Below are 72,089 nucleotides of genomic sequence, written 5' to 3'. Positions count from 1 at the left end.
TTCACTACGATTCTCCAAACTCAGTGGAGTGTCTGGATACAACACTAGCTCCTCGATAAGCCTTAACTTATGAACCTTAACATCCTTTGAAGAATTTACAATCACCAAATGCTCTTACCACAAGATCCTAATGCTCCAACTTAGTGAAACCTTAACTATCTTCTAGATCCCTTTAAGAAGATAGTTTACAAGTAAACTCACAACTAAGTTTACAATCACTCTTGCTAGAATCACTCTAAATAGTTTACAACAATATTTTAATGATACCAGTAAATATATGAAAAATGTAAGTGCAAGAGGTGAGTCTTCAAATGCTCCAAGGCTTGGCTTTTATAGGCAAGAGAAATTTAAACCAGGCCTTTTGCGGCTCACCTCACGGTCGATCGTGGGTCGACTGTGCAGCATTTGACTTCTATATTTGTAACCATTTGAGACCTTTAATTTTTTCACTTTCCCTTATTGGATGGCTGCAATTAGAAGCCAAAAACATCTGGAATGACCTGCATAACCCCTATTATCTTGGATTTATTCTTAAAAGTTGACATTGGCTTAAAAGAGGAGAGCCCATTGTACTTCTAGTATGTCATTGATTTATTTTTATGGAAAATGGAAATTTTTATCCCTTGACAAACCACTATCTTCCAAAGTTCATATCATAAGTCTTCAGGGCTTTTGTCAACATTTGATTACATGTATATGCATTCATTGGTTACTTGCAACCCTCCAAATAAGACCCATTTGTTTTACATGAAGACTTCTAGGAAGTTACACTAATTATATATTTAAACATGTAAGTAATGATTAATGGTTAATTAAGTGGAGAGCATCTCTTTAGTTGGGACTTAATGACCATCCTAATCATGTCTACATATATTTTAGATTTAGAAGGATGACTTGCAAAAGGACATTTAGCAATACTTATGTGTTTAATCTTAATCACAAGCTAAAGTGTAATTAAGATGTCATTAGTTGAAATTAAGATAGATTAACATCCTAGAGACCACAACTATTTTCGAAATGAAGAGGGAAACTATTCTAACCATGTTGAAACAGGTTTCGTGAATTATAGATTCCCCAAAGTGGTCAAACTTTATTTGGTAAAAAATTTGGACAGAGAGAACTGCGGTCGATCCATGGTTGACGTTAGAGTCGACCGTGGACCTGGTTTCTTAGATACCAAGGTACAGGACACCCATGGTGTAACCTGCGATCGATCATGGACCCAGCTGTGTACTTCATGAGTTTTTCAAAAGATTCTATTGACTTCTTTATTATGTGTATTTGTCATTTGCTAGGGATCATGTAGGCTTGTGAACTTGTGTTGTTCTATACGCTTTTAAGCACTTAAGACTTGGTGTCATCATCAAAATAAAGTGATTAACATTTGAATATTATCATTCAATCACTAACCAACATTCTCCCCCTTTTTGATGATGACAAACCTATGTAAGTGTGCTTAAACATATAATAGAACAAAGGTGTTAACGTCATTTAACATACACTTTCTCCCACTTTTTTCGAAGCAAAAAGGTTATTTCCCCCTGAATCTAAGTGCGCCCTAGAGTAATGCTCCCCCTTGAATCTTACATAACACAAGATGGTATAGCTCCCCCTTGAAATGTAAAACATAAGACTCATAAAGAAAGGATTAGTACGTATAATAATCATTATAAGAGTACATAATGCATAGTAAATCACAAGCATAAGTCATAATCATATGCTAGATGACATAACTACTCTCCCTTAATATTTCCCTAACCAACATTTTTAACGATAATGAGCATTGGTGCTGACGGCATCATAGATGGCAGAGTCCTCAGTTTCGGTGAAATGCCCCATTCATATCGATTATAAACGTTACATAATAATTGATTTCATTGCAAGGTATTTGACCTCTAAATGATACATTTTACAAACATTGCATTCATTTTTAAAAGAAAAACTTCCATTACATCGAACGTTGACAGACATGCATACCATATACCTTATCTCAGTAGCATATGTATCAAATTTATGATTCATCAAAACTATCTAATGACGAAATTAAGCATATAAGCATGCATAATCATATATACTCGAGCACTAGTCAGGGATTCACTAATAATATATAAAAGATAAGATATAAATGCTCACGTATCAATATTGTGATTCAATACTGCATGAAAGTACGTAGACGCGACGGAGATGATAAACACTAGGTTTGACTCATAAGCAATACCCCCGAACAATACCCATAACCTCCATAGCTATAACCCATAATTTCCTTAGCTCTATCCCGCTCGAAAAACCCGTTTAGAAATAACTCGCTCAAGACCTTGTCGTAATATTTTATGTATAATATTAATAATAAGATTAAGATTTATAATAATAATAATCTTAATAATATTTAATAATAATATTAATAATATAAATAATAATAATAATATAGAGAGAGATAGATAAGATAAGTGTGTGTGCCTGGAACCAGAAATCGACGAGCTTTATATAAGTTTCCTGAAAATTGACCCCATGCGATCGCATGGTTTCTTAGGCATATGGCCATGCGATCGCATGGCCAGCTGGCTCGCACCCAAACTTGATTAAAACGTGGGCTGCTACGTTATTTTAATATATAATATATTTAATTTATATAATTATATATATTATATTATATTATATTCTTGTGCTTAGTTAATTTGTAAATTTAGTTCCGATGAGTTGTTCGATGACGCTCAACTAATGTCCCAGTTCCGGTTTTTCGAACGCATTTTTGTACGCTTAGAAAACTAGCACTCTACGTTATGTGACAAGTACCTTTATAAAAAATTAGGCTTAAAACATCGATAAACTATATCACTCGAAATATAACTTGTACGTTTGAGTGTTATGGTCATTTGCTTCAATAAATTATCGTCTCGTTATTTATTAAATAATATTATTAAAAAAATTTATTATAAGAAAGATAAGTGTAATCAATTTGTTATGTAACTAAATAATATTATATTTTGTCACGTTATAGAATACATATATTATCATTTAGAAATTTGTATACAAATATATATATATTCGAAATCTTTATTTAACGATATAATTTATAGTTTTTCAAAACTACTTATATTCAAAATCATTAAAAGTTTTTAATATAAATTGTTATATCACAAAACGTTTTCATTTAAGAAAGTAAAATCACATATAGAGTAATACAGGTTTTATATTTTTAAATTACTGTTTATTCATGAATCGAAGGGTTAAGCCTAAAGGATAATTAGACGTATGAAAATATTTTAATGTAAAATGTCGATTTACTTAATCTTGTCGATATCTATTTTCTAAGTTATCTATATTCCCTAATTTCACTTTCACATTAAATAATACGAAAACTAAATTGTTATCTTAACAAAAGTCACGAGTGAAATATAGTAAAGCATGTATTGGAAATCAAACAAGAATCTCCACTAACTTTTGTCTAACTCTCGTTACGTGACACCTTATTCTCACATGTAGATCACTATACCATTTATTCCGAATACCGTTAAATGGGAAAGATTTCTCAAATCAACGTGGACCTCACAACCGAGACCCCTAATCATATCACTATGTATCTGATAATTCAATCATTTAATATTATCTTTTAATTCCGTCGATAAATATATTAAACATATATCGAAACAAATACGTTCATGTAAAGTATTATACATCTAATACTTTGTTAACGTTTTTAATTAATATTATTATATATACATATCTATATACACATAAATGTTCGTGAATCGTCGAGCACAGTTAAAGGGTAATTGATTACATGAATATAGTTCCAAAAGTTTTGAGACTCAACATTACAGACTTTGATTATCTTGTCGAAATCATATAAAGATTAAGTTTAAATTTGGCGAAAAATTTTTGGGTCGTCACAGTACCTACCCGTTAAAGAAATTTCGTCCCAAAATTTGAGTGGGATCATCATGGCTGACAATAAGTATGTTTTCATGAATCATACGAGTTGAAAATTAGAGTTTTATCATCAGTGAGTAATATGGATAAAACAATTTGATTTTGTGAAGAGTACGAGTGAAGTTATCACAAAAGAGTGAAATGAGTAAATGCAGGTTTGTCTTAACCGGTGACGTATTCATGGTTGATTTTCGGAATTCAAGGAATTTAGAGGAAATCTTCGTAATAAGATTTGGTTCTTCGGTAGTTAAGAAAATTAGGATCTTCTTTGGTTAAATGCAATAATCTGTTTTGATTGCTTTGTCGGATATTTCACTATAAATCCACTCCCTTCGTTTCCTTATTTCCACAGCTCACACTTCTATTCTTTCTCCCTCAATTCATATTTTAAAGCATTCGTCAATATGCTCCATCCAGTTCTGATTCTCGATATACTCCTAACTTTTATATCTGTCATTCTTCTTTTTCATCTGCCGCCGGAGGAATCTATTCACACCTACTATGCTCTTGGTTTTATAGTGTTTTTAGTTCTCCCGTGTCTTTATATTGCTATACGCATCGATATACACGATTTATAATTTCAGGGTTGTTGTTGGGCTTTATATCTTCCCTTATATTTTGGAGTTTCTGCTTCTATCTTTCCATAATCATTGACATCCACATTTAATGCTCTCTCCTATTTGCTGCAATTTATACTCCCATTTCTATTTCGAAGTTTCATGCTCTTGTTTTCTCTTCTTGTCATTAAGTATAGCAAGTAATGATCCAGAATTCGTAGGTATAAATTTTGGAATGAACATAGTTAATGTTCTAAGAAGGAAATGGTAATAGCACAATCTGACTTGTCAAATTACCAGAATTCAAGGAAAAGATAGAACTATTAAGAATATGTTCTTGATATATTGAGAGATTAAGTAGAATGCAAGAGTCGTGTAACATGGCATACGATGACGTTATGGTCTGTGAATCATCACGTTCCATTAGAAATTCAGCATGACCTACTGTAATATAATCATGTTGATCAAGTGTCGTTATATTATACTAACTCATGCTTCAATTCCCAACACTATTTCAAAAACATTCATAATTTAAACTCGAAAGTTTACAGAATATATAAACTAAACAGTTTCCTTTATGATGTAACACTGATAGCGCGAAGAGATAAATGATTTCAGATAAGAATAGTTATGAAAATATCTTCAGAAATATCGAGGATATTTATAATGAAAGATACGATGATATCTTATAATTTTTAAGATCAAAGGATGATGTAGAAGATTTGTCCGTAAAGATTTAGGGTCAGGAGTAAGTTATTTGTTAATGACTTCAGCAGATATTGAATCATCTGGATTCTTTGAAGGCAGGTTTAGTCTTTGTGATTTGTCCACAGCCTTCTTCATAGTTTGCTCAATCCGTTTTCCAGTTCCAAACCTTCTCTTTTTCTGAGCTTTGCCAACACATTATTCTTTATCATCAAACTTTCGACTTTTAAGGTCGTTTACAGTTTTTGCTACTTCATCAGCATTTTTCAAAAATTCGAAGAACTAATTCGTAGTTTGGGGTGCTTTTCAGAAGTTCACAATTGAAGTACGTAAGTCTAGGAGATAGATGTTATATGTACACATATAACTGTTGACGTAGAATTGCTGCGAAATTCGAGAATAATGATTGAAGCTTTTTAGTATGACAATTACCGTTACAAGATGCAGATGAGTACATGATAGGGTTTAAATGAATATAATGATTTTTTGGAAATTCAAAGATCAATGAAGTTGCTGGTAAGTTTACTGCTAATGTAGTGTGTAGTGACCCGAACTTTTCCATGATTATATATTATATGAGATTAATATTTACATGAATAAATTTTGCCAACATGTTAAGCAATCAAACTTGTTAAGACTTGATTAATTGAAACGGTTTTTGTGTTAACGTTTGACCACCCAGTTTGTCTGATTATTCACGAACGTTATAACTTGTATATGACATGATATTATATATATATGAACATATATATATGTTTAACATGATGAAATGATAATTAAAGTATCTCATTATGTATATTAACAATGAACCTTATACATAAAACAAGACTACTAACTTAAGAAATTCAAAACAATATCTATACGTAACGATTATCGTTGTAATAACGTCTTAATATTTATATATCATATTAAGATATATTAGTACATCATGTTTTCATGATAATGTAACAATTTAACATCTCATTAGATATAATAATAATATTGGGATTAATTACATTTAACGAAATAGTTAACTTAAAGGTTTCAAAACAACACTTACATGTAACGACTAACGATGACTTAATGACTTAGTTAAAATGTATATACATGTAGTGTATTAAGATGTATTAATATACTTTGGAAGACTTCAAGACACATATCAAAGTACTTCTACTTAACAAAAATGCTTACAATTTCATTCTCATTCATTTTCATCAACAATTCTACTCGTATGCACCCGTATTCGTACTCGTACAATACACAGCTCCTAGATGTATATACTATTGGTATATACACTTCAATTATCAACTCTTAGTAGCCTTAATGAGTCATCAAACATGTAGGAACTATCATTTGGTAACTAGCATGAAATATCTCACAAAATTACACAAAATATTATAAATCATTCATGAATTATTTACAAGAAAACAAACTTACACATCCTTTATATCTAATCCATGAGTCACGACCAAAAATACATACAAACACTTTCATTCTTCAATTTTCTTCATCTAATTGATCTCTCTCAAGTTCTATCTACAAATTCAAGTGTTCTTCATAAATTCTATAAGTTCTAGTTTCATAAAATCAAGAACACTTACAAGTTTGCAAGTTTACTTACAAACTTTCTAATCCATTCCAAGTAATCATCTAAGTTCAAGGAACCCTTGTTACTTACAGTAGGTTATCTATAATACAAGGTAATACTCATATTCAAACTTTGATTCAATTTCTATAACTATAACAATCTTAATTCGAGTAGAAATCTTACTTGAATTTGTTTTCGTGTCATGATTCTACTTCAAGAACTTTCAAGCCATCCAAGATCCTTTGAAGCTAGATCATTTCTTGTCACTTCCAGTAGGTTTACCTACTATACTTGAGGTAGTAATGATGTTCATAACATCATTCAATTCATATATATATATAACTATCTTATTCGAAAATTTAAACTTATAATCACTAGAATGTAGTTTAGTTATTTCTAAACTTGTTCGCAAATAAAGTTAATCCTTCTGACTTGACTTTTAAGATCAACTAAAAACATGTTCTATATCTATATGATATGCTAACTTAATGATTTAAAACCTGGAAACACGAAGAACACCGTAAAACCGGACATATGCCGTCGTAGTGAAACCGGGGGCTGTTTTTGGTTAGATAATTAAAAACTATGATAAACTTTGATTTAAAAGTTGTCCTTCTGAGAAAATGATTTTTCTTATGAACGTGAAACTATATCCAAAAATCATGGCTAAACTCAAAGTGGAAGTATGTTTTTCATAATAGTCATCAAGACGTCATTTTTTCGACTGAAATGACTACCTCTACAAAAACGACTTGTAACCTGTATTTCCGACTATAAACATATAATTTTTCTATTTAGTTTCATAAAATATAGTTCAATATGAAACCATAGCAAGTTGATTCACTCAAAACGGATTTAAAACGAAGAAGTTATGGGTAAAACAAAATTGGTTAAAAATGGTTAATTTAACTATGGGATGAATTGACAAAAAGCTATACTAACCATATCATAACTAACTTATATTGTATTATACATGTATTTTTATGTATATTATGTAATCTTGATAGACCATAGACATGTATACTATGTTTTGATATATCATATCGACGTCATCTATATATATTATTTGGAACAAACATAGACACTCTATATGCAGTAATGTTTGAGTTAGCTATACAGGGTTGAGGTTGATTCCAAAATAATATATATACTTTGAGTTGTGATCGAGTCTCGGAATTGTATACACTGGGTCGTGGATTGATTCGAGATAATAGATATTGATTTATTTCTGTACTACTAACTGTGGACAACTAACTGTGGACTACGAACGTTGGACTGTTAACTTAACAAACTTAAATCGTTAAAACATAATAAAACATATTGTGAATATATTTCGATCATACTTTAATATATATGTATATATTTGTTATAGGTTCGTGAATCAACCCGTGGCCAAGTTTTATTTTCCGACGAAGTGAAAATACGAGAAAGTGAGTTATAGTCCCACTTTTAAAATCTATTATTTTTGGGATGAGAATACATGCAGGTTTTATAAATGTTTTACAAAATAGACACAAGTACTTAAAACTACATTCTATGGATGGATTATTAAATCAAATATGCCCCTTTTAGTCTGGTAAACTAAGAATTAGGGAACAGACACCCTAATTGACGCGAATCCTAATGATAGATCTATCGGGCCCAACGAGCCCCATCCAAAGTATCGGATGCTTTAGTACTTCGAATTTATCATGTCCGAAGGTTGTCCCGGAATGATGGAGATATTCTATATGCATCTTGTTAAGGTCGGTTACTAGGTGTTCACCATATGAATGATTTTTATTCAGATTGCTATATGCATGCATGTTGTTTATGAGAAATGGAAATATGAAATCTTGTGGTCTATTATTACAATTTGATAAATATATAGGTTAAACCTATAACTCACCAACATTTTTGTTGACGTTTAAAGCATGTTTATTCTTAGGTGATTATTAAGAGCTTCCGCTGTTGTAGGCTAAATAAAGACAAGATTGGAGTCTGCATGCTTGTATAATATTGTTTTAAAACTGCATTCGAAGACTTAAGTTGATGTGTAATATTATTGTAAACCATTATGTAATGGTCGTGTGAAAACGCTATATGATAGATTATCATTATTTGATAATCGTCGTAATGTTTTTAAACCTTAATCGATAAAATAAAGGTTATGGTTTGTTTTAAAAATCGAACGCAGTCTTTGAAAAACGTCTCATACAGATGTCAAAATACGAAATCAGTTAATATGAAACGTTTATAATCAATATGAACGGGACATTTCAGTTGGTATCCGAGCGTTGGTCTTAGAGAACTAGAAATTACATTAGTGTGTCTTATCGAGTTTGTTAGGATGCATTAGTGAGTCTGGACTTCGACCGTGTTTACTTGAAAAACGATTGCTTAACACTTTTTGTTGGAAACTATATATTGTAAACATGTAAATATTATGTGATATATTAATCTCTTAACGTGTTTTATATTGTGTGATAGATGTCTACCTCTAGTACAAATCCTATCGACTCACCTAATAATAATGAAGAGTCGAATATATTTTGGGAAGATTCACAAATTCCCGAAGAGGAACTGGAAGAAGAGGAACCGGAAGAAGAGGAACCGGAAGAAGAGGTTCCAGAGGAGGAAATATTAGAAACCACGGGAAAACAGATAAATAAAAGAAAATCCTCAACCAATGGATCAAAGTTAAAAATGGTCAATGGTGTTTCCGCCGAGGAAGCAAAATATTGGGAAAATTACCAATTTTCTGATGAATCGGATCCCGATGAGGATTTCGATGATGTTACAGAAATTACCCCCACCCAATTTGAAAAAGCAAAAGAAAACACTAAGGGAAAAGGTATCAAAATAGAGAAATCGAAATTCAACCCCGATGAACTTTATGTTAACATGAAATATCCCGATGGGAAATACCGTCAATACCCGTATTTCTTAAGTTTTAACTATAACCCGGGGACATCTAAGCCACCAGGTTTTTCTAAACCATTCGTGAAAACAACGGCTCATATTAGAGGAACATCATATATCCCTAGAAAATTAGCGAAACGAACCAAGTCCGAAGAGGAAGAAACAAGTGAGTCGGAATGAAGAGTAGTAATCATGTTGTGTAATATATGTATTGTAGTGTGCTTGTACTTTGATGATATATGTAAAAATTTCTTGTATTGTTTGTTAATTATCTTTTACAAATCTAATCCTTGTCTATTTTACAGTATAAAACACCCAATGGACGTTAAGGATAGAAAACCAAAAATTTTAGAAGACCTACCAGGGGATATGATTGATGAAATCTTGTCTAGAGTCGGCCAGAATTCATCGGCACAATTATTTACGGCGAAATTAGTTTGTCGAACATTTGAAAGATGGGGTATATTAAAGGCTTTCCTTTGAAAGATGGGGTATATCACATTGGGGAGACTTTAAGTTACGCCATGTTTTCTTTAAGGCATTAATTGCGGGAAACCCAGATGCAATTTTACGCTACGGGTTGAGAACCTATTTTGACTCCACATATCCCAACATAGGACTTCGTTCTTTAGAAAGAGCTTCAAGCATGCAACATAAAGAAGCATGTTATGCTTACGGGTTAGTGATGTTCGCTTCTCACCAAATTAAGAAAAAGAACATCGGATTGCAACTATTAAATAAAACATTCCCACAAGTGACAGATTTAGTAGTTGGGGTGAGAAATAAGGTTTTTAGATTGTTACGGGGCTGTTGGGAATTACATAACCCTTGTCCTTTTGACAACGTTACAACATGCTGTCTTGCCAACGACCACAACGGTTATTTTCCACAAGACCAAGGATGGGAAATAATACTAGTAAAACCCGAATGTATGACATGTTTCTGGACCTACGAATTACGTGTCTTTATTGCCTTTGCTGAACGACTTGCGCTTAATTAGAATTGACTTCACAACTGCCTTGTATCAAAGTTATTGTGTGCTATATTTCATGCTATATGTAAAATAATGGTATTGTAAGTTTGTAAAATATTGTATAAAAGTTTGAACGTGAAATATTATTGTAATTAGTTTTTCATATAGAATTGTAGTAGTTGAATTGTATATTAGCTACTAAGTATGAACTTAACTAGTAGGTATTACCCAAATTAAAACTTATAAAACGCTAATATGAAGAAAAATCTTTTATAAATAAGTTCATACTATGCTATGAAATACTATTGACTACTCTTAATATTCTATATGATTAACTTGATTCTTTTGCCTATTTTTAATTTAAATGGTACCGACTACTCGTCAGAATTTGAGCATGAGCGAGGAAGACTTCCGTGTTTTCCTTGCAGCAAACATAGCCGCAGTACAGGGTGCGATAAAAAATAAAAATAACTCTGGATCTAGTAGTGGAACTAATTCCACAAGAAATCGTGTAGGATGCTCCTACAAAGAATTCACTGCCTGCAAACCTCTGGAATTCGATGGAACCGAGGGTCCAATCGGATTAAAACGGTGGACCGAGAAGGTCGAATCGGTGTTTGCCATAAGTAAGTGCACTGAAGAAGATAAAGTAAAGTTCGCTACGTATACCTTCACAGGTACTGCGTTAACATGGTGGAACACCTACCTCGAGCAGGTGGGACAAGATGTTGCTTACGCACTACCGTGGTCAGCATTCAAACACTTGATGAACGAGCAGTACCGTCCCAGAAATGTGGTCAATAAGCTCAAATTAGAGCTTACAGGGTTATGAACGCAAGGATTCGACATTACCACGTATGAACGACGATTCACAGAGTTGTGCCTATTATGTCCAAAAGTGTTCGAAGATGAAGAAGGGAATATCGACGCATTTGTTAATGGGCTACCAGAAAGGATCCAAGAAGATGTGAGTTCACACGATCCCACCTCCATACAAAAGGCAATTCGAATGGCTCACAAACTCATAAACCAGATTAAGTGAAGAATTAAAGAGCAGACGGCCGAAGAGGTCAACATGAAACAAGTCAAGAGAAAGTGGGAGGAAAACAGTGACAAGAGTCACCAATAGAATAACAACAACAATCACAACATCAATCGCAACAAATATCCCAACAACCGCAACATCAATCGCAATTCCAACAACAACTACAAAAAACGTCCCAACAACAACTACAACAATCGTCCCAACAACAATAACAACTGCAACAACAACAATTCCTATAACAACAAGAAGCAGAATCAGTCATGCAAAAGGTGTGAAGAGAACCATCCGAATGAGTTCTGCATGACATTTTGCACCAAGTGTAGTAGAAAAGGTCATAGTGCGGCGAAGTTTGAGGTCTACGGACCGAAGAATAACAAAATTAATAGAACAAATAATGCCGCCGTAGTTTGTTTTGGATGTGGAAAACGGGCCACATTATTAGAAACTGCCCGAATCAGGGAAATACTAATGGGCAGGGCCGCAGAAGAGTTTTCAATATTAATATGGTAGAAGCGCAGGAAGACCCGGAGCTTGTTACGGGTACGTTTCTTATTGATAATAAATCTGCTTATGTTTTATTTGATTCGGGTGCGGATAGAAGCTATATGAGTAGAGATTTTTGTGCTAACTTAAGTTATCCATTGACACCTTTGGATAATAAATTTTTACTTATAACACCCCGCCAAAATACCATCTGACGGCGTGTTAATTCCAGTCCCACAGTTAACAGTTACGCCCTCTATATGAGACATTTAAAGCAATCGCATTTAATTTTATTTAAATTAATAACTTTCAAAAACAAAAGTCAGAAATCTCAAAATAGAAACACTGTTGTGATCGTAACCACAAGCCAACAGTATTTAAACAGAATAAAAGTTTTAAATGCGAAAGTAAATAATGTTCTTTAAAATCAAATGCTGACTCCACGGCCAGACATGCAGCAAACACAGTGGAAGCATACCTCTTAAGGACCTGAGAATAACAACACGTAAAAACAGGTCAACAAATAATGTTGGTGAATCTACAGGTTTAAAATAATGTAACAGTATCTGAAAAACAGTTATCAGAAAAATAATTTAGTTTCCTTGACCACGAGATTCTATCGCTTGGATAAACTGAGCACCTGAATACTAGCATTAACCCGAGTATTGAAACCACTACACCCGACCTTACCTCATAAAATGTTATACACTTGTTCAAATGTATTTAATGTTCAAAATAAATTCACCACTGCTTTTATAGTGGGTGAGGTTGTCAACCTAACAGATCCGTCCATCTAAATTGTGCTTACACCGATGGTATTAAAAGTATTCAAGCTAGAGGCTTTTTGAACAAACTCATTATGCATATGTGTAGTACCCATGTCAATATAAAAGTAATTGAAAATGTAAATATAACAGCGTGTATTCTCATCCCTGAAAACATGTAAAAAGCGGGACTGTAGACTCACCTTTGAATAAGCTCGGAATGAAAGACAAATGACTTGTACGGTTTAGACCCGAGTAATGTAACCTAAGTATACGTATGTAGTTTGGTCAATATATATCTTATATAAGTTTGGTTTCATAGTGTACGTTGTCTTATTGCTCGACTCGACGCGATTTAAAGTAAAAGTCAACTATATCATGCAAGTCAAACAAAGTCAACTGAAGTCAAACCGAAAGTCAAACTTGGTCAATGTGGTCAACTAAAGTCAACATCAGTAGGTTCATGTCAAATATTGGTCATTAAGTCAAACCTAAGTCAAACAATACGTTTTAGGTCATGAATAATCATTTCCACAATTTCAGTTAATCGTCATGCACAAAGTTTATGAACACGTAGCATACTTAGCATATTATCTCATAGTACAAAATTCAAGTAAATATGACCAACTCCAGATCATAATTAGACTTAAAATGGATTCCAAAAAGTCTAGCCAGGGACTCATATGACAATTAAAAGTCAGGAATCAGAAGGGATACATTTGGGGTTTGCCAGGTCAGTTTCGGACCGCGCACTGATTTCATTTCGGATATATCCGGAGTTAGGAACATGAAATTGATACAAGACCAGTGGCCATAGTTTAAGGAAAAATCAAAGTAACACATATCAAAAATCTAGCCACTTTTGTTTAGCCAATTTTTACAGTTTATTCGTGCAAGTTGATCATTCAGTTTTCAGCTCAAACCAGAATTTACATAAAGTATAGCTCTATTGTGCCCAATACATAAGGTTTCAGAGATTGAAATAAACAAACAATAAGTCACATATCATGTTAATTTTTATTTTCCAGAAGCATACATTCTCAATCAATATACAAAATTCACAAAGTACAAAACCGTGTTCAATTTATAGATTCGATTCCCATTTCGTTAATCACATTCGCATACGATTATCCGAAGATCTAGATACAATTAGCCTATGATATTTATACCAAAGATGAAGTACTTTTTGTATACTTTTTAAATATGCAAAGCTTCAATCACAGAAGTTAACAAATTTTATCATACAAGGTTATTTTCATGCAAGTGCTGTATAAAACTTCATTTACACTAATTCTAGCATAACTTGGGCTATACATAAGCAAACGACATGATATCCTAGTCTAACTTGAGTGTTTTTAAATTATATTTATAGTGGTATAAGTCTCACATACCAATTTATTTTCTATCAATACCAGATTTCTGATCAAGCAACAAAAACACAATGATAATTCAAATCGACATAACTTAATCTTACGGAAACGAAATCAGGCGAATCCAAAGCCTAAACTCAATAGTTTTTCTCAAGGAATCTGATTATAAGATAATAATTAACATTTGAAAAACTTAATTTTTCTGATCAAACAAATACAAATTCGTTTTTAAACCCTAGCGCATCAAACAATCAAAATAACGATTACAATTAACACGTACGCGTATAGACTTGAGCAATTGACAACATAACTATGAAACTCACATGAAAATCAGATTTTTAAGAATTAGGGTTCATGCAATTATACCTTTGATCGCTAAATTAAATACACCAACGCGTAGAGGAGATCGGGAATTACAACTTTCGTGTTCAAGGTTTAATCTAAAAATCAAAAATTGATAGTATGGTGGTGATGATATGGTTGACGATGGGAGGGAGCAGGAGGGAAGAAACCTGCGTTTTATTTTTATTAAAGCTAATTAGGTTTAACACAAACCTTAAATACTAGCCCTAATTATCCTAAATTGCACATAAGCCCTTCCACTAGCCAAAATTAACAAAATAAGGGGGGAGGGGGTGGGGTTCGGCTGAATGGGGCCCACTATGGGTTCCTCGGGCTCTCGTTTTGTAATCCCGTGTATTCGTGGTCCGTTTTAAGTGTCGTTTAGTCGTACCGAAGGCCCGAAACGCTAATCTGATCGTTAAACGCAACCAATCGCTTAATTTATTAAAAAACCAATAAATTAAATATTTTAAAAAGTTAATAATTAATAAAATTAATTATTAAAATAAACCCGAGCATTTCGTTGCTCAAAAAGCTATTATCAAAATCCTATCGTTTTTATCGTATTTCATTATCCGAAATATTTATTTGAATTAGTATAAACCCATATCAATTATTGAAACCCTCCAAAGGTCAAGTACGCATTTAATACACGTAACCACATAAAAGTTAAATAATCGCCTTTAAATAAACTAACGGAAGGTTAACGAAAGTAACGGAAAAATCAGGGTTGTTACATTACCCACCTGTTATTGAAAATTTCGTCCCGAAATTTTAGTGATCGTCGACTGAAGTAGTTTCCTCGGGAAACAATTGCGGATACTTCAGCCTCATCTGGTCTTCACGCTCCCACGTGAACTCTGGTCCTCTTCTAGCGTTCCACCGAACTTTAACGATAGGAATTCTGCTTTGCTTCAACTGTTTGACCTCACGGCCCAAGATTTCAACAGGTTCCTCAATGAAATGAAGTTTGTCGTCGATACATAGTTTCTCTAAAGGAATAATCAAATTATCATCGGCTAGGCACTTCTTTAGATTAGATACATGGAAAACATCATGAATACCGCTGAGTGCTTGTGGTAGTTCCAATCTGTAAGCTACTGGTCCAACTCTTTCAATTATCTCAAACGGTCCAACATAGTGAGGACTCAGTATACCTCGTTTCCCAAATCGTACAACACCCTTCCAAGGTGATACTTTAAGCATAACTTTGTCTCCAACTTGGAATTCTATGTCCTTTCGTCTAACATCGACATAACTCTTTTGTCGACTTCGAGCCGTTCTTAGTCGTTCCTGAATCTGTAGAACCTTCTCAGTTGTCTCCTGAATAATCTCAGGACTTGTCAACTGACTATCTCCCAACTCGCTCCAACAAACGGGAGATCTACACTTCCTTCCATACAATGCCTTGAAAAGTGCAGCTTTAATGCTCGCATGGTAACTGTTATTGTATGAGAACTCAGCTAGTGGTAAATACTTATCCCAACCGTTTCCGAAATCAATGACACACGCTCTCAACATGTCCTCAAAAGCCTGAATAGTTCGTTCGCTCTAGCCATCCATCTGGGGGTGATATGCTGTACTCATATCTAAACGAGTCCCCATTGCTTTCTGCAATGATTGCCAAAACCTGGAAGTAAATCTGCTGTCGCGGTCGGATATAATAGATATAGACACTCCATGCCTAGAGACGACTTCCTTAATGTAGATTTGAGCCAACTTCTCCATTTTATCAGTTTCCCTTATCGGTAAGAAGTGTGCAGACTTAGTGAGACGATCCATGATAACCCAAATAGTATCATGACCTCCCGCCGTTCTCGACAGTTTTGTAATGAAGTCCATGGAAATTCCTTCCCACTTCCACTGGGGAAATCTCTGGTTGAGTTAATAATCCTGATGGCTTCTGATGCTCAGCCTTGACTTTAGCGCAAGTCAAGCACTTCCCGACATAAGTGGCAATGTCAGCTTTCAAGTTTGGCCACCAATAAAATGCCTTCAAATCTTGGTACATTTTATCTGATCCCGGAGGAATTGAGTATCTCGACTTGTGTGCTTCCTCCAACACTAGTTCTCTCAATCCACCAAACTTTGGTACCCAAATTTGGTTAGCAAAGTACCGTATTCCGTCCTCCTTGATGTCAAACTTCTTATCCATCTCTTTGAGAAATTCAACATCAACATTCTCCTGTTTCATGGCTTGTTGTTGCGCTTCGCGGATTTGTGATGTGAGATTCGTACGGACAACTATGTTAAGCGCTTTAACTCTAAGAGGTTTCTCTCGCTCCTTTCTGCTTAAGGCATCTGCCACAACATTCGCCTTACTCGGATGGTATCGAAGTTCGCAGTTATAATCGTTAAGTAGTTCCATCCAACGTCGTTGTCTCATGTTGAGCTGCTTCTAATTGAATATGTGCTGTAAACTCTTATGGTCAGTGAAGATAGTGAACTTAGTTCCAAACAGGTAGTGTCTCCACATTTTGAGTGCAAAGACAACAGCTCCTAACTCAAGGTCGTGCGTAGTGTAGTTCTGCTCCTGAATCTTTAACTGACACGATCCATAAGCAATAACTTTGTTTCATTGCATAAGCACGCAACCCATTCCTTGACGTGAGGCATCACAATAAACAACAAAATCTTCACTTCTCTCTGGCAGAGACAATACTGGTGCAGTTGTTAACTTCTCTTTCGACAACTGAAATGATGTCTCTTGCGGCTCTGACCACTCAAACTTCTTGCCCTTATGAGTCAATGCGGTTAATAGTCGGGCAATCCTAGAGAATCCTTCAATGAATCTCCAGTAGTAACCAGCTAGACCCAAAAATTTCCTAATCTGCGTTGGCGTCTTTGGAGTTTCCCAATTCTTAACGACTCAATCTTTGCTGGATCGACTTGTATTCCATTGGCCCCTACAACATGGCCAAGAAATTGTACTTCTGGTAACCAAAAATCACACTTAGAGAACTATGCATACAACTGCTCTTCTCTAAGCATAGTCAATATCGAACGTAGATGCTGTTCGTGCTCTTCTCTGTTCTTGGATTATACCAATATATCATCAATGAACATAATGACAAATTTATCTAGGTATGACTTACACACACGGTTCATGAGGTCCATGAACATTGCTGGTGCGTTCGTCAAACCAAATGACATCACTGTAAACTCATAATGCCCATAACGTGTTCTAAACGTTGTCTTCGGGATATCAGCTTCTTTGACTCTCAATTGATGATACCCGGATCTCAAATCAATCTTTGAATAACAGCTAGATCCCTGCAGCTGATCAAATAAGTCATCAATCCTCGGTAGCGGATACCGATTCTTGATTGTCAGCTTGTTCAATTCTCTGTAGTCGATACACAACCTCATCAACCCATCCTTCTTCTTAACAAACAGGACCGGAGCTCCCCAAGGTGACGAACTCGGTCGAATAAATCCCTTGTCTAACAATTCTTGCAATTGACTAGACAACTCTTGAAGCTCTGGGGGTGCAAGTCTGTACGGTGCGCGAGCCACTGGTGCTGCTCCTGGCACTAAGTCTATCTGAAACTCAATTTCTCGATGCGGTGGGAGACCAGGTAATTCCTCCGGAAAAACTTCAAGAAATTCCTTAACTATAGGAACATCTTTGGGTCTCCTTTCTTCTGGTACAATTTGGCTTACGTGAGCCAAGAACGCGATACATCCCTTTCTCACATACTTCTTGACTTTCAAGCAATTAATGAGATGTAATTGTGAGCCATTCTTTTCACCATAAATCATCATAGGTTCACCATCAGCAATAGGAATATGAATAGCCTTTAGGTCACAGACCACCTCGGCTTTGTTATCGGCTAACCAGTCCATTCCAATCACAAGTTCAAAACTTCCCAGTTTAATAGGTATCACATTAATGCTAAAAGGCTTATCCTCTAACATGAAGACACAATCATGACAAATCTTATCAGCTCTCATCAAGTTACCATTCCCTAGTTCTATGGTATACACGTTATCTAGGGGAGAAATAGGTTTCTTAACATTGTGACAAATATCCTTTGATATAAAACTTCTATCAGCGCCAGTATCAAACAAAACATAAACAAGTTGATCATCAAGTGAAAACGTACCCGTGACTAGCTTTGAATCATCACGAGCTTCAGCAGAATTGATGTTGAACGCCATTCCTCGAGCATTTCCATTGTTGTTCTTAAGACAGTCCTTCTTGAAATGACGCGGCTGTCCACAACCGTAATAGTTCTTACCACCATTAGCGTTGTTCGCGTTGCTTGCAGTGCTGTTGTTGTTGGTGTTGCCATTGAGATTAACCTTGAAATCTTTTGACAAATGACCAAACTTCTTAAACTTGGTGCAAGCCAACACTTTGCATTCCCCACGATGGTGCTTTCCGCATCTTCCATACAATGATAGTTTTCCTTGTAATTCGTGTTGGATGAAGATCCCTTCTCAAAGTTACGGGGCATCCTTTGCCTCTCACCTTGATTCCGTGCGAGACTCCCAATGATGTTCTCACTTCGTTTTCTTTTTCCATTAACTTCATTTCCTGTAACAGGCACCTCTTTTCCTTCCGATCGGCTAACTTGCTTCATCCTGTTTATCGCCATGTTGATGACTCCGAGTATTGTCTTTGGTTGATGGGAAAGGACAAAACCAAACACTTCCATCAGCAATCCCGACATGTACCTCTCGATTGCTCTTTTCGTTGATGAGACCAAATGTGGGCAAAGCAACGATAGTTCCCGGAATCAGGTAGTGTAACTAGCAATGTCGTTTCCAATGACCCTTAGGTTCAGAAGTTCATTTTCCCATCTTATCCGCTCTCGTCGAGGACAGTATTTCTCAATCGTGCAATCAAAACCTGCAGCTATAAGAGCTTCTGTCACACGCTGGTTAACGAGTTCTTCCAATTGAGCCTCGAGCATTTCCGTAGTAAACATGGTCTCCTTCTACACAAACGATACATCGAGGTAAGATCAATGAAAAACAGAGTTATTAAAAATATACTAGCAACGAATGTTGAAGACTAGTAATTAATAGTACGAAAAGATTCGCTAGTAGTGAGAGGTAGTGTATGTAGTGATAGTAGTGTTAGTAGTAACACTAGTGAGTATTAGTGGTACTAGTGTCATGTAGTGATAGTGGTGATAGTAACACTAAGTAGTAACATTAATGGCAATAGTAGTAGTATAACATAACACAAGTATTATGATCATACAAGTTACTAAATACAGAATATTACCGCATGCAATAAAAGATAATAGTTACCAATAGCATAATCCACCATTAATATAAGTATAATCCAAGAGTGATAAACCAAATTCCAAAGTAGTAAACCAAACAATAAACATAATGTGCTAATAGCCCCGGTTTATAAAACCCGGTAAGTCTTATATAATCAATTAAAGAAGGTATGGCGGATGAAAAAGGAAAAGAAGCTCATGGTCAACGACCCTTCACTTCCTCTTCTGTCAGGTATGGAAGGCAGGTCCATCATTCCTCGGCCTATTACGTTCTGCCTCTAACGCAGCAACCCTGGCAGTTAAGGCTGCTATCAATCTCGCCATCTCAACGAACCTTGCTTCAGCCTCGTACGTATAAGTATTTATACCTGTGACTCTTTCCTCCATTCTCTCTAGATCATCGGGGTGCGGATATGTCCTAGCAATATCGCTTAAGGCGTTAACACGATCAACAATATCCCTGTTACGGTTAGTATGAACCAAATCCAATGCATAAAGGTTCATGGGATGGTTAGGTATCCGATGCGGAGCAGGTGCTAGTGCTGGGGCTGGAGCATTCACCTCAGCCACACTGGAGTCGCTGTCACTGCTTCCTGAATCCTGTGACATCTAACTCATAGTACAAGAACACAAACGAAACAGATTAGTCAAGTAAATAACGTTAGTCACAAAGTACTCATGTAATGACTAAGTCCCGGTCGTAGTCTAGACTCATCAAGGCGTCCTAATGACTAAATTAGACACACTAATGCAAGTCCTAGTTTCCCTACGAACCGTTAGCTCTGATACCAACTATAACACCCCGCCAAAATATCATCTGACGGCATGTTAAATCCGGTCCCACAGTTAACAATTACGCCCTCTATATGAGATGTTTAAAGCAATCGCATTTAATTTTATTTAAATTAATAACTTTCAAAAACAAAAGTCAGAAATCCCAAAATAGAAACACTGTTGTGATCGTAACCACAAGCTAACAGTATTTAAACAGTATAAAAGTTTTAAATGCGAAAGTAAATAATGTTCTTTAAAATCAAATGCTGACTCCACGGCCAGACATGCAGCAAACACAGCGGAAGCATACCTCTTAAGGACCTGAGAATAACAACACGCAAAAACAGGTCAACAAATAATGTTGGTGAATCTACAGGTTTAAAATAATATAACAGTATCTGAAAAATAGTTATCAGAAAAATAGTTTAGTTTCCTTGACCACGAGATTCTATCGCTTGCATAAACCGAGTACCTGAATACTAGCATTAACCCGAGTATAGAAACCACTACACCCGACCTTACCTCATAAAATGTTATACACTTGTTCAAATGCATTTAATGTTCAAAATAAATGCACCACTGCTTTTATAGTGGGTGAGGTTGTCAACCTAACGGATCCGTCCATCTAAATTGTGCTTACACCGATGGTATTAAAAGTATTCAAGCTAGAGGCTTTTTGAACAAACTCATTATGCATATGTGTAATACCCATGTCAATATAAAAGTAATTGAAAATGTAAATATAACAGCGTGTATTCTCATCCCTGAAAACATGTAAAAAGCGGGACTGTAGACTCACCTTTGAATAAGCTCGGAATGAAAGATAAATGACTTGTACGGTTTAGACCCGAGTAATGTAACCTAAGTATACGTATGTAGGTTGGTCAATATATATCTTATATAAGTGTGGTTTCATAGTGTACGTTCTCTTATTGCTCGACTCGACGCGATTTAAAGTAAAAGTCAACTATATCATGCAAGTCAAACAAAGTCAACTGAAGTCAAACCGAAAGTCAAATTTGGTCAACGTGGTCAAATAAAGTCAACATCAGTAGGTTCATGTCAAATATTGGTCATTAAGTCAAACCTAAGTCAAACAATACGTTTTAGGTCATGAATAATCATTTCCACAATTTCAGTTTATCGTCATGCACAAAGTTTATGAACACGTAGCATACTTAGCATATTATCTCATAGTACAAAATTCAAGTAAATATGAACAACTCCAGATCATAATTAGACTTAAAATCGATTCCAAAAAGTCCATCCAGGGACTCATATGACAATTAAAAGTCAGGAATCAGAAGGGATACATTTGGGGTTTGCCAGGTCAGTTTCGGACCGCGCACTGATTTCATTTCGGATATATCCGGAGTTAGGAACATGCAATTGATACAAGACCAGTGGAAATAGTTCAAGGACAAATCAAAGTAACACATATAAAAAATCTAGCCACTTTTGTTTAGCCAATTTGTACAGTTTATTTGTGAAAGTTGATCATTCAGTTTTCAGCTCAAACCAGAATTCACATAAAGTATAGCTCTATTGTGCCCAATGAATAAGGTTTAAGAGATTGACATAAACTAACAATAAGTCACATATCATGTTAAGTTTTATTTTCCAGAAGTATACATGCTCAATCAATATACAAAATTCACAAAGTACAAAACCGTGTTCAATTTACAGATTCGATTCCCATTTCGTTAGTCACATTCGCATACGATTATCCGAAGATCTAGATACAATTAGCCTATGATATCTACATGAAAGATGAAGTACTTTTTGTCTAATTTTCAAATATGCAAAGCTTCAATCACATAATTTTATCATACAAGGTTATTTTCATGCAAGTGCTGTATAAAACTTCATTTACACTAATTCTATCATAACTCAGGCTACACATAAGCAAATGACATGATATCCTAGTCTAACTTGAGTATTTTTAAATTATATTTCCAGTGGTATAAGTCTCACATGCCAATTCATTTTCTATCAATACCAGATTTCTGATCAAACAACAAAAACACAACGATAATCCAAATCGACATAACTTAATCATACGGAAACGAAATCAAGCGAATCCAAAGCCTAAACTCAATAGTTTTTCGCAAGGAATCTGATTATAAGATAATAATTAACATTTGAAAAACTTCATTTTTCTGATCAAACAAATACAAATTCGTTTTTAAACCCTAGCGCATCAAACAATCAAAATAACGATTACAATTAACACGTACGCGTATAGACTTGAGCAATTGACAACATAACTATGAAACTCACATGAAAATCAGATTTTTAAGAATTAGGGTTCATGCAATTATACCTTTGATCGCTAAATTAAATACACCAACGCGTAGAGGAGATCGGGAATTACAACTTTCGTGTTCAAGGTTTAATCTAAAAATCAAAAATTGATGGTATGGTGGTGATGATATGGTCGACGATGGGAGGGAGCAGGAGGGAAGAAAACTGCATTTTATTTTTATTAAAGCTAATTAGGTTTAACACAAACCTTAAATACTAGCCCTAATTATCATAAATTGCACATAAGCCCTTCCACTAGCCAAAATTAACAAAATAAGGGGGGAGGGGGTGGGGTTTGGCTGAATGGGGCCCACTATGGGTTCCTGGGCTCTCGTTTTGTAATCCCGTGTATTCGTGGTCCATTTTAAGTGTCGTTTAGTCGTACCGAAGGCCCGGAAAGCTAATCCGATCGTTAAACGCAACCAATCGCTTAATTTATTAAAAACCCAATAAATTAAATATTTTAAAAAGTTAATAATTAATAAAATTAATTATTAAAATAAACCCGAACGTTTCATTGCTCAAAAATCTATTATCAAAATCGTATCGTTTTTATCGTATTTCATTATCCGAAATATTTATTTGAATTAGTATCAACCCATATCAATTATTGAAACCCTCCAAAGGTCAAGTACGCATTTAATACACGTAACCACATAAAAGTTAAATAATCGCCGTTAAATAAACTAACGGAAGGTTAACGAAAGTAACGAAAATATTAGGGTTGTTACATTACTCGAATTAGCAAACGGTAAATTAATTTCAGCAGATAAAATATGTCAGAATCGAGAAATTAAACTGGTTAGCGAAACGTTTAAGATTGATTTGATAGCAGTAGAGTTAGGGAGTTTTGATGTGATAATTGGCATGGATTGGTTGAAAAAGGAGAGAGCAGAAATCGTATGTTACAAAAATGCAATTCGCATTGTACGAGAAAAAGGAAAACCCTTAATGGTGTACGGAGAAAGGAGCAACGCGAAGCTAAATATTATTAGTAATTTGAAGGCGCAAAAACTAATAAGAAAAGGTTGCTATGCTGTTCTAGCACATGTCGAGAAAGTACAAACCGAAGAAAAGAACATCGATGATGTTCCCGTCACAAAAGAATTTCCCGATGTATTTCCGAAAGAACTACCGGGACTACCTCCACACTAATCCGTTGAATTTCAAATAGACCTGGTACCAGGAGCTGCACGAATAGCTCGTACTCCATACAGACTCGTACCCAACAAAATGAAGGAACTCCAGGGTCAATTACAAGAACTTTTAGAGCGTGGTTTCATTCGACCAAGCACATCACCATGGGAAGCTCCTGTTTTGTTTGTCAAAAAGAAAGATGGTACATTCAGGTTGTGTATCGACTACCAAGAGTTGAACAAAGTCACCATTAAGAACCGCTACCCACTACCGAGAATCGATGACTTATTTGATCAACTACAAGGCTCGTCGGTTTATTCGAAAATCGATTTATGTTCTGGGTATCAACAAATGCGGGTGAAGGAGGATCATATTCCGAAGACTACTTTCAGAACGCGTTACGGTCATTATGAGTTTATGGTTATGCCGTTTGGATTGACTAAGGCACCAACTGTGTTCATGGACCTCATAAACCGAGTGTGTGGACCATATATTGACAAGTTTGTCATTGTCTTCATCGTTGACATACTTATTTACTCAAAGAATGATCAAGAGCACGAAGAACATTTGAGAAAAGTGCTAGAATTGTTGAGAAAAGAAAAATTGTACACTAAGTTTTCAAAGTGTGCATTTTGGTTGAAAGAAGTTTAATTCCTCGGTCACCTAGTAAAAAAGGAAGGTATTCAGGTGGATCCGTCAAAGATTGAAATCATTGAAAACTGGGAAACCCCGAAAACTCCGAAACATATACGCAAATTTTTAGGACTGGCTGGTTACTATAGAAGGTTCATCTAAGATTTTTCCAAAATAGCAAAACCCTTGACTGCATTAACGCATAAAGGGAAGAAATTTGAATGGAAGGATGAGCAGGAGAAAGCGTTTCAATTGTTGAAGAAAAAGTTAACTACGGCACCTATATTGTCATTGCCTGAAGGGAATGATGATTTTGTGATATATTGTGACGCCTCAAAGCAAGGCCTCGGTTGTGTATTAATGCAATGAACGAAGGTAATTGCCTATGCATCCAGACAATTAAAGATTCACAAGCGAAATTATATGACTCACGATTTGGAATTGGGCGTTGTTGTTTTTGCTTTAAAAACTTGGAGGCACTACTTATATGGGGTCAAAAGTATTATATATACCTACCACAAAAGTCTCCAACATATATTTGATCAGAAACAACTGAATATGAGGCAGCGTAGGTGGATTGAATTGTTAAATGATTACGAATTTGAGATTCGTTACCACCCGGGGAAGGCGAATGTGGTAGCCGACGCTTTGAGTAGAAAGGACAGAGAACCTATACGGGTAAAAGCTATGAATATAATTATTCGTACTAACCTTACTACTCAAATAAAGGAGGCGCAACATAGAGTTTTAAAAGAAGGATATTTGAAGAATGAAATACCCAAAGGATCGGAGAAACATCTTAATATTCGGGAAGACGGAACCCGGTATAGGGATGAAAGAATTTGGGTACCAAAGTTTAGAGATGTGAGAGAAATGGTACTTAGGGAAACACATAAAACCAAATACTCAATACATCCCGGAGCGGGAAAGATGTACAAAGATCTCAAGAAACACTTTTGGTGGCTGCGTATGAAAGCCGATATTGCTAGATACGTAGGAGAATGTTTGACGTGTTCTAAAGTTAAGGCTGAACATCAGAAACCATCAGGTCTACTTCAACAACCTGAAATCCCATAACGGAAATGGGAAAACATTACCATGGATTTCATTACTAAATTGCGAAGGACTGCAAGTGGTTATGATACAATTTGGGTAATAGTCGATCGTCTCACCAAGTTAGCACACTTTCTACCAATGCGAGAAGATGATAAAATGGAAAAGTTAGCACGACTATACTTGAAAGAAGTCATCTCCAGACACAGAATACCAATCTCTATTATCTCTGATAGGGATGGTAGATTTATTTCAAGGTTTAGCAAACGTTACAACAAGCATTGAGAACTCGTCTAGATATGAGTACTGCCTATCATCCACAAACCGATGGGCAGAGTGAAAGGACGATACAGACTCTTGAAGACATGCTACGAGCATGTGTTATTGATTTTGGAAATAGTTGGGATCGACATCTACCGTTAGCAGAATTTTCCTACAACAACAGTTACCACTCGAGTATTGAGATGGCATCGTTTGAGGTACTTTATGGCAGAAAGTGCAGGTCTCTGAATTGTTGGAACTAGTGGGGGATAGACAAATTACGGGTCCGGAGATAATCCAAGAAACGACCGAGAAAATTATTCAAATTCAACAATGGTTGAAAACCTCCCAGAGTCGACAAAAGAGCTACGCAGACAGTAAAAGAAAAGATATAGAATTTGAAATTGGAGAGATGGTCATGCATAAGGTTTCACCTTGGAAATGCGTTGTTCGATTTGGTAAATTGGGGAAACTGAATCCATGGTACATTGGACCATTTAAAATTATAGATCGTGTCGGACCAGTAGCTTACCGACTTGAATTACCTCAACAACTCGCCGGCGTACATGATACTTTTCACGTATCAAATCTGAAGAAATGCTTAGCCAAAGAAGATCTCACTATTCCTTTAGACGAAATCCAAATCAATGAAAAACTTCAATTCATTGAAGAACCAGTCGAAATAATGGATCGTGAGGTTAAAAGACTTAAGCAAAATAAAATACCAATCGTTAGGGTTCGATAGAATGCTAGTAGAGGACCCGAGTTTACCTGGGAACGTGAAGATTAGATGAAGAAGAAATACCCACACTTATTTCCAGATGATACATCAACACCTCCAACTGCTTAAAATTTCGGGACGAAATTTATTTAACGGGTAGGTACTGTAGTGACCCGAATTTTTCCATGATTATATATTATATGAGATTAATATTTACATGAATAAATGTTTACAACATGTTAAGCAATCAAACTTGTTAAAACTTGATTAATTGAAACGGTTTTTGTGTTAACGTTTGACCACCCAGTTTGTCTGATGATTCACGAACGTTATAACTTGTATATGACATGATATTATATATATGAACATATATATATGTTTAACATGATGAAATGATAATTAAAGTATCTCATTATGTATATTAACAATGAACCTTATACATAAAACAAGACTACTAACTTAAGAAATTCAAAACAATATCTATACGTAACGATTATCGTTGTAATAACGTCTTAATATTTATATATCATATTAAGATATATTAGTACATCATGTTTTAATGATAATGTAACAATTTAACATCTCATTAGATATAATAATAATAATAATAATAATGGGATTAATTACATTTAACGAAATAGTTAACTTAAAGGTTTCAAAAACAACACTTACATGTAACGACTAACGATGACTTAACGACTTAGTTAAAATGTATATACATGTAGTGTATTAAGATGTATTAATATACTTTTGGAAGACTTCAAGACACATATCAAAGTACTTCTACTTAACAAAAATGCTTACAATTGCATTCTGATTCATTTTCATCAACAATTCTACTCGTATGCACCCGTATTCGTACTCGTACAATACACAGCTCCTAGATGTATATACTATTGGTATATACACTTCAATTATCAAATCTTAGTAGCCTTAATGAGTCATCAAACATGTGGGAACCATCATTTGGCAACTAGCATGAAATATCTCACAAAATTACAAAAAAAATATTATAAATCATTCATGAATTATTTACAAGAAAACAAACTTACACATCCTTTATATCTAATCCATGAGTCACGACCAAAAACACATAAAAACACTTTCAGTCTTCAATTTTCTTCATCTAATTGATCTCTCTAGTTCTATCTTCAAGTTCTAAGTGTTCTTCATAAATTCTATAAGTTCTAGTTTCATAAAATCAATAACACTTCCAAGTTTGCAAGTTTACTTCCAAGCTTTCTAATCCATTACAAGTAATCATCTAAGTTCAAGGAACCCTTGTTACTTATAGTAGGTTATCATTCTAATACAAGGTAATACTCATATTCAAACTTTGATTCAATTTCTATAACTATAACAATCTTAATTCGAGTAGAAATCTTACTTAAATTTGTTTTCGTGTCATGATTCTACTTCAAGAACTTTTAAGCCATCCAAGATCCTTTAAAGCTAGATTATTTCTTGTCAATTCAAGTAGGTTTACCTACTATACTTGAGGTTGTAATGATGTTCATAACATCATTCAATTATATATATATATATATATATATATATATAATTTAAACTTATAATCAGTAGAATATAGTTTAGTTAATTCTAAACTTGTTCGCAAACAAAGTTAATCTTTCTGAATTGACTTTTAAGATCAACTAAAAACATGTTCTATATTTATATGATATGCTAATTTAATGATTTAAAACCTGGAAACACGAAGAACATCGTAAAACCGGACATATGCCGTCGTAGTGAAACCGGGGCTGTTTTGGGTTAGATAATTTAAAACTATGATAAACTTTGATTTAAAAGTTGTCCTTCTTGGAAAATGATTTTTCTTATGAACATGAAACTATATCCAAAAATCATGGCTAAACTCAAAGTGGAAGTGTGTTTTTCAAAATGGTCATCAAGACGTCTTTTTTTCGACTGAAATGACTACCTCTACAAAAACGACTTGTAACCCGTATTTCCGACTATAAACCTATACTTTTTATGTTTAGTTTCATAAAATACAGTTCAATATGAAACCACAGCAAGTTGATTGACTCAAAACGGATTTAAAACGAAGAAGTTATGGGTAAAACAAAATTGGTTAAAAATGGTTAATTTAACTACGGGATGAATTGATAAAAAGCTATACTAACCATATCCTAACTAACTTATATTGTATTATACATGTTTTCTAACATATATTATGTAATCTTGATAGACCATAGACACGTATACTATGTTTTGACATATCATATCGACGTCATCTATATATATTATTTGGTACAACCATAGACACTCTATATGCGGTAATATTCGAGTTAGCTATACAGGGTTGAAGTTGATTCCAAAATAATATATATACTTTGAGTTGTGATCGAGTCTGAGACTTGTATACACTGGATCGTGGATTGATTCGAGATAATAGATATTGATTTATTTCTGTACTACTAACTGTGGACAACTAACTGTGGACTACGAACGTTGGACTGTTAACTTAACAAACTTAAATTGTTAAAACATAATAAAACATATTGTGAATATATTTTGATCATACTTTAATATATATGTATATGTATATATTTGTTATAGGTTCGTGAATCAATCCATGGCCAAGTCTTATTTTTCGACGAAGTGAAAATACGTGAAAGTGAGTTATAGTACCACTTTTAAAATTTAATATTTTTGGGATGAGAATACATGCAGGTTTTATAAATGTTTTACAAAATAGACACAAGTACTTAAAACTACATTCTATGGCTGGATTATTAAACCGAATATGCCCCTTTTAGTCTGGTAAACTAAGAATTAGGGAACAGACACCCTAATTGACGCGAATCGTAAAGATAGATCTATCAGGCCCAACGAGCCCCATCCAAAGTACCGGATGCTTTAGTACATTGAATTTATCATGTCCGAAGGTGTGATAACCCGTAAATTTCCGGCAAAATTTAAACAAAAATCTTTATATGATTTCATTTAACCTTGACTAATTCCGACGATTCACGAACAATTATTTGTAAAATAATTACGCATTAATTTGATATATTAATATTATTATTATTAATATCCTTTTTAAACAAGATATCAATAATTAATATCTTTATTATCAGTATTGTTAGTATGAATAAAAAAATATTGACAAATATTCTTGGAAAAGTAGTAAATCAATTTGTTTATTTTTTAAAAAAATATATATATAAAAAAATCCTTAAAATAAATGATTTTTTTAATAAAATAAATAAATAAATAAATAAATTACTTTTTAATTAAAAATTATAATGGAAAACTACTTTTATTATTTTATTTTGTGCATTATCCCATTACCTAACATTTAATACTTTTGAATTTTAAAATCCCATTAAAAATTAAAATATTTCTTTTTCTTTTAATTATTTTATTCTTTTTACCTAATTTTTTCAAGTATAAATACCCCTCATTTCTCATTCAAACTCACACCAAAATTTCTCTCTTTCTCTCTTTGAAGAATTACTACTAGTAAGTATTCTTTTCTTACTTTTTACTTTTTTACTTTTTGCTTTTTACTATTTACTCCGATTTATTATTTTTTTACTGAAACATGTAAATAATGTTATAAATTATATGCAATTAAAATTAAAATAAATAACATGTTATAATTAGTAATATATGTTACTAAAAATTATAAAAGTATTTTTATGAATTAATATATACGAGTTATAATTAAAATCGAATTAATGAATATATATGTATATACGCACCTAACGTGAAGGTTATAATTAAAGATAGCGTACAAAGACTACAAACATCACCGCTACTTGTGGCCTAGGGTGATCCTTGTTACCATTATGGGACGCTTGTGGATCTCGAATGCCAAGACTTAGATTCTGGTCAAGAGATCCTGGGCCGCTCGGTAACAATAGATCATTCGAGTGACTTGCATGTTAGCGACGAAGTTTGGGAGAGATTGTACAACATCTTTGTTAAGAATTATAACCCGAACATTCTTAAACTAGAAGCTTACTATAAGTGGAAGTTTTTCATAAATAGTAGGTTTCCAAAAATAGAAACTTTTGAGAAATAGGAACTTTTCTCGAAAACCGTCACTGTCAATATAGTTGCTATATTAATAAACATACTTTATGTCAAGTTAGACATTAACTAACCAAACGTTATACCTCAAGGTTGATATCCAGATCACTTACTTGCTTTACTTTCCTTCTTGCGTGGAATACTTCAACTGCTATTTAATGTGAGTTCATCTGCTCCCTTTTTATATATTTTTGGGCTGAGAATACATGCGCAACTTTTATAACTGTTTTACACGTATCAAATATTAAAATGTGATATGTTGGGCTATGACCAGCAAGTCCCCAACCGACATGTATAAACGATAACTTGTACGGGGAAAACTTGAAAGTCTAGTCTAAATATCAGTACCAACTGTTAAACTATGCTATACCCGGCTATGTCCGACTAAGTCCCTACAGTGATATTTTTAATTGCTGCAACATTCTTAATTATTGGGGATAGGCCTATCGGGAGTAACGTCCCCGATACATTTGACTAAGTCTTTGTATTACTTGATAATGAAATTAAACGACAAGGACAGAACAACTTGTCACGGGGCAAACAATGTTTAGTCTAAATATCACGCACTGGCATAACTTTTTGATCCTACGGGAGATCAACTTGACTGGATCTGAGTGATCTACTTTTGAAAACAAATCTTGTGGTCTAATACTATTACTGAAATCATTATTTATGACAAACCTATGAACTCACTCAACCTCGTGTTGGCTTTTTAAGCATGTTTATTCTCAGGTACTTAAATGTTGCTTCCGCTGTATATCTACTGCTTTGATGATAATTGCTTGCTATGCTTGGAGTCTTCATTACATATCATATCAATTAAATACATATTTATCTTCCGCTGCAAAACTCAACAAAACGTCTCATGTAGAGTCGTTCTCGTTTATACAACCGTGATTTGATATAATTAGACACAAATACCCCAGGCCCTATTTGGGGGTGTCATAGATTGGTATCAGAGCAGGTTGTTGTAGAGAACCAGGATTGCATTTTATGTGTGCCTTATACTATTATGTACCTTAGCAATGTAGGACTACAACTTTCCTTGACCGTAGTGCCTTTACTTGTTGCCTTTAACTGGTAAATGCTATACTATGCTTTAGAAACTTTACTTATCTTAGAATGCCGAGCCAACCTAAGAACTCTGCTCAATTTCCTAAGTATTATCCAATTACGCCACCGCATTTAAATGCGACACCATGATTTTTGAAATTTTTGACATTCCTATGTCATCTATCATGGTTTTGTGTATTACATATGTATTACATGAAATATTATCCATGATTTTTGAAACTCCTATAATTATTACTATTCATACTCAAACGTATATAACTCCCTGTTATATCACGTACCTATATGCCTTATACCTTTATGCATCGTTTTGCGAACCAGAAAATGTCATTGGGTTATCACAGTATACGAATTGAAAGTCTTTAATCGAAACATTATTAGATTACATACTTATCATTTTATAATCTCGACACGTCATACTGCCATTATTGGAGTATAGACAAATTATATCTTATCATATCTATCCCAATAAAATTTGTCTAACACTTTTCCTAAATTTACTCCGTAAATTACGAAAATCTTTTTGCTATATATACGTATTCAAGGAGACAAATATATCATTCAGTATTCATTTCATATCAAACCCTATTCCAAACACATAATATGGATTTCTCACCCGATTCTTCAAATTCCTCTAGTTTCGAAGACAGCATGACGGGGACCCACCAACCGATCAACTACCGTGATTTCTTCAGAAGATGGGGATGGGTTCGTGAAATACTCACCCTATGGAGAAACAAAGAAGGTACTTATCATGAGCCAAACTTACCACCAAACGTCAGAGTACTCGATCCTCTTACCGGCGAACCTGTTCGTAATACTGTTTACACTCTTTTCGCAAGGATTTTTCGCCTCGAAGGTCGACTCGATGTAGCCCAAGACAGTATTCATCCTCTACTCCAAAATTCTAATCAGATAGGATTACTAGAAGAAGTTAGAAGACTTCGAACTAAATATCAAGAATTGACAAACCTTGCGGAGGAATGGGTAGAACAAATCCATAGACTTGAGCGTAAAGTAGAAACCCTGGAGGAAACGGTGCACGATTTGGAAGCTAGGCTCACACCTTCTACCCAAGTACCACAAGCAACACCAGCAACACCACTAGTACCATCAGTACCACCAACATTACCAACACCACAAGAATTGTAAGCACCATTAGCATCACCACCAACAGCATCAGCTTCATCAACAACAACATCCGCATCCCACGCCTCAACATCACACTTAGTACCTCAAACATCAACATCATACGCCCATAGATACCAAGGAATATTAGTAATAATGAGTTAAGATGTATTGACTCATTCGAAGAATTATATATGTATACCTTATATATATATGATTTGGAACAATAATAAATCTTGTCGTACTAAGCAATTACGTGTGAATCTTAACTAGTATGTACTACTTGGTTAATTCATATCACTAATATGCTATGATGTACACCCTTCGTTAATGACTTAACAATTGTTAATCACTGCTTCAACACAATAAACTCCATTTCATAATAAATCAAGTGTAACGATGAATGTATTGATTCATAACTTCATTAGCGAAATATTTTGCGACAATTATGAAATCTCTAAAGGTTTTGGAGATTATTCATTCTCGTTTCAACCGTAAATCAAATGAGTTTAATATTATATTAAATCCATGATTACATCTGAAGGAAAATATATATGTATGTATATTTTCATAAAGACTGTAATTAAAACTCTTTTATACAAACTGTTAATTGTGAAAATATTTTAAAGGGTAGGTAATACCCTAGAAATATTTATATATCTCACATTAATATATTACATTGTACATTTTTCAATTCTGATTCTCATGAATTGTATTCATTCATATTCTATGATGAATTATCATATCAAACCACTGAAATTATCATTCATTACTTTTAAAATCAATAACGCCTATTCGTTAACCATTAGATCCGTTGACGATTACAATCAGCGTTTAATCATCTAAAAATAAAATTTCTTGAAACCATTGATAACCGAAGATTCAAATATGACTGCATTAAATGCAGAGGAAACAGCAAAATTGTAGAAGGTCTTAAGGGCCAAAAGTTTGATGATAAAGAATGGTATAAGCTCAGATTTGGAACTGAAAAACGGATTGAGCAAACTATGAAGGAGGCTGTGGAAAAATCACAAAGATTAAATCTGCCTTCAAAGAATCTAAACGATTCAGTATCTGCTGAAGTCATCAACGAATACCTTGCCCCTGACTCTAAACCTTTACGGATAAATCTTCTTTATCATCCTTCGATCTTAGAAATTCTAAGATATCACCATATCTTTCGTTATAAATATCCTCTATATTTCTAAAAATATCTTTATAACGATTCTTGTTCGCAATTAATTATCTCTTTGCGATAACTTTATCACATCATAAAGGAAACTGTTTTAGTTTCTATATTCAAGTTTAAATTATAAATGTTTTGAAGAAGTGTTGGGAATTGAAGCATGAGTTACTATAATATAATGACGTCAGGCCAACGTGATTATATTACAGTAAGCCATGCTAAAGTTTTAATGAAAGATGATGATTCATAGACTTTATAATCATCATTTGCCATGTTACATGAATCTTACATTCTATTTAAACTCTAAACATATCAAGAAAATATTTTTCTTGATTATTCGGTCTTTTTCGGATATTCTGGTAATTTGACAAACCTTTCCTTTTGATTTGTATATTCTGAACATTCGAAACTTCATACCTACAAATTCTGGACCATTACTCGCTTTACTTAGAGTTGAGAGGAGAATAAAAAGGCAAAGAGCTCCGACATATAAGGGAAAATATAAAGCCCGATAACAACACCGAAATTGCAAATCGTGTATATCAATGCATATAGCAATATAAAGACATGGGAGAACTAAAAACACAATAAATCCTAGAGCATAATAGAAGTAAACAGACTCCTCTGGTGGGAGTTGGAAAAGAAGGAAGATTGTGGTGATAACCAATATAAGGTCAAGAACAAGAACTGGATTGAGCATATTAACAAATCTTTTGAAAGTATGGATTGAGGAAGAAAGTATAGAAGTGGTGAAGATAATGAAACGGAAGAAGCTAATTTATAGCGAAATTCCAGACACAACAATCAAGGCAATTCACCGCATTTAATTAAAGAAAATCCTAATTTCCTTAATTACCGGATAATCAAATCTTATAAAGATTATGAAGATTTCTTTAAAACCCTTAAATTTCGGAAATCAACTTTAGCTATGTCAAAAGTTAAGACGAACATTTAATTTTCTCATTTCAATCTTTTACGATAGCTTCGTTTATACTCTTTCTATAATCGAATTACTTTATCCATATTATTAAATGTCGATAAAACTCTAATTTTCAACTCATATTCATCATTCTTGTTGTAAAGAATGACGATCTCTATCAAATTTCATGACTATGATTTTCATGAACTCTTCTCTGTTTTATCTACCCTAATATTGTGGCATAAATGCTCAAGGTTTAAATAAGCTCACTATTATTCATCACACATTTCATGTATATTGAAATGCTTGTATAACGTCATCATCTCTTTCTGAGGAAACCCTAATCAATGACACTCTTGTTAAAATCCTTTAGATAACCTCCGCATTAATAATAAAATGCACTTCGTAGAATTTATGGATCGTAAGATTTAAATGCTAGAAATAAAACAATATCCTATTTGTTGGAATTCACGAAAGGCCCCGAGCATACCTCGGAACGTGAAGACCAAATAAAACGAAAATATTCCTCACCTGTTTACAAACCACGCCGACTGATGGCAACAACTAAATTTCGAGACGAAATTTCTATTAACAGGGGGATACTGTGATAACCCGTAAATTTCCAGCAAAATTTAAACAAAAATCTTTATATGATTTCATTTAACCTCGACTAATTCCGACGATTCACGAACAATTATTTGTAAATAATTACGCATTAATTTGATATATTAATATTATTATTATTAATATCCTTTTTAAACAAGATATCAATAATTAATATCTTTATTATCAGTATTGTTATTATGAATAAAAAAAATATTGACAAATATTCTTGGAAAAGTAGTAAATCAATTTGTTTATTTTAAAAAAATATATATATAAAAAATCCTTAAAATAAATGATTTTTTAATAAAATAAATAAATAAATTACTTTTTAATTAAAAAATATAATGGAAAACTACTTTTATTATTTTATTTTGTGCATTATCTCATGACCTAACATTTAATACTTTTGAATTTTAATATCCCATTAAAAATTAAAATATTTCTTTTTCTTTTAATTATTTTATTCTTTTTACCTAATTTTTTTAAGTATAAATACCCCTCATTTCTCATTCAAACTCACACCAAAATTTCTCTCATTCTCTCTTTGAAGAATTACTACTAGTAAGTATTCTTTTCTTACTTTTTACTTTTTACTTTTTTACTTTTTACTATTTACTCCGGTTTATTATTTTTTTTACTGAAACATGTAAATAATGTTATAAATTATATGCAATTAAAATTAAAATAAATAATATGTTATAATTAGTAATATATGTTACTAAAAATTATAAAAGTATTTTTATGAATTAATATATACGATTTATAATTAAAATCGAATTAATGAATATATATGTATATACGCACCTAACGTGAAGGTTATAATTAAAGATAGTGTACAAAGACTACAAACATCACCGCTACTTGTGGCCTAGGGTGTTCCTTGTTACCATTATGGGACGTTTGTGGATCTCGAATACCAAGACTTAGATTCTGGTCAAGAGATCCTGGGCCGCTCGGTAACAATAGATCATTCGAGTGACTTGTATGTTAGCGATGAAGTTTGGGCGAGATTGTACAACATCTTTGTTAAGAATTATAACCCGAACATTCTTAAACTAGAAGCTTACTATAAGTGGAAGTTTTTCATAAATAGTAGGTTTCCAAAAATAGAAACTTTTGAGAAATAGGAACTTTTCTCAAAAACCGTCACTGTCAATATAGTTGCTATATTAATAAACATACTTTATGTCAAGTTAGACATTAACTAATCAAACGTTATACCTTAAGGTTGATATCCAGATCACTTACTTGCTTTACTTTCCTTCTTGCGTGGAATACTTCAACTGCTATTTAATGTGAGTTCATCTGCTCCCTTTTTATATATTTTTGGGCTGAGAATACATGCGCAACTTTTATAACAATTTTACACGTATCAAATATTAAAATGTGATATGTTGGGCTATGACCAGCAAGTCCCCAACTGACAAGTATAAACGATAACTTGTACGGGGCAAACTTGAAAGTCTAGTCTAAATATCAGTACCAACTATTAAACTGTGATATGTTGGGCTATGACCAGCAAGTCCCCAACCGACAAGTATAAACGATAACTTGTACGGGGTAAACTTGAAAGTCTAGTCTAAATATCAGTACCAACTGTTAAACTATACTATACCCGGCTATGTCCGACTAAGTCCCTACAATGATATTTTTAATTGCTGCGACATTCTTAATTATTGGAGATAGGCCTATCGGGAGTAATGTCCCCGATACATTTGACTAAGTCTTTGTATTACTTGATAATGAAATTAAACGACAAGGACAGAACAACTTGTCACGGGGCAAACAACGTTTAATCTAAATATCACGTACTGGCATAACTTTTTGATCCTGTGGGAGATCAACTTGACTGGATCTGAGTGATCTACTTTTGAAAACAAATCTTGTGGTCTAATACTATTACTGAAATCATTATTTATGACAAACCTATGAACTCACTCAACCTCGTGTTGACTTTTTAAGCATGTTTATTCTCAGGTACTTAAATGTTGCTTTCGCTGTATATCTACTGCTTTGATGATGATTGCTTGCTATGCTTGGAGTCTTCATTACATATCATATCAATTAAAGACATATTTATCTTCCGCTGCAAAACTCAACAAAACATCTCATGTAGAGTCGTTCTCGTTTATACAACCGTGATTTGATATAATTCGACACAAATACCCCAGGCCCTATTTGGGGGTGTCATAGAAGGTTGTCCCGGAATGATGGGGATATTCTATATGCATCTTGTTAAGGTCGGTTACCAGGTGTTCACTATATGAATGATTTTTATGCAGATTGCTATATGCATGCATGTTGTTTATGAGAAATGGAAATATGAAATCTTGTGCTCTATTATTACAATTTGATAAATATATAGGTTAAACCTATAACTCACCAACATTTTTGTTGACGTTTAAAGCATGTTTATTCTCAGGTGATTATTAAGAGCTTTCGCTGTTGCATGCTAAATAAAGACAAGATTGGAGTCTGCATGCTTGTATAATATTGTTTTAAAACTGCATTCGAAGACTTAAGTTGATGTGTAATACTATTGTAAACCATTACGTAATGGTCGTGTGAAAACGCCATATGATAGATTATCATTATCTGATAATCATCGTATTGTTTTTAAACCTTAATTGATAAAATAAAGGTTATGGTTTGTTTTAAAAATCGAATGCAGTCTTTGAAAAACGTCTCATATAGAGGTCAAAACCTCGCAACGAAATCAATTAATATGAAACGTTTATAATCAAAATGAACGGGACATTTCATAGTGGAATATAAACGGTTCCCCGATAACGATGGCAAAGGACAAACTTATATATCAAAGTTATAATAAGGCTTATTCGAATGAAAGGTCGATGTTGATTTGCTGGAGATGTGAAAAAATTGGCTACTTTGGAGAGGGATTGTAAAGTTATTTTCGGTAATAACAACGCCGATGGATCACGGATTTGTATTAAACTTCTACTTAGGTTCCGGGAGTTTTCCAGGTGTATGACTGTGGATAACATGTGGTTGGATCATCCTCTTGATTGTTTCTTAATTGAGGGGTTTTCAAGAATCATGAAGGGTTTGAATGCAGATTGTAATCGTCAGTATACATATGGTGTTCTAGAATTTTTAATGACATGAATATTTTTTTGGGTTTTAAGAATAGAAGTGATGTTCTATCACAGTTTTGAAGTCAAAGCATAGATTCGAAAGATGTAGGGATTTAAGAGTGATGTCACCGGTTAAATCTTTGACTTGAATTTTGATTTGTCAAAATCAGAATATGTAATCAAATTTGGATGAGAATGGTTGTTTTGATTTCTATGAAAGAATGTATATCATTGTGAAAGTAGTGAGTATAGTTGATGATTTGCTGAATCAGAATCGAAGAATGTAACATATTAATTGTGAATTTATATATCTCTCGGATATTACCTACCCGTTAAAAGTTTCACAAGTAATATTTTGTACAAGAGAATTTTCATTACAGTCTTTATGAAAATTATACGTATATTTTCTTCAGATGTAATACTTAGTTAATGAGTTAATATTAAATTAAACTCATTTGATTTTCGGATGAAATTAGAAATGAATAATCTCTAAAACATTAGAGATTACATAATCTTCGCGGAGTATATTACTATTGTAATCAATACTTTATTATTTATTCTTATTTGCATTCCTTGGTGACGAATGTCAATGTTTGTGAATTATTGCTAACTTTGCAAGGTACGAATGATGTTGTCTAGAAAGTTTCGAGTACATCAAAGATGAAAGTGTAAAATCAAACATGTAATTGATTAATACACTTGGTTAATTATGAAATGGGATTCTGATGTTTTGCGAGGTGTATATAAAATAGTTATTAATTTTAGCAGGAAATACTATTAAATACGATACAATTTTACACAAGATATTTATTTATTTATAGAATGGATATACTTAAACCTTGCTACAACACTTATAGGCAGTGTACCTAATCGTACAGTAGTGTAGTTTTTAGTAAGTCCGGTTCGTTCCACAGGGAAATCTTTAAACAAAGCTCAACGCTATATTAGTTTACTTTTATTAAAAATACAAATATATATATAAGTAATATTATTATTATAAAGGGGGGTTTTTACCGTTTAATGACCAGTTTGTCGATTTTAAGACTTTAGTCGCAGTTAAAACCTAATGTAAAATATAAAATAAATACAAGACTTAAATTAAAGCGTAAAGTAAATAACGATAATGAAATTGCGAATAATAAAAGTGCGATTAAATAACAATAAATAAAAGTGCGATAATTAGAAGTGCAATTAAATATAAAATAAAGGAAATTAAATATGAAATAAAAGAATTATGCTTATTTAAACTTCCGTAATCATGATGTTTGACGTGTTGATTTTAGTTTTATGCCCATGGGTTAATTGTCCTTTGTCCTGGATTATTCAATATGTCCGTCTGGTTTTTGTCCATAACAGTCCATCAGTCATAAATATAAAGTGTGAGTGTCCTCGTCAAATTATTATTATACCCGAAGTTAAATATTCCAACTAATTGGGGATTCGAATTGTAACAAGGTTTTAATACTTTGTTTAATGAATACACCAGGTTATCGACTGCGTGTAAACCAAGGTTTTACTACTTTGTTAACAATTACACCAATTACCCTTGAATGTAATTTCACCCCTGTTTTAATTATTCTAGTGGCTATTAATCCATTCCCGTGTCCGGTTAAATGAACGATTATTCGTACATATAATTACCCCGCCCATCGTGTCCGATTGAGTGTATATGGTAATTTATAGGGACGCCCAATTGTAAATCTTTATATTAACATTAACAAACTATCATTTAGTTAAACAAATATAAATCCCATTAATAGCCCATAGTCTAATTTCCACAAGTGTCGTTCTTTTGTCCAAACCCCAATTATGGTACAAAGCCCAATTACCCAATTTTAGTAATTAGCCCAACATCATGATTACTTCGTTTTAAATAAGCATAATAATAACTTAGCTACGAGACATTAATATAAAAAGGTTGAACATAACTTACAATGATTAAAAATAGCGTAGCGTTACACGGACAGAATTTCGACTTACACCCTTACAACATTCGCTAACATACCCTTATTATTAGAATTATAATTAAAATTAAAATTAAAATATAAATTATATATATATATATATATATATATATATATATATATATATATCGTATAGATAGAGAGATGAGAGAAATAGAATATATAAAATGATCAGAATTCGGTTTGCTTTATAGCCAGAGTTGATTTTTGGGGCTCCGCGACTCGCGGCAAAATCCTCTTCAAACTCCGCGAGTCGCGGAGAATGTATTTACAGCTCACACCCTTGGAGTTTCTCTGCCGACGGTTTTATAATATATATATATAATATATATATAATTAATATAATTAATTATATATTATATTATATTTATATGCATAGTTAACTTGTAATTTTTAGTCCGTTGCGTCGAGCGTTAAGAGTTGACTCTGGTCCCGGTTCCGGATTTTCGAACGTCCTTGCGTACAATTTTATATTTTGTATTTTGCGTTTTGAATCTTGTACTCTTGTAATTTCGAGACGTTTCTTATCAATAATTGGAACCTCTTTGATTGTCTTTTGTACTTTTGAGCTTTTTGGTCGTTTGCGTCTTCAATTCGTCGAATCTGTCTTTTGTCTTCACCTTTTATTATTTAAACGAATATCACTTGTAAATAGAACAATTGCAACTAAAAGCTTGTCTTTCTTGAGGAATAATGCTATGAAATATATGTTCGTTTTTAGCATTATCAAATATTCCCACACTTGAGCGTTGCTTGTCCTCAAGCAATATCGTCTTGAAATACTAGAATCACTTCTTTATTCTTCACACTTTGTACATCAGTGATTTCTATACGGCGGTATAAACAATGGTAGTAACGATATGGTTTACAGTCCCACATGACAATAAAAATTTAGATCCATTAAGGAAATTGGATATTTATGAAAACATTTGATCTTTTGAAAATTAAATCTAGTTTTTACCCTAGATAAGTTTTCCGGAATAACCCTTTACCGGTGTTTGCAAAATATTTTTGTGGGTTTGGTGGGTTTTAAATTTGAAAATTTTAGCTCAAAACTTGCGGTTTTGTGTCACCCACTTGCTAACCTTGTATTTGGAAAGCAACACGTCCAGTTTACTTGTCCCGTATATTACCTTTCGGTAAACTACCGTCCGGTTGTAAAGGAAAGCGTTGAACAAGCAACTGTTAAGGCAATGTCCCGTGACATGCTTTTAATTATGGTCTATAACGTGTCGGACGCAATTACTATCCTTGGTAGGAGCAATAGTAAAGCTCACCCTTATAATTTTTTTGGTCTGGCACAAGGTCCTGTCTTTGACCACTATGCAACCACCGTTCTTACGGTTGACACCCGATTTAGTTCAGGTGACCTAATGAATTCCAGGTGAATTCCTAGGATTTTACGTTCAATGGTAATGAACGCATTGAAAATAGGGTTTTCAGAAAACAAATCGGTTTATAATTTTGATCAAAATATTTTCTCGTTCAAGCTCGAGTTTAGATATCATTGAATTCCATGAGTTTGTAATTCTCAATCTTTAAGGTCAATCTCTAGGATTGAGTAATATCAGTCTTAAAAGCTGATTTTTAATCTTTAAGGAGATTATCCTTTCTGGGGATCTGATTCATTAGTCTTATCCAGCTAATTTGCATGGTGCCCCCCATTGTACGAGATAAATCCTTCTCATGGTTAGGATAAATCTGACCACTTGGCGACCCTGTTTAATGCTGAGGTCCGTGGATTTCCTGCTGATTTTAGTGATGTCTTTTCTAGATTTTTTTTGTCAACCTACAGCTGGTCTGGACGACAACTTCATGACCTAAATCAAGAAGCGCGTGTCTTTTTCGGAAGACTTTACTTCCTTTTAATGATGGAATTGATTCATCATGTAGATCCATCTCTTCTTTTCTTTCATCGGGTAAAAACAGTTTAGTTTAGTCCAAAGCAAAAGTATTTTCAGTTATTTGTTACAGATATATGTGACATATGTTTAAGATAACTTGGTAAATTTTCCCACACTTGGCTTTTATTTTCCTTTTTATCGTCCTCTATTCCATTTTAAAAGAATTTTAACAATTTAGTTTGTTTCTTAATTTATGTCCTTTCCGAGGTAACAATAATTTCGGTGTTAAAACCTAGTTTTATCGTTCATAAATATGTATAAACATGATTTGAATTCATTTAATTGAAAAATTTTACTAGAATTGGGTAGTCAGTATATAAGACTAGGGCTGTTCTTTTTTATCAGAGAGCACTAGATTCTAATACAACTACTGCTTTACTAGTATTTTTAATGGTAACCAAGTGTATAAAGTAAAAAATTTTTAAAATCCGAAAGAATTTAACCCCTTCCCACACTTAAGATCTTGCAATGCCCTCATTTGCAAGAAATCAGTAACAATTTAAATTATTGAGGGTGATTTGTGTGAAAATGATTAAATTTTTACCAAAGTTTCCAAATATATTGGCGTTTGTTTGCTGAATGATAAATGGTGCACATCATTTGTTCATTCCGTCTTGTTGTTATTTCACATATATTTTGCATCTTGTCGTCAAAATTAGTTGCTTTTGCTGAACTTAATGCCAGTCTTTGAAAATGCGTTGTTTTACCCTGTTGTGTACATAAGATAAACTGCAAACATATATACATATTTTTGAAGTTTGGTATATTACCCCACATTCAAAAATTATTAAAATCTAAGAATAAAAGTTAGATAATTATAAAAATGATTACAATATTAACAAAAATATTAAATGTATCAATAATTACAAATTACAAAATAAAAAAAAATAATAATAAGTAAACTAAGGATGATATTGGTGCCAATAGGGGTTCCAGGCATAACCATAAGTGCTATAGAATGCTTCGGCAGGGTCATACGTAGGATATGGTGGCTGCATCTCTATAGACCAAGGAGGGAAGATGGGTTTCGGTGTAGGAATATAGTTTCTACCTATATGTTGGCAATGAGCTATGATCTGGTTCTGATGAACTTGCCAATCTTCAAATGCTCTCTGTCTAGCATTTTCGTATTCCTGAGAAGCTATAAACCTATGCATTTCTTGCATCTCATTCCCCCCTCCTACATTACCTTGCTGCTGGTTTCTCTCCACCTGTGGATGTCTACCATGGTATCGTACTGCGGCGTTATTTCGCCTCTTCAAAACTTTCGCACCATGGTATACATTTAAACCTATAGTATCGCGGGGTTCCGGCTCTTCTAGTAATAATCCCCCCCGACTTATATCCACACCGAGATATTCACCAATCAAAGTAATAAAAATACCACCTCCTATTATGCTATGTGGTCGCATCCCCCAAACCATAGCTGATAAATAATAACCCACACAATATGGTATACTTACAACGCTTTGTGGGTCTCGAATACACATATGGTAAAACAAATCCTGTTCATTTACTTTTTCTTTGTTCTTACCCCTTTGTGTAATCGAATTAGCTAAAAACCTATGTATCACTCTTAATTCGGCTCTATCTATATCCAAATAAGAGTAATTTCCCCCTTTGAAATGGTGATGGCTTGTCATTTGACTCCACACACCGTGTGTATCAAAATTCTCATCTATCTTTCTACCGTTTAGTATCAATCCTCTACAATCGGCAGACGCTAACTCCTCAGGCGTATATATACGTAAAGCCTGAGCCATGTCCAGTAAAGACATGTGGTGCATCGAACCGCCTAACAAAAATCTAATAAAAGAACGATCGGTTAAACTAGCTACCCGATCATTCAACTCTATACTACATAACAATTCTTCACACCATACTTTATATACAGGTCTTCGTATGGTGAATAAACATATCCAGTCATTAAAAGAAGAATTACCATACCTCTGTACAAGTAATTCCCTAATTGGTCCGGCCAATTCTACAGCTTCTAAGGGTCCCCATTCTATGACCCTCGGTACCTCAACAACCTTAGAATGAAGAGTATGCAAACTCCGTTGATATTTTGGATAATCTATCCAAAGTCTGTCAAATCTCAGGTTCGGGTGCAACTCTTCCAAGTGCATATCGGAAAAGGTCATGACTGGATGAGGTACATCCTGCTTGTAGTAGTTATCCACCTCCTGTTGTTCCAAATTCTCAGCAGGAGCATTGCGGGCTTGGGATGAAGATTCACCCCTTTCATTCTGCAAAACACATCAAACACAAATTTATATCAAACTTAAGCTTATTTTCACATTTTTATCAAATCTACACTTTTTCAAATAAGCATATACGAAAATGTCCGCCAAGTTTATAAGTATTCAACTCAAATAACATGTCAAAATAATCATTACTAGCAATCAAACAAGTCTCAAATGGCATTATCTTTCAAAAATCAAGTTCATGAATTTTAGACTTGAAAAAGTCCACTTTAATTCTCAAAATCATGTTTAGGCTCAAAGTTTGGATCATTTAACTACCTAGACATGTTACACTACTCAATTTAGTAACAATTCATGACAAAAATCGGCCATAACCTGTTTATATCAAAAAGCCCCAAATTTTCTCAAGAACACAAACCCTAGATTATTCAAAATTTGAAGTTTAAGGCTTCTAATCATGTTAAACAGCATCAATCTTGGTTATACAAGCATAATACATAAACAATTTAAGTCTAATTACACTAAAAAGCATCAAAATCAAATTGAGGAAAAAATAGCTCAAGAACATCAAATTTCGAATTAAATGGTGTTTAGGTGTAGAAATTTACCGTTTTTCTTGAGTAATTCTTAGATAGCATCCTTCTCAACATGATTTTAGCAAAAAATTTGGTGATTAACGGTTAAAAATTGGGATTTTTGGGGGTGGTTTTCGGGTTTTTTCGGGTGCAGAATTCGCTGTGTTTTTGTTGTTTTGGGTTGGGGACTGATCTGTTCTGCAGTTATATTTTTTTCCGGTTTTTAGTCTCTCCGCGAGTCGCGGAGATTTCCCTTTCAAACTCCGCGAGTCGCGGAGTTTGCTCTTTTTTTTTTTTTTTTTTTTTTTTTTTATAATCTTTAACTTATAAAACAATTAAGTATTTAATTTTAAAATTTTGTTTCCCTTGTTATTTAGGACGAGGTCGTTTCGGATCGATGTCCTAGTCCGTCCTTCGACAAAATTTTAAAATTTGTCTTTTAGTAGCGATTGTTTTAAAAGCTAAGATTTTTGGGTTTTTTCAATGTTTTTGGCATACTCTAATTCAATAAGATTAAAAATAATGATATTAAAAGTTCTCGTCCCTCCCTCGGGTAAAGCAATTTCGGTTCAAAGACCTAGTCTTCAACTTACGACGAATTTTAAAAATCATATTCTTAACTTAATGAGATAAAGTAAATTTTTGTTTTTAAATTCACACAACTTAAATATAAAATTCAAAATTAATATTAAAAATTCACACCAAACTTAAAATTTGAAATGCATAAAATTAAAAATTTATATTTTAAAAATTAAAAGTTCACACCAAACTTAATTTAAAAATTTATAAATTCATATCAAACTTATATTAATTTTTCAAATATTTACAATTTTAAATATATTGTTTTTACAGAGTTTACAATATTAATTTAAGATTTAAATATTAAGATTAAAAACATGGTAAAAATAAAATTAAAAATCTTTTTGTCTTTTTATCCCACTTTAATCAATCAAATATTATCAAAAATATGCGCCCCTCTTTTCGGTAAAGTAATTTCGGTTCCAAGACCTAATTTAACTCATGACGAATTTTTGAAATATTTTGGGTTGATTGATTAAAGATATTTATACCTTAAGAATAAACGTTAAATTTCGCAGTGATGTAATAAATTTTTGAATGATATCAATAATTTCGGTCGCCAAACCTAATTTTATTCAATACCAATTTAATACTTTTTAGCGAACAAATTAGCGTTTATTATCAAAAGGTTAAAAATAAAAATAAAAATAAAAACTGTACAGACATACCTGTGGAATAGATTTCTTAGTTATATGATCTATCCCATTCATAAGATAGTCGGTTTAATTGATTTTCCATGGCTACATAGGCGTAACCTCGAGCATTCAGTGTCTTTTCTTCTAAACATATGAACGGTCCGTCTCTGCATAAAGTAACAAATTCGGTATTTGAATAGGTTTGATTATTTGAACATTTACCTCCATGTGACCATTTTCCGCATTTGTGACATCGTTCTAGGTGTCGTGCTCTTCTTTTCGCTGCGGATTTTGATTTTCCTTTACCAAATTGTAACTTATTATCTTCGCATCTGGATTCTTTTCTAACTCCGTCCATTCTTTCTCTGATTACTGATACTAATTCGCTCGGTAGTATGTCATTATTACGTTTAGTGATCAAAGCGTGTAGCATTAGACCATGGTTTAGTTCACAGGCAGTCTTCATTTTGTAAAAACCTAAAAAAAATAAAAATTCAGAATGGGGGGAGAAGACTAGTTCTTTAGGGTCTGCTAGGGAAAGACCATTCGGGTTCCATTTTCGAGAACTACACGAAAACAGACAATCTAACTCTAACAGAAATACATATTATCCTTTAAAGACTTGATTCTCCCCACACTTAGCTAGCTGTGGTGTCGAAATTGTGATTAACTTCGTTGTCGACTTCCATCGGACCATGTATGTAATGTTTAACTCTGTGACCATTAACTTTAAATTCAATCCCATTTGAATTTATCAATTATATCGTTCCGTATGGGAAAACTCTTTTGACTATGAATGGTCCAGACCATCTTGATTTCAATTTTCCAGGAAATAGCTTGAATCGTGAATTGAAAAGAAGAACTCTGTCTCCTTCTTTAAATTCTTTTGAACTTCTGATTCTTTTATCATGCCATTTCTTCGTTCTTTCTTTATAGATTAACGAATTTTCGTATGCTTTATGTCTTAATTCTTCTAATTCATTTAGTTGACTTAATCGTAGACGTCCGACTTCATGTAAATCAAGATTACATGTTTTCAAAGCCCAAAATGCTTTGTGTTCAATTTCTACTGGAAGATGACATGCTTTTCCATAAACAAGTCTAAAAGGTGTGGTTCCAATTGGAGTTTTGTAGGCTGTTCTAAAAGCCCAGAGTGCATCCTCCAATTTAATGGACCATTCCTTCGGATTTGATCCTACGGTTTTCTCTAGAATACGTTTTAAAGCTCGGTTTGTATTTTCAACTTGTCCACTTGTTTGTGGATGATATGCGGTGGAGATTTTATGAGTTACTCCATATCTTTTAAGAACTTTCTCAAGTTGATTATTACAGAAATGAGTACCCCGATCACTTATTAAAGCTTTCGGTGTTCCAAACCTTGCAAAAAGACGTTTTAAAAAGTTGACTACAACTCGTGCATCGTTAGTTGGGAGAGCTTGTGCTTCCGCCCATTTAGATACATAATCAATGGCTACGAGTATATATAGATTATTATGAGATTTTGGAAATGGACCCATAAAGTCAATACCCCAAATGTCAAATACTTCACATACTTGGATGACATTTTGTGGCATTTCATCACGTTGACTTATTTTTCCGGCCCTTTGACATGCATCACAGGATTTGCAAAGAAGGTGTGCGTCTTTGTAAATTGTAGGCCAATAGAATCCAGCTTCATAAACTTTTCTTGCTGTTAGTTGAGGCCCATAATGCCCTCCTGTTGGTCCTGTGTGACAATGGTTTAAAATTTTACTAGCTTCATCTCCAAATACACATCGGCGTATTATTCCATCGGGACAACTTTTAAACAGATGTGGGTCTTCCCAGAAATAGTGTTTTATATCACTGAAGAATTTCTTTCGTCTTTGGTACGATAATCCTTTTTCAAGGAATCCACAAACTAAGTAGTTTGCATAGTCTGCAAACCATGGGATTTCTTTATAATCTATCTTCAATAGATATTCATCAGGAAAGTTGTCTTGTATGGCTGATTCATTTAGAACTTCTAATTCGGGATTTTCAAGACGAGAAAGATGATCAGCGGCGAGATTTTCTGCTCCTCTTTTATCTCGGATTTCAATATCAAACTCTTGTAAGAGTAAGATCCAACGTATTAATCTTGGTTTAGCATCTTGTTTTGAAAATAGGTATCTAAGAGCAGAATGGTCGGTATAGACCACCGTTTTTGCTAGAACGAGATATGATCGAAATTTATCAAAAGCAAAGACAATAGCAAGGAGTTCTTTTTCAGTAGTTGTATAGTTCGTTTGTGCTCCTTGTAATGTCTTACTAGCATAATATATAGGTTGAAATTGTTTTTCAATCCTTTGTCCTAAAACGGCTCCCATTGCAAAATCACTTGCATCGCACATTAGTTCAAATGGTAGATTCCAATTTGGTGTTATCATGATCGGTGCATTAGTGAGTTTTTCTTTAAGAATATTAAAAGATTTGATACACTCATCTGAAAAGATGAATGGAGCATCCTTTTCTAGGAGTTTATTCATAGGAGTGGCAATTTTAGAAAAATCTTTTATGAAACGTCGGTAAAAACCGGCATGCCCTAGAAAACTCCTAACTCCTGTAACATTGGTGGGATGTGGAAGTTTAGCAATTACATCTACTTTAGCTCTATCCACTTCAATTCCTTCTTTTGAAATTTTATGTCCAAGAACGATGCCTTCTTTAACCATGAAATGGCATTTCTCCCAATTAAGTACTAGATTTGATTTTTCGCATCTAATTAGCATTCGTTCCAGATTAACTAGACATGATTTAAATGTATCACCGAAGACTGAAAAGTCATCCATGAATACTTCCATGCATTCTTCTATCATGTCGTGAAAAATCGCCATCATACACCTTTGAAAGGTTGCAGGGGCGTTACAAAGTCCAAATGGCATGCGTTTGTAAGCAAAAGTACCATAAGGGCACGTGAATGTGGTTTTCTCTTGGTCCTCGGGTGCTATTGGAATTTGAAAATATCCGGAAAATCCATCTAGAAAACAATAGTAACTATTTCCGGCTAATCTTTCCAACATTTGATCAATGAAAGGTAAGGGAAAGTGATCTTTTCTGGTGGCGTCATTTAATTTTCTATAATCAATACATACACGCCATCCTGTTATAGTCCTAGTAGGAATAAGCTCATTTTTCTCATTTGTAATGACAGTCATGCCACCCTTCTTAGGTACGCATTGAACTGGGCTTACCCATGGACTATCAGAAATTGGATATATCAAACCTGCATCTAGCAGTTTAATAATCTCTTTCTTAACTACATCTTGCATATTAGGATTTAGTCTTCGTTGGCGTTGCACATACGTTTTATGACCTTCTTCCATAAGGATTTTATATGTGCAATACGAAGGACTTATTCCTTTAATATCATGAATCTTCCATGCAATGGCTGGTTTATGAGCTTTCAACACAGAAATGAGTTGTGATTTCTCATTTTCAGTAAGAGAAGACGATATTATTACAGGTAATTCAGATTCACCATGTAAATAAGCGTATTCCAAATGGTTTGGAAGTGGCTTTAACTCTAATTTCGGAGGTTCTTCTATCGATGATTTATATCGATATCTGTCTTCTTCTTTTAGCATTTGAATTTCTTCTGTTGTTGGTTCATATCCATTAGCTATAAGTGTAGCTAACATTTCAGCTTCATCAATTGGTTCATTACCTTCTCCTAAAGAACATTCTCCTGTTCCTTGTAATTCTGGAAATTCTTCTAATAATTCTGCATGTGCATCTATAGTTTGAATATAATAACATGTATCATCTGCAGATTGTGGTTGTTGCATTGCTCTATCAACTGAAAAGGTAACACTCTCATCCTCTATACTTAGGGTCAGTTTCTTACCGAACACGTCTATCATTGCTTTAGCCGTGTTTAAGAATGGTCTTCTTAATATGAGAGGAACTTGAGAATCTTCTTCCATGTCCAGAACAACAAAATCTACTGGAAATACTAAAGTACCAACTTTAACTAGCATGTTCTCCATTATCCCTCTAGGATATTTTATTGATCTATCTGCTAGTTGTATGCTTATTCTTGTTGGTTTCAATTCTCCAAGGTCTAGTTTAGCGTATAGTGAATACGGCATTAGATTTATACTAGCACCTAAGTCTGCCAATGCTTTTATTGAACTAAGACTACCCAGAAAACATGGAATTGTGAAACTTCCTGGATCAGATAGTTTTTCTGGTATCTTATTCAACAGCACTGCTGAACAATTAGCATTCATAGTAACAGCCGAGAGTTCTTCCATTTTCTTTCTATTTGAGATTAGATCTTTCAAGAATTTAGCATATCTTGGCATTCCTGAAATCACATCAATGAAAGGAAGATTTACATTTATCTGTTTAAACATATCCAAAAATTTGGATTGCTCGGCTTCAAGTTTTTCTTTCTTCATTTTACTCGGATAAGGAAGTGGTGGTTGGTATGGTTTAACATAAGGTTTATCCTTAACTGTGTTATCTTCATTAACCTTTTCAACTACCGGTTCTTTTTCCTTATCTTGATCAGGTTGTGGTTCTTGTGGAGTAGGAATGGTTTCATTAGAAGTTACAGGTATTTCAGGTGGTTTAAGTGTTGTACCACTTCTTGTGGTAATAGCTTTAGCTGTTTCATTCCGGGGGTTAGCATTTGTATCACTAGGTAGACTTCCCGGTTTTCTTTCACCTATTAACCTTGCTAGGTTACTTACTTCTTGTTCCAGATTTTGAATAGAAGCTTGTTGATTTCTAAATGCTTGAGCATTTTGTTCATTGGTTTGTTTCTGAGATGTGAAAAACTGCGTTTGAGTTTCAACTAGCTTCGTCATTATATCTTCTAAATTTGGTTTTTTATCATCGGTTTGTTGTGGTGGTTTGTTTTGAAAATTAGGTCTTTGCTGATTGTAAGTATTATTGGATACTTGTTGATTGCTAGGACCTTGTTGGTTGTTGTATGGAATATTTCGGTTATAATTCTGGTTTTGATTGTAAATCGGTCTTGGCGGTTGATAATTATTCTGATAATTATTTCCAGGCCTTTGGTTTATGTATGAAATATTCTCTCTTTGTTCCATTGTTAATTCAATACTGAGACAATCTTTTGTCAAATGTGGTCCTCCACACTGCTCACAACTAATTCGTATTGAGTGAATATCTTTAGTCATCTTTTCCATTCGTCGTTCCACAGCATCTATCTTTGCGGAAATGGAATCTAAGTCATGGCTAGAATCGGCTCTAGCTGCTTTAGATGATCTAATGATGTCTTTTTCTTGGTGCCACTCATGTGAGTGGGAAGCAGTGTTATCAATAATTTTGTAAGCATCAGTTTCGGTTTTCTTCATAATAGAACCACCAGCTGCTATATCTATGTCTTTCCTTGTAGTGATGTCGCATCCTTGGTAGAATATTTGTACTATTTGACAGGTGTCTAAACCATGTTGCGGACATCCTCTTAACAACTTTCCATATCTTGTCCACGCCTCATATAGAGTTTCATTTGGTTTCTGTGTAAACGTAACAATTTCTGCTTGAAGTCTTACGGCTTTAGATGCAGGAAAGAATTGTTTAAGAAATTTGTCAATTAAAACATCCCATGTATCAATCGCCCCTTCAGGTAACGATTCCAACCAATCTTTGGCTTCTCCCTTTAAAGTCCAGGGAAATAACATGAGATATATCTGTTCATCCTCTACTTCTCGTATTTTAAATAGTGTGCAGATCCTATTAAAGGTACGTAGATGTTCATTTGGATCTTCCTTCAGCGCACCACTAAATTGGCATTGATTAGTCACCATGTGTAGAATTTGTCCTTTGATTTCATAATCTGGCGCATTAATGTCTGGATGAGTAATTGCGTGACCTTGGCCAGTGCGTTTAGCTCTCATTCGGTCTTCCATATTTAAAGGTTCCAGATTCTCCATAATTGAATTTGTTGAATCGGTATCACTAGATGATTCTGATTTAATGGTTCGTTCCTCAACAATCTCTGTTTGAATGATTGGTGGCTCCGGAGGAAAGTTTAATGGTTCAGGATCTACGAACCGTTCCTGAATATTTTCCGGATTCTCAATTGTGAGGTCGGGTTCAAAAAAGGGATTATCGGAAATTTGAACTGAAGTACTTGGTCGACTGGATGACGATTCTAAAGAAAAATCAACGGCGGTTATATTTGTTAAACGATGTCTTGATCTAGTTACAGGTGGTGAACGTACAAAAGGTGATGAACGTCTTGCTCGGTGCATTCACTGAATATCCTATTAGTTTTTAAAAGGAAATAAAAATTATAATAAGTTATCCAATTAATAGACTTTTCTGATTTTGCCCACGTTTCGAATAGCCAAAAGATGCAGCAGAGGGGCAGGATTCGTTTGGTCTCAATATAATTGAGGACTGTTTGGCTCCAATAACCCGGTCCACGTACAAATCCAACTATTACTACGAACCAGAAAATTTTGATGTCTATCAATTTAACCACTCAAAATAAATTTTCGTAATTTTAAGAAATTTATATAAGAAGTAGAAAAAATTCTAAGTCCTAAAAACTAGAATAGCGAGAAATAAGAGAGAAAAAGAGTTCGTCGAAAAAGGTTGAAAAAGAAAAAATGGTTGAAAAATAAAAGGTGACGGAAAAATAAAAGAAACTTATAAAAACTTAAAAATACTTAACTAACCTAACCTTATTACTACAACTAACTTAAAATTATAATCGCAAATTGAGATTACTAATTGGAATGATAATTGGTACATAGTAAAAGGTCTAAAAATATTAAAGCTTACAAGGAAAAACTAAATCCCAAATGGAAATAACTTAAAAAGAAACTAAAACTTAAAAAGGCGTCGCAAAATTCTAAAGCACCTAAATCTTAGTCTAAAGAAAAAGCACTTAAGGAATTTTAGGGCAAAGCCTAAAAATCTAGGAGTAAAAATAACTATAGCAAAAACTAAGTTTAAAATTAAATATGAGCTAAAAATACAAAAGTTATGCTACAACGATTAAAAAGGTACAAAATATAAAAATATACAAAAAGTTGTAAAAAGTACAATTTTTATAAAAATATTATTTTTATATTATTATTTTATAAAACTACTAATTTTACAATTTAATAAAACTAATTAAACAAAATATAAAATAAATAAAAAGTAAAACTAAAATTAAAACTAATTATAAAAACTAGGGTTAATAATAATAATAATAATTAATCACCCGTAATTAATGCTAATTTAGGGTTTTGTCGCCTGTCAGATAATCTCCGCGAGTTGCGGTATTTATTAAAGAAAACCCCGCGACTCGCGGGGTTCAGAATTTCAGCTGACAGGTTTTATCTTCAACGCGTTTTTCTTTATTTATTTATTTTTCTGTTTTTAATTTTTATATAAATAAAAGATATTTAAAATAAAACTTATATTTTTATAAACTAAAATAAAAATAAAGAAACTTATAAAACTTAAATATTTAACAAAATCTTAAAAAAATACTTATATTTTTGTTTTTCTTTTTATATTTTTGAATAATTAAAACGTATTTTTACAAAAGCGAATTTTAATAAAAGTAAACAAAAAATCTTGATGTTTTTTTTTTTTTATATTAGCGTTGCGCTTCCGGCGTTTAAGAGTAAGTTCCCCGGCAGCGGCGCCAAAAATACTTGATGTTTTGCGAGGTGTATATAAAATAGTTATTAATTTTAGCAGGAAATACTATTAAATACGATACAATTTTACACAAGATATTTATTTATTTATAGAATGGATATACTTAAACCTTGCTACAACACTTATAGGCAGTGTACCTAATCGTACAGTAGTGTAGTTTTTAGTAAGTCCGGTTCGTTCCACAGGGAAATCTTTAAACAAAGCTCAACGCTATATTAGTTTACTTTTATTAAAAATACAAATATATATATAAGTAATATTATTATTATAAAGGGGGGTTTTTACCGTTTAATGACCGGTTTGTCGATTTTAAGACTTTAGTCGCAGTTAAAACCTAATGTAAAATATAAAATAAATACAAGACTTAAATTAAAGCGTAAAGTAAATAACGATAATGAAATTGCGAATAATAAAAGTGCGATTAAATAACAATAAATAAAAGTGCGATAATTAGAAGTGCAATTAAATATAAAATAAAGGAAATTAAATATGAAATAAAAGAATTATGCTTATTTAAACTTCCGTAATCATGATGTTTGACGTGTTGATTTTAGTTTTATGCCCATGGGTTAATTGTCCTTTGTCCTGGATTATTCAATATGTCCGTCTGGTTTTTGTCCATAACAGTCCATCAGTCATAAATATAAAGTGCGAGTGTCCTCGTCAAATTATTATTATACCCGAAGTTAAATATTCCAACTAATTGGGGATTCGAATTGTAACAAGGTTTTAATACTTTGTTTAATGAATACACCAGGTTATCGACTGCGTGTAAACCAAGGTTTTACTACTTTGTTAACAATTACACCAATTACCCTTGAATGTAATTTCACCCCTGTTTTAATTATTCTAGTGGCTATTAATCCATTCCCGTGTCCGGTTAAATGAATGATTATTCGTACATATAATTACCCCGCCCATCGTGTCCGATTGAGTGTATATGGTAATTTATAGGGACGCCCAATTGTAAATCTTTATATTAACATTAACAAACTATCATTTAGTTAAACAAATATAAAGCCCATTAATAGCCCATAGTCTAATTTCCACAAGTGTCGTTCTTTTGTCCAAACCCCAATTATGGTACAAAGCCCAATTACCCAATTTTAGTAATTAGCCCAACATCATGATTACTTCGTTTTAAATAAGCATAATAATAACTTAGCTACGAGACATTAATATAAAAAGGTTGACCATAACTTACAATGATTAAAAATAGCGTAGCGTTACACGGACAGAATTTCGACTTACACCCTTACAACATTCGCTAACATACCCTTATTATTAGAATTATAATTAAAATTAAAATTAAAATATAAATTATATATATATATATATATATCGTATAGATAGAGAGATGAGAGAAATAGAATATATAAAATGATCAGAATTCGGTTTGCTTTATAGCCAGAGTTGATTTTTGGGGCTCCGCGACTCGCGGCAAAATCCTCTTCAAACTCCGCGAGTCGCGGAGAATGTATTTACAGCTCACACCCTTGGAGTTTCTCTGCCGACGGTTTTATAATATATATATATAATATATATATAATTAATATAATTAATTATATATTATATTATATTTATATGCATAGTTAACTTGTAATTTTTAGTCCGTTGCGTCGAGCGTTAAGAGTTGACTCTGGTCCCGGTTCCGGATTTTCGAACGTCCTTGCGTACAATTTTATATTTTGTATTTTGCGTTTTGAATCTTGTACTCTTGTAATTTCGAGACGTTTCTTATCAATAATTGGAACCTCTTTGATTGTCTTTTGTACTTTTGAGGTTTTTGGTCGTTTGCGTCTTCAATTCGTCGAATCTGTCTTTTGTCTTCACCTTTTATTATTTAAACGAATATCACTTGTAAATAGAACAATTGCAACTAAAAGCTTGTCTTTCTTGAGGAATAATGCTATGAAATATATGTTCGTTTTTAGCATTATCAGATTCATTGAGTTGAAACAGAGATTGTAGTTAACGATGGTTAAGTCTTTAACGAAGGATGTACATCATTGCATATTAGTAATATGAATTAACCAAGTAGTATCTACCCTTATTCAATTCATACATAATAGCTTAGTACGAAAAGATATACTATGGTTTCCAAAATTTATATATATAAGATATACATATAAATTCTTCAGTGGAAATGAGTTAATACTTCATAACTCGTTGATATGACATACTTGTTGTTGATTAGTGATGTTGTTCGCGGTGATTATGGATCTGGCAGAGATTGTGATTTGGTAGATGCTGCTGGTGCTGACGATGCTAACGGTACTGACGGTACTGGTGATGCTGATGGTACTGTTGATGTTGTTAGTATAACAAGTCTAGCTTGTAAAGTGTGCACCATTCCGGTCAGGGTTTCATTTCATCATTTCTTTTCACCCACTCATCTGGTTTACAATTAGAACTAGAATAAATAATCTCTAAAACTTTTAGAATCCACATATTCTCTGCAGAATATTTCTTCAATGAAGTTATAAATCAATACTTCATCATTTGTTGTTGTTGGTATTTCTTGGTACCTACAGTGCGTATGATGTTGATGCTCAAGGTACAAATTGTGATGTTGAGGTGTGGGATGCGGAGGTTATTGTTGGTGGTGGTAATGGTACTGTTGGTGTTGATGATGGTGGTACTGCTGATGTAGGTGATGCTGCTGGTGCTTGTAACCTTTGCACCATATTCTCCAAAGCCACTACCCGAGCGCAAAGCTCATTGACTTCTTCTATTACACCGGGATGATTGTCGGTTCGGACGAGCAGATGAATAAGATTTAGAATTTGAGATAGTATATAATCGTGACGAGATACACTGGAAATGAAAGAGAAAATGGTCTTTCGGACAGGTTCGCCGGTAAGTGCTTCAGGTTCTTCGCCAAGAGGGAAATGTGGTGGATGGAAGGGATCTCCTTCTTCTTGTCTCCAATGATTAAGTAGGCTATGAACCTATCCCCATTTCATCCAGAATAGATGATGGGTAATTGGTTGATCCATTCTGGTCACACTGCTTTCAGAGCTCGAGTGAAACTCCATATCGAAATCCGAGGGACTTGAACTAGTGGCGAGTTCCATTTCGTACGATTGAATAAAGGATTTTTCGATATGAAATGATTTCCGGCTATCGGATGGTATTCTAATTACATAGAATATATATATATATATATATATATATATATATATAGAACAAAAGATTTCGTAGATTACGAAGGAATTTACGGAATATGTCAGGCAAAGTTTACAGTAACAGATACGCTAAGATATGAATTAGCATATACGCTAAGATATGAATTTTGTCTAGACACTATTCATGCAATCAATGCAGTAAGATGTGTCTAGACTAAGAATGATAAGCAGGTAATTTCCTAAGGATGATAAGCAGGTAATTTTCGACAAGAAATGATAAGCAAAACTTTTTGACATGCAGACACGGTCGAAGTCTAGACTCACTAATGCATCTTAATAACAATCCGTTAGACACACTAATGCAAGACCTGGTTCGTTAAGACCACCGCTCTGATACCAACTGAAATGCCCCGTTCATATCGATTATAAATGTTACATAATAATTGATTTCATTGCGAGGTATTTGACCTCTAAATGATACATTTTACAAACATTGCATTCATTTTTAAAAGACAAACTTTCATTACATCGAAAGTTGACAGGCATGCATAACATATACCTTATCTCAGTAGCATATGTATCAAATTCATGATTCATCAAAACTATCTAACGACGAAATTAAGCATACAAGCATGCATAATCATATATACTCGAGCACTAGTCAGGGGTACACTAATAATATATAAAAGATAAGATATGAATGCTGATGTATCAATATTGTGATTCAATATTGCAGGAAAGTACGTAGATGCGACGGAGATGATAAACACTAGGTTTGACTCATGAGCAATACCCCCGAACAATACTCATAACCTCCATAGCTGTAACCCATAATTTCCTTAGCTCTATCCCGCTCGAAAAACTCGTTTAGAAATAACTCGCTCAAGACCTTGTCTTAATATTTTATGTATAATATTAATAATAAGATTAATATTTATAATAATAATCTTAATAATATTTAATAATAATATTTATAATATAAATAATAATAATATAGAGAGAGATAGATAAGATATGTGTGTGTGCCTGGAACCAGAAATCGATGAACTTTATACAAGTTTCCTGAAAATTGACCCCATGCGATCGCATGGTTTTTTAGGCATATGGCCATGCGATCGCATGGCCAGCTGGCTCGCACCCAAACTTGATTAAAACGTGGGCTGCTACGTTATTCTAATATATAATATATTTAATTTATATAACTTTATATATATATATATATATTATATTATATTCTTGTGCATAGTTAATTTATAAATTTAGTTCCGATGAGTTGTTCGATGACGCTCGACAAATGTCCCGGTTCCGGTTTTTCGAACGCATTTTCGTACGCTTAGAAAACTAGCACTCTACGTTACGTGACAAGTACCTTTATAAATAATTAGGCTTAAAACATCGATAAACTATATCACTCGAAACATAACTTGTACGTTTGAGTGTTATGGTCATTTGCTTCAATAAATTATCGTCTCGTTATTTATTAAATAATATTATTAAAAAATTTTATTATAAGAAAGATAAGTGTAATCAATTTGTTATGTAACTAAATAATATTATATTTTTTCACGTTATAGAATACATATATTATCGTTTAGAAATTTGTATACAAATATATATATATATATATATTCGAAATCTTTATTTACCGATATAATTATAGTTTTTCAAAACTACTTATATTCAAAATCATTAAAAGTTTTTAATATAAATTGTTATATCACAAAACGTTTTCATTTAAGAAAGTAAAATCACATATAGAGTAATGCAGGTTTTATATTTTTAAATTACAGTTTATTCATGAATCGAAGGGTTAAGCCTAAAGGATAATAAGACGTATGAAATCATTTTAATGTAAAATGTCGATTTACTTAATCTTGTCGATATCTATTTTCTAAGTTATCTACATTCCCTAATTTCACTTTTACATTAAATAATATGAAAACTAAATTGTTATCTTAACAAAAGTCACGAGTGAAATATAGTAAAGCATGTGTTGGAAATCAAACAAGAAACCCCATAAACTTTTGTCTAACTCTCGTTACGTGACACCTTGTTCTCACATGTAGATCACTGATGTCAAAGCTAAGGTATACGAAATAGTTTATATTTTACTAGGAAAATACTATTAAATACGATACAATTTTACACAAGATATTTATTTATTTATAGAATGGATATACTTAAACCTTGCTACAACACTTATAGGCAGTGTACCTAATCGTACAGTAGTGTAGTTTTTAGTAAGTCCGGTTCGTTCCACAGGGAATCTTTTTTAAACAAAGCTCAACGCTATATTAGTTTACTTTTATAAAAATACAAATATATATATAAGTAATATTATTATTATAAAGGGGGGGTTTTTTACCGTTTAATGACCGGTTTGTCGATTTTAAAACTTTAGTCGCAGTTAAAACCAAATGTAAAATATTAAAAATAAATACAAGACTTAAATTAAAGCATGAAGTAAATAACGATAAATGAAATTACGAATAATAAAAGTGCGAAATAATAAACTTGCAATAATTAAAGAGTACGATAATTAAAAGTGCAATTAAATAAAATAACAATAAAAATGCGATAATTAGAAGTGCAATTAAATATAAAATAAAGGAAATTAAATATGAAATAAAAGAATTATGCTTATTTAAACTTCCGTAATCATGATGTTTGACGTGTTGATTTTAGTTTTATGCCCATGGGTTAATTGTCCTTTGTCCTGGATTATTTAATATGTCCGTCTGGTTTTTGTGCATAACAGTCCATCAGTCATAAATATAAAGTGCGAGTGTCCTCGTCAAATTATCCTTATACCCGAAGTTAAATATTCCAACTAATTGGGGATTCGAATTGTAACAAGGTTTTAATACTTTGTTTAATGAATACACCAGGTTATCAACTGCGTGTAAACCAAGGTTTTACTACTTTGTTAGCAATTACACCAATTACCCTTGAATGTAATTTCACCCCTGTTTTAATTATTCTAGTGGCTATTAATCCATTCCCGTGTCCGGTTAAATGAACGATTATTCGTACATATAAATACCCCGCCCATCGTGTCCGATCGAGTGTATATGGTAATTTATAGGGACGCCCAATTGTAAATCTTTATATTAACATTAACAAACTATCATTTAGTTAAACAAATATAAAGCCCATTAATAGCTCATAGTCTAATTTCCACAAGTGTCGTTCTTTTGTCCAAACCCCAATTATGGTACAAAGCCCAATTACCCAATTTTAGTAATTAGCCCAACATCATGATTACTTCGTTTTAAATAAGCATAATAATAACTTAGCTACGAGACATTAATATAAAAAGGTTGAACATAACTTACAATGATTAAAAATAGCGTAGCGTTACACGGACAGAATTTCGACTTACACTCTTACAACATTTGCTAACATACCCTTATTATTAGAATTATAATTAAAATTAAAATTAAAATATAAATTATATATATATATATATATATATATATATATATATATATATATATATATATATATATATATATATATATATATATATATATATCGTATGAATGAGGAGAAAAAAGATGATGAATTGCGATCAGAATTCGGTTGCTTTTATAGGAAAAGTCGAATTTTGGGGCTCCGCGACTCGCGGTGAAAACCTCTTCAAACTCCGCGAGTCGCGGAGAATGAATTTACAGCTCAGTCCCTTTGGAGTCTTTCTCTGCCGACGGTTTTTATTTATAAATATAATATATATATATAATTAATATAATTAATTATATATTATATTATATTTATATACATAGTTAACTTGTAATTTTTAGTCCGTTGCGTCGAGCGTTAAGAGTTGACTCTGGTCCCGGTTCCGGATTTTCGAACGTCCTTGCGTACAATTTAATATCTTGTACGTTGTGTTTTGAATCTTGTACTCTTGTAATTTCGAGACGTTTCTTATCAATAATTGGAACCTTTTTTATTGTCTTTTGTACTTTTGAGCTTTTTGGTCGTTTGCGTCTTCAATTCGTCGAATATGTCTTTTGTCTTCACCTTTTATTATTTAAACGAATATCACTTGTAAATAGAACAATTGCAACTAAAAGCTTGTCTTTCTTGAGGAATAATGCTATGAAATATATGTTCGTTTTTAGCATTATCAAATATTCCCACACTTGAGCGTTGCTTGTCCTCAAGCAATATCGTCTTGAAATACTAGAATCACTTCTTTATTCTTCACACTTTGTACATCAGTGATTTCTATACGACGGTATAAACAATGGTAGTAATGATATGGTTTACAGTCCCACATGACTATAAAAATTTAGATCCATTAAGGAAATTGGATCTTTATGAAAACATTTGATCTTTTGAAAATTAAATCTAGTTTTTACCCTAGATAAGTTTTCCGGAATAACCCTTTACCGGTGTTTGCAAAATATTTTTGTGGGTTTGGTGGGTTTCAGATTTGAAAATTTTAGCTCAAAACTTGCGGTTTTGTGTCACCCACTTTCTAACCTTGTATTTGGAAAGCAACACGTCCAGTTTACTTGTTCCGTATATTACCTTTCGGTAAACTACCGTCCGGTTGTAAAGGAAAGCGTTGAACAAGCAACTGTTAAGGCAATGTCCCCTGACATGCTTTTAATTATGGTCTATAACGTGTCGGACGCAATTACTATCCTTGGTAGGAGCAATAGTAAAGCTCACCCTTATAATTTTTCGGTATGGCACAAGGTCCTGTCTTTGACCATGCTATGCAACCACCGTTCTTATTGTTGACACCCGATTTAGTTCAGGTGACCTAATGAATTCCAGGTGAATTCCTAGGATTTTACGTTCAATGGTAATGAACGCACTGAAAATAGGGTTTTCAGAAAACAAATCGGTTTATAATTTTGATCAAAATATTTTCTCGTTCAAGCTCGAGTTTAGATATCATTGAATTCCATGAGTTTGTAATTCTCAATCTTTAAGGTCAATCTCAAGGATTGAGTGATATCAGTCTTAAAAGCTGATTTTTAATCTTTAAGGAGATTATCCTTTCTGGGGATTTGATTCATTAGTCTTATCCAGCTAATTTGCATGGTTCCCCCCCATTTTACGAGATAAATCCTTCTCATGGTTAGGATAAATCTGACCACTTGGCGACCCTGTTTAATGCTGAGGTCCGTGGATTTCCTGCTGATTTTAGTGATGACTTTTCTAGATTTTTCGTCAACCTACAGCTGGTCTGGACGACAACTTCATGACCTAAATCAAGAAGCGCGTTTCTTTTTCGGAAGACTTTACTTCCTTTTAATGATGGAATTGATTCATCGTGTAGATCCATCTCTTCTTTTCTTTCATCGGGTAAAACAGTTTAGTTTAGTCCAAAGCAAAAGTATTTTCAGTTATTTGTTACAGATATATGTGACATATGTTTAAGATAACTTGGTAAATTTTCCCACACTTGGCTTTTATTTTCCTTTTTATCGTCCTCTATTCCATTTTAAATGAATTTTAACATTTTAGTTTGTTTCTCAATTTATGTCCTTTCCGAGGTAACAATAATTTCGGTGTTAAAACCTAGTTTTATCGTTCATAAATATGTATAAACATGATTTTGAATTCATTTAATTGAAAATTTTGAAAAATTTTACTAGAATTGGGTAGCCAGTATATAAGACTAGGGCTGTTCTTTTTTATCAGAGAGCACTAGATTCTAATACAACTACTGCTTTACTGGTATTTTTAATGGTAACCAAGTGTTTAAGATAAAAATTTTAAAATCCGAAAGAATTTAACCCCTTCCCACACTTAAGATCTTGCAATGCCCTCATTTGCAAGAAATCAGTAACAATTTAAATTATTGAGGGTGATTAGTGTGAAAATGATTAAATTTTTACTAAAGTTTCCAAATATATTGGCGTTTGTTTGCTGAATGATAAATGGTGCACATCATTTGTTCATTCCGTCTTGTTGTTATTTCACATATATTTTGCATCTTGTCGTCAAAATTAGTTGCTTTTGCTGAACTTAATGCCAGTCTTTGAAAATGCGTTGTTTTACCCTGTTGTGTACATAAGATAAACTGCAAATATATATACATATTTTTGAAGTTTGGTATATTACCCCACGTTCAAAAATTATTAAAATCTAAGAATAAAAGTTAGATAATTATAAAAATGATTATAATATTAACAAAAGTATTAAACGTATCAATCATTACAAATTACAAAAAAAAAAAAAAAAAAACTAAGTATACTAGGGATGATACTGGTACCAATAGGGGTTCCAGGCATAACCATAGGTGCTATAGAATGCTTCGGCAGGGTCATACGTAGGATATGGTGGCTGCATCTCTATAGACCAAGGAGGGAAGATGGGTTTCGGTGTAGGAATATAGTTTCTACTATATGTTGGCAATGAGCTATGATTTGGTTCTGATGAACTTGCTAATCTTCAAATGCTCTCTGTCTAGCATTTTCGTATTCCTGAGAAGCTATAAACCTTTGCATTTCTTGCATTTCATTCCCCCCTCCTACATTACCTAGCTGTTGGTTTCTCTCCACCTGTGGATATCTACCATGGTATCGTACTGCGGCGTTATTTCGCCTCTTTAAAACTTTCGCACCATGGTATACATTTAAACCTATAGTATCGCGGGGTTCCGGTTCTTCTACTAATAATCCCCCCTGACTTATATCCACACCGAGATATTCACCAATCAAAGTAATAAAAATACCACCTCCTATTATGCTATGCGGTCTCATCCCCCGAACCATAGCTGATAAATAATAACCCACACAATACGGTATACTTACAGCACTTTGTGGGTCTCGAATACACATATGGTAAAACAAATCCTGTTCATTTACTTTTTCCTTGTTCTTACCCCTTTGTGTAATCGAATTAGCTAAAAACCTATGTATCACTCTTAATTCGGCTCTATCTATATCCAAATAAGAGTAATTTCCCCCTTTGAAATGGTGATGGCTTGTCATTTGACTCCACACACCGTGTGTATCAAAATTTTCATCTATCTTTCTACCGTTTAGTATCAATCCTCTACAATCGGCAGACGCTAACTCCTCAGGCGTATATATACGTAAAGCCTGAGCCATGTCCAGTAAAGACATGTGGCGCATCGAACCGCCTAACAAAAATCTAATAAAAGAACGATCAGTTAAACTAGCTACCCGATCATTCAACTCTATACTACATAACAATTCTTCACACCATACTTTATATACAGGTCTACGCATGGTGAATAAACGTACCCAGTCATTAAAAGAAGAATTACCATACTTCTGTACAAGTAATTCCCTAATTGGCCCGGCCAATTCTACAGCTTCTAAGGGTCCCCATTCTATGACCCTCGGTACCTCAACAACCTTAGAATGAAGAGTATGCAAACCCCTTTGATATTTTGGATAATCTATCCAAAGTCTGTCAAATCTCAGGTTCGGGTGCAACTCTTCCAAGTGCATATCGGAAAAGGTCATGACTGGATGAGGTATATCCTGCTTGTAGTAGTTATCCACCTCCTGTTGTTCCAAATTCTCAGCAGGAGCATTGCGGGCTTGGGATGAAGATTCACCCCTTTCAGTCTGCAAAACACATCAAACACAAATTTTGTGCATACAAATATGCATTAGTGTCAGCAAAGTCATCAATCAAAATAATTACAATGACATTATCAATTTATATCAAACTTAAGCTCATTTTCATATTTTCATCAAATCTACACTTTTTCAAATAAGCATATACGAAAATGTTCGCCAAGTTCATAATCATTCAACTCAAATAACATGTCAAAATAATCATTACTAGCAATTAAACAAGTCTCAAATGGCATTATCTTTCAAAAATCAAGTTCATGAATTTTTAGACTTGAAAAAGTCCACTTTAATTCTCAAAATCATGTTTAGGCTCAAAGTTTGGATCATTTAACTACCTAGACATGTTACACTACTCAATTTAGCAACAATTCATGACAAAAATCAGCCATAACCTGTTTATATCAAAAAGCCCCAAATTTCTCAAGAACACAAACCCTAGATTATTCAAAATTTGAAGTTTAAGGCTTCTAATCATGTTAAATAGCATCAATCTAGGTTATACAAGCATAATACATAAACAATTTAAGCATAATTACATTAAAAAGCATCAAAATCAAATTGGGGAAAAAATTGCTCAAGAACACCAAATTTCGGATTAAATGGTGTTTAGGTGTAGAAATTTACCGTTTTTCTTGAGTAATTCTTAGATAGCATCCTTCTCAACATGATTTTAGCAAAAAATTTGGTGATTAACGGTTAAAAATTGTGATTTTGGGGTGTATTTTTCGGGTTTTTGTGGAGTATGTTCGCAGTTATTTTTGAGTTGTGGAGTGTGAAACTGAGCTGTTGCAGCTCTTATTTATTTTTTTTCTGTAATCCGGTCCTCCCGCGAGTCGCGGCGAATTGCACTTTAAACTCCGCGACTCGCGGAGTTTTTTTTTTTTTTTTTTTTTTTTTTTTTTTTATAATCATTAACTTTTGAAACAATTAAGTACTTAATTTTAAAATTTTGTTTCCCTTGTTATTTAGGACGAGGTCATTTCGGATCGATGTCCTAGTCCGTCCCTCGACAAAATTTTAAAATTTGTCTTTTTGTAGCGATTGTTTTAAAAGCTAAGATTTTTTTGGGTTTTTTAATGTTTTTGGCATACTTTAATTCAATAAGATTAAAAATAATGATAATAAAAGTTCTCGTCCCTCCCTCGGGTAAAGCAATTTCGGTTCAAAGACCTAGTCTTCAACTTACGACGAATTTTAAAAATCATATTCTTAACTTAATGAGATAAAGTAAATTTTTGTTTTTAAATTCACATAACTTAAATATAAAATTCAAAATTAATATTAAAAATTCACACCAAACTTAAAATTTAAAATGCATAAAATTAAAAATTTATATTTTAAAAATTAAAAGTTCACACCAATCTTAATTTTTTAAAAATTCATATTATAAATTCACACCAAACTTATATTAATTTTTCAAATATTTACATTTTTAAAAATATTGTTTTTACAAAGTTTACAATATTAATTTAAGATTTAAATATTAATTTTAAAAACATGGTAAAAATAAAATTAAAAATCTTTTTGGCTTTTTATCCCACTTTAATCAATCAAATATTATCAAAAATATGCGCCCCTCTTTTCGGTAAAGTAATTTCGGTTCCAAGACCTAATTTAACTCATGACGAATTTTTGAAATATTTTGGGTTGATTGATTAAAGATATTTATACCTTAAGAATAAACGTTAAATTTTGCAGTGATGTAATAAATTTTTGAATGATATCAATAATTTCGGTCGCCAAACCTAATTTTATTCAATACCAATTTAATACTTTTTAGCGAACAAATTAGCGTTTATTATCAAAAGGTTAAAAATAAAAATAAAAATAAAAACTGTACAGACATACCTGTGAAATAGATTTCTTAGTTATATGATCTATCCCATTCATAAGATAGTCGGTTTAATTGGTTTTCCATGGCTACATAGGCGTAACCTCGAGCATTCAGTGTCTTTTCTTCTAAACATATGAACGGTCCGTCTCTGCATAAAGTAACAAATTCGGTATTTGAATAGGTTTGATTATTTGAACATTTACCTCCATGTGACCATTTTCCGCATTTGTGACATCGTTCTAGGTGTCGTGCTCTTCTTTTCGCTGCGGATTTTGATTTTCCTTTACCAAATTGTAACTTATTATCTTCGCATCTGGATTCTTTTCTAACTCCGTCCATTCTTTCTCTGATTACTGATACTATTTCACTCGGTAGTATGTCATTATTTCTTTTAGTGATCAAAGCGTGTAGCATTAGACCATGGTTTAGTTCACAGGCAGTCTTTATTTCGTAAAAACCTAAAAAAATTAAAAATTCAGAATGGGGGGAGAAGACTAGTTCTTTAGGGTCTGCTAGGGAAAGACCATTCGGGTTCCATTTTCGAGAACTACACGAAAACAGACAATCTAACTCTAACAGAAATACATATTATCCTTTAAAGACTTGATTCTCCCCACACTTAGTTAGCTGTGGTGTCGAAATTGTGATTAACTTCGTTGTCGACTTCCATCGGACCATGTATGTAATGTTTAACTCTGTGACCATTAACTTTAAATTCAATCCCATTTGAATTTATCAATTCTATCGTTCCGTATGGAAAAACTCTTTTGACTATGAATGGTCCAGACCATCTTGATTTCAATTTTCCAGGAAATAGCTTGAATCGTGAATTGAAAAGAAGAACTCTGTCTCCTTCTTTAAATTCTTTTGAACTTCTGATTCTTTTATCATGCCATTTCTTCGTTCTTTCTTTATAGATTAACGAATTATCGTATGCTTCATGTCTTAATTCTTCTAATTCGTTTAGTTGACTTAATCGTAGACGTCCAGCTTCATGTAAATCAAGATTACATGTTTTCAAAGCCCAAAATGCTTTGTGTTCAATTTCTACTAGAAGATGACATGCTTTTTCATAAACAAGTCTAAAAGGTGTGGTTCCAATTGGAGTTTTGTAGGCTGTTCTAAAAGCCCAGAGTGCATCCTCCAATTTAATGGACCATTCCTTCGGATTTGATCCTACGGTTTTCTCTAGAATTCGTTTTAAAGCTCGGTTGGTATTTTCAACTTGTCCACTTGTTTGTGGATGATATGCGGTGGAGATTTTATGAGTTACTCCATATCTTTTAAGAACTTTCTCAAGTTGATTATTACAGAAATGAGTACCCCGATCACTTATTAAAGCTTTCGGTGTTCCAAACCTTGCAAAAAGACGTTTTAAAAAGTTGACTACAACTCGTGCATCGTTAGTTGGGAGAGCTTGTGCTTCCGCCCATTTAGATACATAATCAATGGCTACGAGTATATATAGATTATTATGAGATTTTGGAAATGGACCCATAAAGTCAATACCCCAAATGTCAAATACTTCACATACTTGGATGACATTTTGTGGCATTTCATCACGTTGACTTATTTTTCCGGCCCTTTGACATGCATCACAGGATTTGCAAAGAAGGTGTGCGTCTTTGTAAATTGTAGGCCAATAGAATCCAGCATCATAAACTTTTCTTGCTGTTAGTTGAGGCCCATAATGCCCTCCTGTTGGTCCTGTGTGACAATGGTTTAAAATTTTACTAGCTTCATCTCCAAATACACATCGGCATATTATTCCATCGGGACAACTTTTAAACAGATGTGGATCTTCCCAGAAATAGTGTTTTATATCACTGAAGAATTTCTTTCGTATTTGGTACGATAATCCTTTTTCAAGGAATCCACAAACTAAGTAGTTTGCATAGTCTGCAAACCATGGGATTTCATTATAATCTATCTTCAATAGATATTCATCAGGAAAATTGTCTTGTATGGCCGATTCATTTAGAACTTCTAATTCGGGATTTTCAAGACGAGAAAGATGATCAGCGGCGAGATTTTCTGCTCCTCTTTTATCTCGGATTTCAATATCAAACTCTTGTAAGAGTAAGATCCAACGAATTAATCGTGGTTTGGCATCTTGTTTCGAAAATAGGTATCTAAGAGCAGAATGATCGGTATAGACTATTGTTTTTGATAGAACGAGATATGAACGAAATTTGTCAAAAGCAAAGACAATAGCAAGGAGTTCTTTTTCAGTAGTTGTGTAATTCGTCTGTGCTCCTTGTAACGTCTTACTAGCATAATATATAGGTTGAAATCGTTTTTCAATCCTTTGTCCTAAAACGGCTCCCATTGCAAAATCACTTGCATCGCACATTAGTTCAAATGGTAGATTCCAATTTGGTGTTATCATGATCGGCGCATTAGTGAGTTTCTCTTTAAGAATATTAAAAGATTTGATACACTCATCTGAAAAGATGAATGGAGCATCCTTTTCTAGGAGTTTATTCATAGGAGTGGCAATCTTAGAAAAATCTTTTATGAAACGTCGGTAAAAACCGGCATGCCCTAGAAAACTCCTAACTCCTCTAACATTTGTGGGATGTGGAAGTTTAGCAATTACATCTACTTTAGCTCTATCCACTTCAATTCCTTCTTTTGAAATTTTATGTCCAAGAACGATGCCTTCTTTAACCATGAAATGGCATTTCTCCCAATTAAGAACTAGATTTGATTTTTCGCATCTAATTAGCATTCGTTCCAGATTAACTAGACATGATTTAAATGTATCACCGAAGACTGAAAAGTCATCCATGAAAACTTCCATGCATTCTTCTATCATGTCGTGAAAAATCGCCATCATACACCTTTGAAAGGTTGCAGGGGCGTTACAAAGTCCAAATGGCATGCGTTTGTAAGCAAAAGTACCATAAGGGCACGTGAATGTGGTTTTCTCTTGATCTTCGGGTGCTATTGGAATTTGAAAATATCCGGAAAATCCATCTAGAAAACAATAGTAACTATTTCCGGCTAATCTTTCCAACATTTGATCAATGAAAAGTAAGGGAAAGTGATCTTTTCTGGTGGCGTCATTTAATTTTCTATAATCAATACACACACGCCATCCTGTTACAGTCCTAGTAGGAATAAGCTCATTTTTCTCATTTGTAATGACAGTCATGCCACCCTTCTTAGGCACGCATTGAACTGAGCTTACCCATGGACTATCAGAGATTGGATAAATTAAACCTGCATCTAGCAGTTTAATAATCTCTTTCTTAACTACATCTTTCATATTAGGATTTAGTCTTCGTTGGCGTTGCACATACGTTTTATGACCTTCTTCCATAAGGATTTTATGTGTGCAATACGAAGGACTTATTCCTTTAATATCATGAATCTTCCATGCAATGGCTGGTTTATGAGCTTTCAACACAGAAATGAGTTGTGATTTCTCATTTTCAGTAAGAGAAGACGATATTATTACAGGTAATTCAGATTCACCATGTAAATAAGCATATTCCAAATGGTTTGGAAGTGGCTTTAACTCTAATTTCGGAGGTTCTTCTATCGATGATTTATATCGATATCTGTCTTCTTCTTTTAGCATTTGAATTTCTTCTGTTGTTGGTTCATATCCATTAGCTATAAGTGTAGCTTACATTTCAGCTTCATCAATTGGTTCATTACCTTCTCCTAAAGAACATTCTCCTGTTCCTTGTAATTCTGGAAATTCTTCTAATAATTCTGCATGTGCATCTATAGTTTGAATATAATAACATGTATCATCTGCAGATTGTGGTTGTTGCATTGCTCTATCAACTGAAAAGGTAACACTCTCATCCTCTATACTTAGGGTCAGTTTCTTACCGAATACGTCTATCATTGCTTTAGCCGTGTTTAAGAATGGTCTTCCTAATATGAGAGGAACTTGAGAATCTTCTTCCATGTCCAGAACAACAAAATCTACTGGAAATACTAAAGTACCAACTTTAACTAGCATGTTCTCCATTATCCCTCTAGGATATTTTATTGATCTATCGGCTAGTTGTATGCTTATTCTGGTTAGTTTCAATTCTCCAAGGTCTAGTTTAGTGTATAGTGAATACGGCATTAGATTTATACTAGCACCTAAGTCTGTCAATGCTTCTATTGAACTAAGACTACCCAGAAAACATGGAATTGTGAAACTTCCTGGATCAGATAGTTTTTCGGGTATCTTATTCAACAGCACTGCTGAACAATTAGCATTCATAGTAACAGCCGAGAGTTCTTCCATTTTCTTTCTATTTGAGATTAGATCTTTCAAGAATTTAGCATATCTTGGCATTCCTGAAATCACATCAATGAAAGGAAGATTTACATTTATCTGTTTAAACATATCTAAAAATTTGGATTGCTCGGCTTCAAGTTTCTCTTTCTTCATTTTACTCGGGTAAGGAAGTGGTGGTTGGTATGGTTTAACATAAGGTTTATCCTTAACTGTGTTATCTTCATTAACCTTTTCAACTACCGGTTCTTTTTCCTTATCTTGATCAGGTTGTGGTTCTTGTGGAGTAGGAATGGCTTCATCAGAAGTTACAGGTATTTCAGGTGGTTTAAGTGTTGTACCACTTCTTGTGGTAATGGCTTTAGCTGTTTCATTTCGGGGGTTAGCATTTGTATCACTAGGTAGACTTCCCGGTTTTCTTTCACCTATTAACCTTGCTAGGTTACTTACTTCTTATTCCAGATTTTGAATAGAAGCTTGTTGATTTCTAAATGCTTGAGCATTTTGTTCATTGGTTTGTTTTTGAGATGTGAAAAACTGCGTTTGAGTTTCCCTTAGCTTCGTCATCATATCTTCTAAATTTGGCTTTTTATCATCGGTTTGTTGTGGTGGTTTGTTTTGAAAATTCGATCTTTGCTGATTGTAATTATTATTGGATACTTGTTGATTGCTAGGACCTTGTTGGTTGTTGTATGGAATATTTCAGTTATAATTCTGGTTTTGATTGTAAATCGGTCTTGGCGGTTGATAATTATTCTGATAATTATTTCCAGGCCTTTGGTTTATGTATGAAATATTCTCTCTTTGTTCCATTGTTAATTCAATACTGAGACAATCTTTTGTCAAATGTGGTCCTCCACACTGCTCACAACTAATTCGTATTGAGTGAATATCCTTAGTCATCTTTTCCATTCGTCTCTCCACAGCATCTATCTTTGTGGAAATGGAATCTAAGTCATGGCTAGAATC

This window comes from Rutidosis leptorrhynchoides, chromosome 7 (assembly GCF_046630445.1).
Source record: "Rutidosis leptorrhynchoides isolate AG116_Rl617_1_P2 chromosome 7, CSIRO_AGI_Rlap_v1, whole genome shotgun sequence".
NCBI lineage: Eukaryota > Viridiplantae > Streptophyta > Magnoliopsida > Asterales > Asteraceae > Rutidosis > Rutidosis leptorrhynchoides.
This window is presented reverse-complemented; position numbering follows the sequence as displayed.